Genomic DNA, 72089 nt, shown 5'->3' with positions numbered 1-72089 from the left:
AAGGGGAAATGTCAGCACTTCTCCTCGTCCCGGGAAACCCAAATGAAAAAGGAAAGAAGTAAAAGATCTCGTTCACGTCGAAGTCGTTAGAAGTAGAGCAAAAGTTCATTTACAGTAGGGTACGGGTTGGGAAGGAAACAGTCTGTAGCTTTATTTAAGCTGCTGTCCCGCCAGTCACATTCGGCGACATAAGGAAACCGTGTAAAATTTACATCAGGGTTTCTGGAAAGAGAGTTAATCCTTTATCTTATGGAATACGAAACAACAAGAAATATTAGAGCGCAATGCCCGTCGTCATTTGAGTTACTAGGGATGAAGCACGAGCTTGGTTTAGTTATGGCTGGGAAAGAATATCAGTCGTAGATCTTCAAAAGCAACCGCCCAGGTGTTCGCGTAAAATTTAATTACGGAAAATACGGAATCATGACTGGTCACACCTCCTGAATGTGAATTCTGTCCCTTAACCATTGCATCATCTCCCTCGGTAAGTCTTCATTATTAAACTCTTCAAAACTAGATGGCGCCTCCATTGAGGACTAACCACACGACTCAAGAAAATTATAGACCTCAAAGGCTGTGCGAGGAGCACGTCAGACACCTCCTCTTTCTTGAAGATATTTGTCATTGGTATATATGACGCAATTGTATTTAATGGAATTCTAGTGTGTATATCCAAAGTTTAAGTACGAAAACGTCCGTTGCAGTAAATATAGGGAACTACAGGAAATAGTTTTCCATTGAAATCGAGCTATACGACTCTGTAGAATTTAGAACATCACGAGCACCAGTAACTTAGATTTCTCTTGAAGAAAACACAACCCAACCATTTTTATAAAATAACACATTCCTTTAGTAATGTGAAAAAGTATAAAGTCGGGAAATATATCACTCAACAGAGGAGTGTAGAGTTACTTCACTCTTAGCGAAACATTAAATCTCCATTAACTGACCGTGCCATCGGTTCTTGGTAGAATATTTCATACATTGCACACGAAAAAACACGCGACACTGGTGAATGCTCTACAGTATCTGCCTTCCGCATTAAATGTACTACCAACTGAGCTATCAAAAAATACTTTGCAGACTCCCTTAAAAGCTCAATTTAATACTGGTACTAACGTGTTTAGAATAATGTGTGAGACGCGGTTGTAGACTATAATTTTATCTGTAAGCAAAGTGTGCTACGACAGCTACAACGCTAATTCTTTCCATGGTAGAGGTACAAGTAAAAATTTGGTATCCATGAACTTCTTAAGTATTTCGTAAGCTCAAAAGATACAGTACATTTGTCATCACGAACAGCTTCTATCCCACGGTCACGCAAACGGTATGTTTGTCGATGAAAGTAGATATTTGCGCAGATACTGCAAGGTTGATTCAGAGAACAAAACTCGTATTAATGTAATCTCTTGTTAAAACAGACCCAGTTAGAGCTCTTGAAAGTTGACAGGTCTGTCATATTAAGGAAAGAAATATTGGTAGAACACTGAATTTGCTATTTGCTAGTTATTTGAATCTATGTCGTTCACTGCTAAAACTACTTTCAATCATCGTCATTACCATTTTACACATTTTTCAGACTGATTCATGTCTGCAGAAAAGAAGAATATAGGATTTGTCATCCGCCTTGATACAAACACGTTACTCCAATACCAGTTTCAACGATCATTCGCCATATTCAGTGAGGTTTTTAAAAAAGTTTGTGATTGGTTTCATGCATATGTTCCACCTTTTCCTGTTCTTATTCCTTTTATGTTATAGCATTAATTTCATACGTTTCCTCATACAGCAGCTTTTCTGCGACACCATTGCATTTTGCTACCGTACTGACTTCCTACTTTAAGAACCTCTGTAATATGAAACTACGAATATGCAACGGTGTTGCAATGATTGGCTGAACCTGCGGAGAGTATAATTAAGTATTGGTCTCGATTTGCTATACGGAAATTTTGAAAAATTCACTTGTGCGTAAAATAATTAATGAGTCCACTGTAATTGAGGGAGAGCAAAACTGCTGGCCTGGCGATGGCCTGTTTGCAAGTATGTGCTGTTTGTTACTTTGGGTGAAACCGCACGTGTAGAAAAGGCTTAGACATGTGTTTGTTTGGTCTAGAGGCTTAGTCTGACACACTCTTAACCACAACATCACACAATTAATACAGATTGTTTTAAAAAGATTCATCCGATTTTACAAGAGTAAAGATGGAAACACTGGGTGAGTTTTAACATGCTTATGGAAAATAAAAGTTTACCTTGGTGCCAGTTGTAAGTTGCCGGTTCATGAACTTGTCCATAGCTGATGCAGCTGTCTCACTCGCTCTCTCGTTTGTTGCCCAATCAGTGACGAGCAGTTTCAGGACACTGGCCATTTATGTAAGGAGAAATTCACAAGTGACTTCTTTGTGCTCGTTAAAGACGTATAGCGTATTCAACAGAGTCTTGCAGGTAATCCACACACGTGGAAGTCAAGTCAGCCTAGAATTGGCCGTTCATTCTGTGCCTCTCTCGCATGTATTGTGGCGATGTTTGTATCATGTTATATAGCAAGCAACTGCTGCAAGCCCTTCCATGGTGGTGTCAACAACAACGTAGTGTTGATTGACCATAAACCTAATTGTAAAAGTACTCCTAATTGTGGAGCAATCATTTAAAAGATATATCGTTGTAAAATGGGGAGGTTCTTTTGAAAACAACTTTGTAATAATATGTCTAAGTTACAACCTACCAGTCGTTTCTATATTCGTCCAATTAGAACATACAGTCTTGTAAAATCGGCTGAATCTTTTTCAACATCCTGTATTTAATGAATAATAAATCGGTTGTAAACCTAACTAACCTAAGGACATCACACACATCCATGCCCGAGGCAGGATTCGAACCTCTGACCGTATCAGCAGCGCGGTTCCGGACTGAAGCGCCTAGAACCGCTCGGCCACACGGCTGGCTTGGAACAACTGGTTCGACAGGAACAACAATGGCTGTTGCCTCACTTAGACTCCCAGATTGTTGTGTGTTGCGCGGAAGAAAACAACAACATAAATAAATTAATCACAAAAGTCGATTTGATAACTTTCATTATTAAGACTCATGTTCCCATAGACTAAGAGCATAGGAATTATAAGATGCAACTGGTCTAACGCGACTAATAACTACAAGTTACGTTTCTACTGTTTGTTTCATCTGACGTGTTCAAATAAGTGTAGCAAGGCACTTAACAACGCGAAGTGTATTTTCAGACGTAGCATGAACTAAATCGATTCGCGTGAAGCCACGTCATACTTCAAAATGGAGCAGGCTAGTACCGTTTGATAATACTCTACATATTTGTCATACAAAATCGGTTTACACTACATGCTCCTCTCTTATGGTCACGTCGATGCCACATAGGTTGAATCCATCCACACATCAGCTCTTCTTTTGATTGGTCAGGGTCTGCAGAAAAACAGTATGGGGTGTGTGGGTCAAGGTGAAATGTAAGGGAAACAATAAGGAAAAGAATAAAAGCCCAGTGAAGATGGCAAAATACTTAGAACAACTAGTTTAGGCTTAGCGTTACACAGAGCCCGTGCCAGCTGCAGCTCTTCTGCAGGTGGGTGTGAAGCAGCTGGATCCCTCTCGTTGCCGTAGGCTGCTCAGCTGCACAAACTACAGACCGCTACTTCTGGCTGGCGAATAGCCAGTGCGCCAAGCTGGACCCTGCAGTGGAAGAAAAACGAATGGAAATAGCCTGGACTCAACCCATTTCTCAGCTGCTGCATAAACTTCGAGTCCTCGTTTTACCGGCAACGTACATGCATTACACCTCCACAACTCAATTCACTGTACTTTCCTTACTAGACACAAGTATTGTGTAACTAGCGTAAGGTGGATTTTACTCCGAATTTCTCTAGTGCATCTTTTCTTTGTTGCCAAGGGAAGAGAATTATGAATAAATGTCCGTCGTTGTTGTTCTTGGATTTGGAAACATAAGATGCTACGATCATCAGAGGTTCTGAGTTTTTCCCTGACGGTACTGCGTGTAGCCCGAGCAACATGTGTATGTTTCATTTATTTACCGGCTAGAGGCTTTTTCTTCTTTGGTACGTGTCCCGCGCGGGTGTAATATCAGCGTTTCATTGGTGTTCGCCACATTTCCTGAACAGATATTCCTCTGCTGTATGACTTTTCATTTTCCTATTTCTTTTGATTTTGTCCAAATATATATTTAAGCAACCGCTGTGACAACTTCCTCCTGGACCGTAATAGTGGTCGATTTTTCTCGTGTAGTTGTCATTTCTTTTGATAACGAGGCCGTACCATTTAAACTGGTATTTACCTAAATTTTTTCGTGAATGTTGTCACTCCAATCTGTTAACATACATGATCATTTTCCACACGGTGAAGCCTCGTGACAGTTGCTCCAGAGCAATTCTGTTATCTCCACTCTATGTAGGTTTCTTTCAGATTTTATTATAGCTACTCATATTTCTGGGCAGCAAAAAAATGTCGCGACGGACGGTGGATTTGTACAGATTCCCTATAAGGTGTTTAAGTATTTCATTAACACTCAAAGCTGTGGATTCGTCAGGTAAAAGGCTGCCGCTACAAAAAGAAAAGAACGTCACCAATGGTGTCGTTTCTTGGACGCATTTCTGTGTTGTCGCCACGGCTAACTACTCTGGACAGCTTAAAATCGTCAACATTTTAAATGTCTAAATTCTGAACTTGATGAGGTAGGACTCTGCAGAATTGGAGCAAAGTCCAAGGTTTGCTGATGAACCAGTCGAATCCGAGCTTACGTGTAACCCAGAGTTTCAAAGATTTTTTCGCTCTCTCTCCCTTTTGTCGAGATAGAGAGGAGTGTTTTGCCTGCTACCAATCACTGTACGCTTCACTAATTTAAATTAGACATTTATATCAGCTGATCGAAAGTATCTGGACACCAGCTAGCGTACACTAGTATGTGGTGTATCCATCCTTCACCTTAATTACGGTTTGAACTGCGCTGGGGTCACTTTCAGTTAGGTGTCTGAATGTCTGTTGAGGAATGGCAGCCCATGTGATGTTGAACGTTGGGATCTGGAGGGAAGTTGGCGGTCTAACTTGTCCCAAAGCTGTTTCACTGGGTTCAGGTCGGGATTCTGGGCAGGCCAGTCCATTCCAGGAATGTTATTGTCCGCAAGCCATTACCTCACAGATTTTGCTTTATGACAGGATGCATCTTCATGCTGATCCAATCAGTCATCATCTCCGTATTGTTCCTCTAGTGTATGCAGTACACAATTCCTTAAAATGTTTCCATGTTTTTGTGGTCTTATGGGACACTGGGTAGGCTTGTTAAAAGTGGTAAACATTTCCAACCTATGCAGCACGATGCGTTACTGAACCCAGTCACGTATTGCACCTACTTTCCATTCTGCTGCATACCTTTTATTTGTTGAACAACACTCCTCCTGCCTACTGTCATTTCTGTCACAAACTTCTCCGCTATCATGCTTTTCTGTTGTCGGTCCAGAAAGCTGTGAGTGCATTTCTCTAACAGTTTTTGTAACAGATAGAGTTGTCAAATTCTTCCTTGCTCAACACAGACATCTCATGAACTGAACACATGAGACCTAGACGTATGCACAGACGCCGGCTGGAGTGGCCGAGCGGTTCTAGGCGCTACAGTCTGGAACCGCGCGACCGCTGCGGTCGCAGGTTCGAATCCTGCCTCGGGCATGGATGTGTGTGATGTCGTTAGGTTAGTTAGGTTTAAGTAGTTCTAAGTTCTAGGGGACTGATGACCACAGCAGTTAAGTCCCATAGTGCTGAGAGCCATTTGAACCATTTTTATGCACAGACAGTGATGAAATGACAATCTTACGCATTTTACTTGAGCTGTTATGTGTGTAACATTGTCAGATCGTTCAAAAAATTAATTTTTTCCGGATTCACGGGGCGTCGGATCCTACTCCTCCCAATCCATTGCCTTGGCATATAGCTCGATGCTGTTCCTTGAATGACAGGGAAGTGCTGATGTTGATGTCAGCGAAATATAACAAGCGCAATTGTGTCAGCTGTAATTTGACATCATAGATAAGAAATCGCTGCACTTTCCTACCCAAAATGCCCAGTGATGTACTGCTAATGCCGGCCGCTGTGGCCGAGCGGTTCTAGGCGCTTCAGCTTGGAACCACGCTGCGGCTACTGTCGCAGGTTCGAATCCTGCCTCGGGCATGGATGTGTGTGATGTCCTTAGGTTAGCTAGGTTTAATTAGTTCTAAGTCTAGTGGACGTATGACCTCAAATGTTAAGTCCCATAGTGCTTAGAGCCATTTGAACAACTTGTACTACTAATGATAACACAAATGAAAATAACTATATATATATATATATATATATATATATATATACTCGAGGATTGCCAAGGCATGCACATACCAGTGTTGGCAACGTGGAATAGTGTAGCGATGACATGTCTAGAAGTAAATATAGCTGTAATTAGTTAGCAAACCTCGAGTTATTCCGAGGCTGACAGATGATGGTTCCTTGCACGTGTACCTGTACCCATCACATGTCTCAAAGCACATTGACTAGCAAGGACAGAGGAATCTGGACGCTCGACTCATGAGAAAAGTCGCCTTGAATAATGCTCTGCTGTACTGAAGGTACATGCCAATGGCATAGTAAGAACTCATTGATTGCAACTTCTGTGCGTGTCACTGGATAACAGAACACTTGAGGTAGATGGTTGAGTTACTTTCGAATGAGAAGTGTTTACTAGGATAAAATTGAGCCTCTGTTTCGTGTACCATCGTCTCTTTCTGACGAATGATACAAGAATCTTATACCTGATCCGATGTATTTGTTCGTTTGTCTACAGCACCTGCAGGTGACCTGTACTTCCAACTGGACGTTGTATCATCACATCACACCTGAACTATTTCAGAATTTTTGAGGAACATTTGAGGAACGCATACATGAGGATCTTGCCCCAGCCCTTCCCTCTCCCAGATAACCTCACCCTAGTCACAGTGAGCACATCTGGGACGCCATAGTGTGAGGGATGCAGACCACTCTGCGACCGCCACCAACCGCAATCATGCATTAGGAGGGCTCATTGTCTGTGTGTTTAGCCAGAGGGTGGAAATCTGGCTACCGGTTCCCACTTGTCGTGATGGTAGTTTGGCCGCAATTGTGGAGTGAATTCTATGTACACAGGTGGGCTTTCCTCTGTCTGCAAATCAGTGAAGCAGTAAGAGGTGATATACATATCACAGAATGATTTTTTGTCCGCTCGAAGGCATGTCTCCTTTTTGATAGTCTTCTATATCGGCATTTCACCGTGTGTTACACATGCTGTGGACTTTCACCGTGGAAACTCTTAGTTCCCAATGCAGTTATCCTCCGTTCTACGACGCCCTGGCGCCACAGCTGCAATAGTCATCCTAACTCGGACTGGAAGCTTGTCAGAGTTAACCAGTTGTGCAACAAACACCTTGTAACCATAGAGATCTCGAAGGGCAATGTAACCAGGGTAGTCTCACCACTATACACTCTTTATTCCCACGTAATAGAACCCTGTATAGAATATGTAAGAGACGTTGCAAAATAAGAAATTAAAAGTTACGTCTGACATCAGTGCCAAGTCCACCCTGTGTAATTCTGACAGGACATATGACAGAGGGAGACTGATGAATGAGGTCATACAAGAGACAGGTCTATTCGTTATGAACAGAGAGGGTCACCCACCAGCATCCTCAGGAAATAACGGTGCACAAACAAATACTGAAATCACACTAACAAATGCACGGTTAGCATCACACTTAGTTAAATGGACGGTACATGATCATATTACCACAAGCGACCATAATGCCATAACCTTTGAAACAACATTCCCAAACAAAGGACTGGTCAAACAGAAAAATGTCTACTCCTCCATAAGGCAGACTGGGACGAACTTCGATGCATTATTTACGAAGAAGACATATATAACACAAGGGGCAGTGTGCACAAAAGGGCATTCCAGTTGACAAGACTCATACACAAAGCACAAAGAAGTGCAATACCATCAGCCACTAAAACAAGAACACTAAAGGAAACCCGGTCTGAAGATATAAAAAGGGACAAGTAGCGCAAAAGAAAACTGTACTAAAGAGTGATTACGTATCGAGGCCGACAACTACGACTGGCTGCTTATAGACAAGCTAAAGAGGCATTCAAGACTACACTTAAAATGACCATAAAACAACACAGGGAAAACAACACTGCAACACAAACAGAAGAAAACATCTGGGGGGGGGGGGGAGGGAAACCATACAAAATACTAACAGAAAAAAAATCAAAACCCCATTAGTGCTAGGAACACTATGACAGGTAGATGGAACGATGACCAAGGGATGGAGACAAACAGCTCCATACCCGCTGAACAAACTCCTCCCAAATGACAACAGTAGTAGATACCCAACAACACACAACACAGAGACCAACTTGAGGAACAGTACTTTACTGAATCTATAACCGTCCCCTTCGCGCAGGAAAAAGTTGCTGTAGCTATGACAGCAGTATAGATACCCAACAACTCACAAAACAGAGAGACCAACTCGAGGAACACTTATGTTATTGAATCTATTACCTGCCCCTTCGCACAGGAAGAAGTTGCTGTAGCTATAGAAGAGTTAAAAAATAAAGAACCTCCTGGGCCAGATGGCATACAAAGAGAGGTATTAAAATATATTGCCCCACTGACTGTCTCTACATCACAAAACTTGCAATGAAGCCTTAAGTTTAAAAAGGGTATCCCACAGTTTTGAAAACAGCGAATACGAGCATAATCAAAACCTCCATAAGAAGGACTCAGCCGATCCGAAATCCTGTCGACCAATTTGCCTATCACTACGCTGGCCAGACCCGAAGAAAAACTTTTATGTAACCGACTTCAGCCCCACCGAACACTTGGAGGCATGTGTCTTCATCAATACAGTATCCGAGAAGTAAAATCGATCCATGATGCAATAGATCAAGCGTTTAAGATCACAAGAGGAACCAGCTGTAATTATACAGTCGCAATAATGATAGACATCGCAGGTGCCTTCGATAATCTATGGTGGTCTGCGATTTTTGAAAGACTTAGAGATCTTGAGGTGCCCCAAACTCTGTACTGTAGTCTACTAGACTACGGTAGCGACAGAACTGTAGAGTGGCGAATGGGCAGTTGTAAAGTGATCAAAAAATATCCAAGGGATGCCCACAGGGATCAACAAGTGGCCCCATCTTCTGGGTTGTCAGCACTGAGCCAGTCCTACAGGCACTGGATGCCGGCAATATAACTGATGGCGTAGCAGTATACGCTGATGATTTACTTGTCGTAATCTCGGCAGATACAAGATTGCTGTTAGAAGAAAGGGTCTGTGTTACACTATCGAAAATGTCACAAAGGTGCAACCAGAACAAGTTCACTATAGCAAAGAACAAAATCACATACATCTAATGACAGGTTCTCTGAAGACAGACCCTTCCATTAAACTTCATGACGCCAACATTAAAAGAATAACAGGCACATGCTACCTGAGGTATACGTAGATGAACGATAGTAAAAAACGGTTCAAATGGCTCTGAGTACTATGCGACTTAACTTCTGAGGTCATCAGTCGCCTAGAACTTAGAACTAATTAAACCTAACCAACCTAAGGACATCACACACATCCATGCCCGAGGCAGGATTCGAACCTGCGACCGTTGCGGTCGCTCGGTTCCAGACTGTAGCGCCTAGAACCGCACGGTGAACGATAATACTTTGGTGAGCACATTAACATAGCAACAGAGAAACTAGAAAAATTTCTGCACAAACTAGCCCGAATAAATACAGAACAATACAAATTTTTATTGAAACAACAAAAACATACCACTGCGCCCTCTTACAGTCAATACTAAGCTTTGCAGCCAGCCCATGGGCATATCATCTTGCCTTTGTCACTAGCAAAGCAGCTGTCAGACGAGGACAAAAGATTGTGGTACTAAGGCTATCTGGAGCATTTGGCACCACATAAATGGATGTACTATCTGTGGTGCTAGGTATTTATCCCATATATATCACAATTAAATTTCGAGCTGCAATGCACTAGTTTATGTTAGGAAGACAGTATAAGGTAACTGCAATAGCAGGTGTACCAATCCAAGACAAGCACCTACTAAAGCAGTGTGTATTGACTCCTGGGAAACAGACTGGCAATCAAGTGACAAAGGCCGATGGGTATATGAAATATTCCCCAATATCAGGGAGAGGCGAATGAAAAACCACGTTAAGCCAAGTCATAGAGTAGTTCGTTTAAGACTGGACATGATCCCCGTCCAACCTATCTACTTCGTATGAACCAAAGATGGACAACAACATACACGTATGGGAAGAAGGATTCCCTGAGCATATGGTTCTATAATGTAGAAATTACAGACACACAAGAAAAGCAAATGTCTTCAGTTTACCTACATATGAAAGATTATACAATATAGTCGGAGACACTAAATACTGGGGAACATTAAACGCACTAACACACATGATCTCAAAGTGGACACTTGATGAATTTCGACGACCTAGACAACTAAGGGATGACTAGAACAGATACCAAAACATACAGAATAATATAAAATGAAAGGTTCTATTGTAAAACATTGTAACTTGGTACTGCACATCAATCATTACAGAGACTATCAGTGATCATATTTAGATACAAAATGGAGAATAACAGAAAATAAAAATTTATACTATGAAACATTATAATTCAGTATTTGCAAAATATAATGTCAGTATGAAACAATGTAACTCAGTATTACAAATCTATGGAATATAATAAATGTACCCATCACATTTCTTGCTAAGATATGTATATTTTTATATTTAAATGAGGCTAGCTATCACAGGCATATTGATCGGAAACACTATCGCTAACAGTATTTATAAAGCAAGAAGAAATAGTAAGTCTACCTGTCTGTAAATCTTAAGTAATATTAGAAAATCATGTCTGTAAGGACAAAATGTATGTCAGCATTTTAAACGAAATTACGGAGCTTTCCTCTCATCATTTATTTTCATCGTAACATAACACTTATTTTATATTTCCTTATTTCACCGTTTTTGTATTATTTAATAGATGAATAAATGGATAATTTAATGGATAAACAAACAGCAGACAATGAAACAAAGATATGAAAGATAGGCAAAAAATAGATCATGGCCCGCCTCAACGTGGCGGGAATCGGGAAACGATGGGTGTGGCTGTGATGGTTGGTTGATACTGATGTACTAGCTACGGATTTCTTCAGTTCTTGCCGCCAGACAATGCGGATAAGTTAGGTTGTGGGTCAAAAAACAGATGCAGCAAGTGAAAAAAATGTGTTCCACCTAATTGTGTGATTTTGTTAAATCACCTAAGGGAAACGCCCGGTCGGTTCATTTGAAAAGGACATAGTCGATTCCTTTCCTCGATCCGTGCTTGTTATTCTTCCCTAATTATTTCATTTTCTTCCTTCCCTCCGTCTCATTGAACGTTAGTTACATGCACTTCCAATTAGTACCAGCTTGAATACGCTGAATTTTTTTTGTCCACTGTGCTTACATCGGATTATCTTTTTCTGTAGTTGTTGCTAGCAACTGCTACTTGGTACCGAGTGTCGTCCGGGGCTTGCCAGTTTAGTGTGCGGCTGAAGGATGCAACCTAACAGAGGCTGCTTACACTGCAAAGCGGCTGACAGGAACCATCTGCCTCGCCCGGCGTGACCTACATTCAGCAAGCCCTGGGCGTAGTCTGCACGCGCACCGCTTCTCCGCAAACACCGACTCTTCTCACTCCATATTTCTCACGAGTTGTTAAGGGTTAACTTAACTGGATCAAATATATTGCTGCCGCTCATAGCTACGAATGGATATAAATCTTAACATGCACATTCGCAACTTTTTAAATAAATTATAGCGAATTAAATGAGAAAACCCATATGGAGATGCGTGCTTCGTGGAACATACCCAATACACCACATATTACGAGAGTAACGTGAAAATTTGTCAGTCTGGCAGGAAACAGCTTTAGACAAAAAATGCACTTGGTTTTCGACGTAGTCTCTCCTTACATATATGCGCTTGGTCCGACATTTTCCCAGCAGGTGAATTTCGTCCACGGTACGTGTCTATCAAAGATCTGCAAAATTTTTATCTGCGGCTGCCATAATATCTTCATTGGATTCAAAATGTTTTAAAGATATAATTTCTTGTATTTTGTGATATGGTAATAGACGTAGGCCAGACGATGCCACATTATGTTGTGAATAGTGCAGATGTTCCAACATTTTGTATTCGAGAGCCCTTAGTTTTCCATTCGCTAAGCACGTTTGTGCATAGGTACATTGTCCTGAAGAACGGTGGTTCATTTTTTTTAATACTTTTTATTTTGCCTTGCAGACTTCTTTCTCTTCTCATTCTTCCCCGTCTGTGGCCGCAGTTTTCTGACGTTAGTCACGTACACCACATTTATGCAAAGTACAGCCACGTTCAAATTCAGCCTCGTATTTCGTAATTAATTAAAATCAAGAGCAGAATCCTTAGAAACCTAAGCTAATTATTGATGAATTTCTGTTGATGGTAAACACCCGGAAACAAAAAATTTTTCTATGGCACAGTATTCGGTTTGTATCCATATGAACGAAATGCACAAAATAGGAATATTTTTTTTTCAAAAAAAGAAAGACCAGTTTTAGCGAAGTTATTTCTCTCATACAGTACAAACTTGACGATTGCCTTCCAATTCTCAGTTTTCTCTGAGTTTCTGCTCCATCTGTATGTAACGACCTCGTCGTCGACGAAGTGTTACGTCAAAATCTTCCCAATTTTACTTATCTTTTTACGCTATAAGTACCAACATAATTTCATTGATATCAACACCATCTCTTTGCCACAACTAAAGGTTTCAGCATTATTCTCGAACTACAGAATGTTCCAAAATTATGATTTCAGCTAATTATGAACGAGACGATTTTCTCCGTTGAAGTTAAATGATTTTTGTCGCACCAGAAATAGAACTAACTGTGGTGTCACCGCCAGACACCACACTTGCTAGGTGGTAGCTTTAAATCGGCCGCGGTCCATTAGTACATGTCGGACCCGCGTGTCGCCACTGTCAGTGATCGCAGACCGAGCGCCACCACACGGCAGGTCTCGAGAGACTTACTAGCACTCGCCCCAGTTGTACGGACGACTTTGCTAGCGACTACACGGACGGAGACACTCTCATTTGCCGAGAATACAGATAGCATAGCCTTCAGCTAAGTCAATGGCTACGACCTAGCAAGGCGCCATTAGCATTATATTGCATGTATCTAAAGAGTCTAACTTGTATCGTCAAGAGCGATATACAAATGATGGATTAAAGTTAAGTATTCCAGAAGCTACGTACTTTTCTTTATAGCATTCATTACGTATCCTGTTTCAGACCTCACGCCATCCTGCGTGAGCTTATAGCGTGCCTTTCGGTTACCCGTCACTGTGGACTGGCTGTCTTGTCAGTCCACAACACTAACCGATCCTATGAGAAGGACCTACACTGTCGTTGTGGAATCGGTCAGGGACTACTTTTTTTGCGGCGATTGTCACTGGCATCTCTGCCACATCAGGCTGTCTTTTTTTTTTTTTTTTTTTTTTTTTTGCCATTATTGCAGCAGCCACGATCTTTAGTGCTCGCCGTTTCTTCCGTGTATGGTAATGTGCGAAAACTATGTAGTAGATGTCATTTGAAGACTATTAGAAGTGATTAAGCAACAGACTTAAACTTGTAACATAGACTTGTAAATTACAACCTAGTTCATCTTAATGTCAAGTGTCTGTTTAAGTCAAGAAATTACTAACTCTGTTTAACAAAAAGTCTTACCTCAATATTACTGCAAGTTTTTCTTCTGCCCTAGCAAAAGCATGTAACTTAGTTTCTTTCTTTTTTAAGTTAGTTTTGATATTCGACGACTGTCCTTGTCCTCCAAAAGATGTTACTACACACAAACGGCAATAATCAAAGGATTTCTCCAGATAATCCCTAAGTTTCTTGTACTTTCCTTCACTTTGACGGTTCACGATAATTGAATGAATCCACCATTTTCATAGGCGGCTGCGACTTCTACGACGACTAACAACATGTAACGCTTCTTGCAGCTAAATATTTAAAGTTTAGAAAGACAGCTCATATTGCAAGGTGTGTCTCGTAGGACGCAACACAACTGCAGAAACCACACATATCTGTCGCAAGTGTGACATACACAATTATTTTCACCCGACTTCATCCACCGCGATTTCGTGATAATAATAGTTTCAAGTATGATAGCTTTCAGCGACTATTTCAACAGCGAATATTACTGGAAGGAGAAAATAAGGTACCTTGGAATGAACGTTACGTAGTGTACGAACTCGACCTATACAGCATCACGTGCTGCACACGAAAATCATCCGATGATGGCGTCATTCTAACTGTGTATTCACCTGTGTGTTTGAAGAGATGCTATCACAGTCAGTATTGCGTCTCTGTTTGTCGATTTTGCGAGACTTATTGCTGTAGGCACGCTCTTTCATAACGACCAAAAGCAGAAATGACAAGGTGTTAAATCTGTGGACTGAAGAGGGCAGTATATTGATCTGGTGCGGCCTACCTAGTAAATGTACGCTCGTGCTAGTAACGGGCTGCACTTTCATTTTCTGATGGTGCCTTGTCTTGCTGGAAAATCCCTATCAGTTTCATCCATAATTATCTGCTGCACAGTGCTGCAATATCTACAGATAAGACCACTAAATGTACCGTGATAGAATCGAAATAGTGTGGCCTAATGACACCTTTGGCAGTCAGTGTGCACGATGTATTCACATTCGTTCAATTATGTCCTTGCTCCATTATGAAACATAGTTCCTCTGCTCGTCAGATAACGATGTTTCGTTGAGAGAGGCTTTGCCTTAAAAGCCATTAAAAGCGCAATCTTCGACTGGATACTCGTCTTTTCAGATGACACCTGGCATTATTCTATACGCATATTGTAGTCATATAATCAATGCTTGGGGGACGCAAATGTAGTCATGTAACAAAACTCATCATAATGTGGTTCCTGTAGCAGAATTGCTGTTATATTGGTAACATTTATATCACTATTACTTAGTTGCTCTGTGTGTCCTCGCACTGGAACAGATGGTTCAACGACTGACACATTGGCAGCTGGCCCAGTTGACAGCAGACACCAACAAAAATGAAACGGACTAAATTAGATGACAATTGAAAGTAACGCCAACACCACTAAAATCCGAGGCGAGAGCCACAACTGCAACACACTGCCATAAACCTCGAAGAAGAAACACGCAAACGAAGCTCATAGGCCAAAATCTGGTAGTGTAGTGGTGGATTGTGTACGGCAAGTTATGTTATCAGCCTATAACCTAAGGATGTTTCATGTTGTCAAACCATCGATTCTGTTTTCGATATCTTCGTCGACGTCTAAGCATCGATGGCCGATAATAATCGACTCCAAAACATCGATGTCATATCATAAATTTATAGAAGACTCTTCCCTTTGGCTTATTATGTTGTTGAGAGAGAGAGAGAGAGAGAGAGAGAGAGAGAGAGAGAGAGAGAGAGAGAGAGATAGAGAGAGAGAAAGAGAGACAGAATATACTGCTTGTGTGACCAATCTTTCAGAAGTTGACGATGTGGCTAAACAATTCAAATATTTAATGCAGTTTTTGTAACTTTTGATAAATAGTAGCGATGATGCGCTTCCACACTTTTAATGGAGCTTGCTGAAGATCTAGAGAGTGTGATGTTAGGTCACTTCTGTTCCAGTTTGCAAATTATTTATTTCTTGTGCTGTTTAATACTGTTCACTCTATAAATCAGATTAGGTTTCTCTGTTTTCCTGTAATGTTTCATCTTGTTGTCCATCTCTACTGACAGTCATTTCTACATCTACATCTACATACATACTCCGCAATCGACCATACGGTGCGTGGCGGAGGGTACCTCGTACCACAACTAGCATCTTCTCTCCCTGTTCCACTCCCAAACAGAACGAGAGAAAAATGACTGCCTATTCCGTAACACTTGCATGATGATCAAACCTACCAATAACAAATCTAGCAGCCCGCCTCTGAATTGCTTCTATGTCCTCCCTCAATCCGACCTGATAGGGATCCCAAACGCTCGAGCATTACTCAAGAATAGGTCGTATTAGTGTTTTATAAGCTGTCTCCTTTACAGATGAACAACATCTTCCCAAAATTCATCAATGAACCGAAGACGACTATCCGCCTTCCCCACAACTGCCATTACATGCTTGTCCCACCTCATATCGCTCTGCAACGTTACGCCCAAATATTTAATCGACGTTACTGTATCAAGCGCTACACTACTAATGGAGTATTCAAACATTACGGGATTCTTTTTACTATTCATCTGCATTAATTTAAATTTATCTATATTTAGAGTTAGCTGCCGTTCTTTACACCAATCACAAATCCTGTCCAAGTCATCTTGTATTCCCCTACACTCACTCAACGACGACACCTTCCCGTACACCACAGCATCATAAGCAAACAGCCGCACATTGCTATCCACCCTATGCAAAAGATCATTTATGAAGATAGAAAACAATAGCGGACTTACCACACTTCCCTGGGGCACTCCAGATGATACCCACACCTCCGATGAACACTCACCATCGAGGACAACGTACTGGGTTCTATTGCTTAAGAAGTCTTCGAGCCACTCACATATTTGGGAACCAGTCCCGTATGATCGTACCTTAGTTAGGAGTCTGCAGTGGGGCACCGAGTCAAACGCTTTCCGGAAGTCAAGGAATATGGCATCCGTCTGATACCCTCCATCCATGGTTCGCGAGATATCGTGTGAAAAAAGGGCGAGTTGCGTTTCGCAGGAGCGATGCTTTCTAAAGCCGTGCTGATGCATGGACAGCAACTTCCCTGTCTCAAGGAAATTCATTATATTCGAAGTGAGAATATGTTCGAGAATCCTGCAACAAACCGGTGTTAAGGATATTGGTCTGTAATTTTGAGGATCCGTTCTTCTACCATTCTTATATACAGGCGTCACCTGCGCTTTTTTCCAGTCGCTCGGGACTTTACGTTAGGCAAGAGATTCGCGATAAATGCAAGCTAAGTAAGGAACCAATGCAGCAGAGTACTCTCTGTAAAACCCGAATTGGAATCCCATCAGCACCTGGCGATTTATTTATTTTCAACCCATTCAGCTGCTTCACAACCCCACGGATGTCTATCACTATGTCCTCCATACGGGAATCTGTACGAGACTCAAACGGCGGTATGTTTGTACGATCCTGCGTGAAAGATTTCTCAAATGCTAAATTTAAAATTTCAGCTTTCGGTTTGCTGTCTTCCGTTGCCAGGCCAGACTGATCAGTGAGTGACTGGATGGAAGCCTTAGACCCGCTTACCGATTTTACGTGTGACCAGAATTTCCTCGGTTTTCAGAAAGATCTTTTGCTAAGGTATGACGGTGGTAGTGGTTGTATGCTTCACGCATCGCTCTTTTTACAGCAGCACGAATCTCTACTAACTTTTGCCTGTCCTCATTCTCCCAATCTTTCTTGTACCGCGAGTGCAACTGTCTTTGCTTCCTGAGCATTCTCCGAATTGCGCTGTTAAACCACGGTGGGTCTTTTCCGTCCGTAACCCACTTTTTCGGCACATACTTCTCCAATGCGTAATTTAGAATGTGTTTAAAATTTGCCCATAATTCTTCCACGTCCATCGTACCGGAAGTAATTGGAGTCGATTCATTTACTAAGCGGGATGCTACTAACTGCTTATCTGCTCTTTCTAGTAAGAATACTCTCCTAGCCTTCTTGACCGACTTTTTAACTTTCGTAACCATAGTCATAATGACAACATCATGATCACTAATCCCTGTCTCAACACTGACACCGTCGATGGGGTCTGGTCTGTTCGTGGCTACCAGATCTAAAATATTTCCATTACGCGTTGGCTGTCGATTTAGCTGCTCAAGACAGATTTCGGAAAATGTGTTCAAAATTAATTCACACGACAGCTTGTTTGTACCACCTGTAATGAATCCATAGACATCCCAGTCTATAACAGGTAGGTTGAAGTCGCCTCCGACTAATATAGCATGATCTGGGTACTTCTGCGATACAGAGTGTAGACTCCCTTTGAATGATTCTAGAACTGTCACGGTGGAACCTGGTGGCCGGTAATAACACCCAACAAGTAACTTTATTTCTCCGAGTACTGTTAAACGTGTTCAGATAACTTCACAATCACACTCTACTTAGACCTCAGTAGACAAAATATTTTTGTCAACTGCAATGAAGACACCACCTTCTACGGTGTCTAATCTGTCTTTCCGATACACGTTCCAACCCTCACTAAATATTTCAGAACTTCCTATCTCAGGGCTCAGCTAGGTCTCAGTCCCGAGAATAATTTACGCACCACACGCTTCCTGGAGGGCAGTAGATTCAGGAACTTTATTCCGAACACTCTGAAAATTTACTGCTAATATCTCGATAGCTGAAGTGTCTTTACACTGAGCGCGTCTTGATTTCCCTGCCTGCACGTCGACTGGTGAGTGTTCATCAGGACACCTCGCACTACTACCTAGCCTAAAAAAGCCCATGAGCACGCCACAAGTACTCTGCCACCCGAGTAGCCGCTTCCTTTGTGTAGTGCACCCATGACCTATCTAGAGGCGTCCTACAATTTCCCGCCGGCCGAAGTGGCCAAGCGGTTCTAGGCGCTTCTGTCTGGAACCGCGCGACCGCAACGGTCACAGGTTCGAATCCTGCCTCGGGCATGGATGTTTGTGATGTCCTTAGGTTAGTTACGGTTAAGTAGTTTTAAGTTCTAGGGGACTGATGACCTCAGATGTTAAGTCCCATAGTGCTCAGAGCCATTTGAACCTACAATTCCCCACCCAATAGCGCAAGTCTCGAAATCTGCAGCCAAGACCGTCACAGAGTCGACGAAGCCTCTGGTTGAGACCCTCCACTCGGCTCCAAACCAAAGGACCCCGATCCACTCTGGGAACGATGCTACAAATAGAGAGCTCTGCTTGCACCCCGCGTGCGAGGCCAGCGGTCTTCACCAAATCCGCCAGCCGCCTGTACGAACTGAGGATCGCCTCAGAACCCAAGCGACAGGCATCATTGGTGCCGACGTGAGCAACTACTTGCAGACGACTGCACCCCGTATGCTCGATAGCCGCAGGCAAGGCCGCCTCCACATCTCGGATGAGGCCCTCCGACAGACAAACCGAGCGCACGTTGGAATTCTTTCCAGCCCTGTACGCTATTTCCCTAAGGGGCTCCACCACCCGCCTAACGTTGGAGCTCCCGATAACCAGCAAGCCTTTGCCCCCGTGTGCCTGCTCGGGCCCTGCTGAAGGAGCGACCACCTGCCCACTGACAGGATGAACGGCCTCCACATTGACCCTCCGCCTCGAGCGACGCGAACGCGTTGCAGTCCGCCACTCACCCTGAGGTAAGGGCGGCCCCAACGCGCCGGGTACACTAGAAGGTGCCTCGGCGGCTGAGTCAGCAGACGCAGCAAGCGATACCTGGGGTGTCTCAAGCGACGCACCAGACCCTGCGCCGTCGCTGCACGTCGAGGCAGCAGCCCGAAGGCGGCTGACCGTGGCCAACAGCACGCTCAGCTGTTCGCGAACCGTGGCCAGTTCCTCCTGCGCCCGTACACAGCTCGCACACACCCTACTGCTTATATCTGAACGTATAGAGTTGCGACAAATAAAACAGCAATATGCGACTACGCAGTTGCGTCACCAGCGCCAGATTGAGCTGCGATATATGAACATTACTTACGAACTAAGCAATCAAATGACCACGACTGCGTCTGATTAACTTCGAACCTGCTAAAGTGTCTTGAAAGTGTATGTTCGTGATATGTCTTATATGTTAACACATTCAGTTGGTGGTAAGCACTTTTCGATTTCTGTTATTATGTTACTCTTCAGACTCTCCATCAGTATGCATTGGTTCGATGCTAAATATTTTGATATTCGACATACAGTCCAAGTTATTGACATTACCATATTGCTTGAAGAGATCATTTTATGCAAATTTCACGAGTAGCCGCTTCTATAGGGCGCAGAATGTCACAAACGTTTACCAGATTTACAGCACCTGCGACATGGCTGATAATGGTATTATTAGTCAAAGGAAGCAGCTGTAAAACTCGTTCACTCACGTAAAACCTTGAACTCTATCTAGCGGATACTTCTTGAGTTAGTTTGAGGTCTGACTATTTCCTAGCTGTTACTAGCTACTACGCTTTGTTTAACCCACATTAGAATCCTTTTCATAACATTAAGTAACGCAGGCAGTTTCTCAGTATTTTAAATAGTTATGTTTGCTACCAAACTGAGCAGGTGGATATATATGACTCCACCAAATTTTGTTTCTACTCTTTTAACCACACTTAGTTCTGCATCAGTCACCACTGCCAGTATTTTTCTTGTTTTTGTTTCGCTTTAGTTCCATTTCTGTAATAACATGCTCGAAATAAATTAATCTACGAATGATACTGACAACTCATAAATACCAAGAAAAGTCGTTTCCATTTTATCAGCACAATATCCAGCAAGACTGTATTGTCTTCGTGCAGATGTCTATCGTGAGTGTTAAACGGCTGGATGCTGTGGCTGAGCGGTTCTAGGTGCTTCAGTCCGGAACCGCGCTGCTACTATGGTCGCAGTTTCGAATCCTGCCTCGGGCATGGATGTGTGTGATGTCCTTAGATTAGTTAGGTTTAAGTAGTTCTAAGTCTAGGGGACTGATGACCTCAGATGTTAAGTCCCATAGTGCTTCGAGCCATTTAGTGTTAAACTGTCCACGTTCTGAATTTTATTTTTGAAGGGGTTCTGAGTAATTTTAAACTGGTTTCCCAACATGTTCTTGAGTGCATGTCTCGATGGTACTTTACACAAAGATGCAAGGACTTTCATCAGATTTTAAAGATACTCATTTTCAACAACTTCGAAAGGTCGTACGTCTATACAAATCATGTGTAAAATTGCCTTTCGGTTTTTGAAGCATATTCTGAGATATTACGAATCGTGAACACTGTATTATTTTACTGGGGCTAACCCAGTTTGATTTCGAGCCATCAATCCCTCTCTTCCATCGGAGCAGGGTTTCACACATGCAGTTTCTTTTTTACATCATAGCTACCTAAGAAATAACAATTCTAATATGACACACAGTATTAAAATGATTTGAGTGCCTATAGGTACAATATTAAAAAGAAGGACGGAATATTGAGTTTACATCGAGGTCATTAGAGAACAAGCTGTGATGGTGTCAAGGATGGGGAAGGAAATGGGTCGAGCCCTTTCAAAGGAACCATCGTGGCATTTGACTGGAGCGATTTAGGGAAACTACGGAAAACATAAATCTGGATGGCCGGACGCGCGTTTGAAGCGTCGTCCTCCCGAATGGGTGGCCAGTGTGCTAACAACTTCGCCACGTCGCTCGTGAGTAAATGATACAAACTATGAAGTAATACAGTTAATGCTGGCAGCATTTCTACTACTACTGCTGCCATTAATATTGATGATAATAATAATAGTGCCAATAATAACAATAATGGTACTGGCCGATATAAAAAGAACTTACATGTGTACAAAATAGATGTTTTCTGATACAGAAAGTTCTGGGGAAAGGAATTTTAAGGAGAGTGCACCAGTCGAGAATGATGGGACTTGAGGAAGACTGGTTGGAAAAAAAGGATGTACAGGGATAACGAGTGCGTGCAAGGACAATGGTAGTAATTATTAACTACCTTCTGAAGCTAGAGATATTATTCAGTACTCTAATATAATGCGTGAGTTTATTCCAGAGTAAGGTTTCTGCTATAGAGAAGGATTTCGAGAAATTGGGACGGAAAGTATTTTACTGTAATGGGGACGGGTGCTTCTGCCATATTTTTCAGATAAGGGCGTCATGGTCGAGGAGAGATAGTGTACCTTTATAAAACAGTTGGGAAGACACAAGGTATGGAAATCACTGTGCTTGTCTGCACCCATCCGGGATGGCTATGTACAGGTTAGCTATGCACAAGATAGCTATGCACATGATGATCAAAAATGATCAAAGAGTCGAACACCATAGATATGTCGAACACATGCATTCGCAACCAGTTCCAGACACCGTGATATTCCCTGAGAAAGACCTTGCAGGATAATATCTCTGGAAGTATAAGTATTTGTACAAGCTTCTTTTTCAAGTGAAGAGGGAAGAGCTTTTTATGTTTTTGTATGGTTGGAGAGATGCTGATGCCTTCTTGCATTTCAGTTACGTGCTCCGAACAACTTATATTTTCAACTATAATTACTCCTAGACTCTTTTATGAGGGAGAGAACTTCATATTTGTCCCATTTTGGATTGAAGATGGTAGGGATTCCAGACGTTTAGGGCTAATGAACCTAGAATGACCAACCAGTACCTCTTCGGTTTTGGATGGGTTTAGCTTTAAACCGATATTCTTTGCCCATTTTGACAGTATACGAAGGTCAGTGTTGAGAGTCTGCATAGCTGTCTTCAGGTTTATTGGTTTCGGACTTAGATATAACTGTAGATCATCAGTGAAGATGTTATTTGCAGTGGTGTCCGTTGAAGACAGATTTTAGACACTCAATCGGAAGTACTATTTTTATCTGAATCACTGTCTCTAAAATGTTGCTCCCTTCCTTCTCTCCACCCCCTCCACTCCCCTTGCACAACTATACGTCCGCAAGCCACGTTTGATGAATCACAGATACGTTGCACTGGCGTCATGAAGGGACATGTTCGGAAAACATTTGTTTAAATCGTGAAAAAAGTAATGACAGTCGTAATAGGTGAGCTTTTTTTTGGCAACTTCAAAGGTTGATATTTTATCGCTAACATCTATTTTACGATGTTCCAAGTACTTCCGTGTCAATGTTGAAACATCGATAGCTAAAACCCCAACATAGATCTCTAAACTCTTAATTAAGGCCCATTGTCAACAGCTGCTCCTCCTGCCGTCCACAGCAGATATTTTTATATTTATTTATTCGTAACACGCACTGATCCCATTTCCAGTTCTGTAGCAACATCGTATGACTTTCCGGGCTGGTCTTTGGCTGCCCATTAAAATTGCAACACCAGGAAGGATAGCAGATAGCGAAACTTTATGTGATTAACTTTGTAGGTGATTTGCGGGTAGACAGGATGCGAAATTTAATACACAGAGCTGACACCTCTGTGGATTCGAACCTGCGACCGTAGCTGTCGCGCGGTTCGGGACTCAGCGCCTGAACCGTTAGACCACCGCGGCCGGCACTTGACGCATTGTCATCCGTAGAATTTCCATCGCTGTTTGGGAACATGAAGTCCATGAAGGCTGCAAATAGCCTCAAAGAAGCCGAACATAACCACTTTCACGCAATTATCGGTTCAGTGGACCAGAGGACCCTGTCCATTCCATATAAATACGGGACACACCATTTTGGAACCACCACCAGCTTGCACAGTGCCTTGTTAACATGAGTCCATGCCTTCGTGGGATCTATGCCATACTCGGACTCTACCGTCAGCTCTTACTAACTGAAATCGGGACTCATCTGACAAGGCCACGGTTTCCCAGTCGTCTACCATCCAACCGATATGGTAACGAGGCCAGCAGAGGCGCTGCGGGCGATGTCGTACTATTAGCAAAGGTTCTCGCGTCGGTCGTCTGCTGCCGTAGTCCATTAACGCCAAATTTCGCAGCACTATCCTAACGGATATATTCTTCGTACGTCCTGCACTGATTTCTGCGGTTATTTGACGCAGTGTTGCTTGTCTGTTAGCACTGACAACGCTACGCAAACGCCACTGGTTTCGGTAGTTAAAGTGAGGCCATCGGCCACTGATTGATTCGTGGTGAGAGGTAATGTCTCAGATTTGGTATTTTTGGCTCACCATTCACACTGCGGATTTCGGAATATTGAATTTAGAAAAAAATGGCTCTGAGCACTATGGGACTTAACATCTGAGGTCATCAGTCCCCTAGAACGTAGAACTACTTAAACCTAACTAACCTAAGGACATCACACACATCCATGCCCGAGGCAGGATTCGAACCTGTGACCGTAGTGGTCACGCGGTTCAGACTGAAGCGTCTAGAACCGCTCAGCCACACCGGCCGGCTATTGAATTCCCTAACCATTTACGAAGTGGAATGTTCTATGCGCCTAGCTTCAACTACAATTCCGCGCCGGCCGGGATGGCCGAGCGGTTCTAGGCGCTACAGTCTGGAACCGCGCGACCGCTACGGTCGCAGGTTCGAATCCTGCCTCGGGCATGGATGTGAGTGTGTCCTTAGGTTGGTTAGGTTTAAGTAGTTCTAAGTTCTAGGAGACTGATGACCTTAGAAGTTAAGTCCCATAGTGGTCAGACCCATTTGAACTATTTTTTACAATTCCGCGTTCAGTGTCTGTTAATTCCCGTTGGGTGGCCATAATCACGTCGGAAACCATTTCACACGAATCACCTGAGTACAACTGACAGCTCCGCCAATGCTCTGCTCTTTTATACCTTGTGAACGGGTGATACTACCGCAATCTGTAAACGTGCAAATCGCTATTCCATGACTTCTGTCACGTCAGTGTGTATAGAGGAACAATAAACTGCAGTCTCCATAGATATCGATACTCCCTCTGGCGAATTCCTTTGCTTACACTAGGCTTAATACGATTTCCTAACAACCAACCAACATTAAATGCAATTTATGAATGAGAAATCCGCTTTCCTTATACAAGGTGTAAAAATAATAGTTTACCAGGTGCTACAGTGGTGTCGGGGAAGTCGAGAAGAACAGTTTTAAGATGGACTGTTATGGTCTATGAAGCCGGGAAATTGGCATACAAAAGCTGACTAAACTTCAGCGCATGTGCGCCGCGTGTGGTTTCGAATATCCTATCGCTTACGTCACCGGCTTAGTCGGCAGTAACCATTGGAAGCTCTGTTGTTTTTCTTGCTAAAATCGTCCCTGGTCATTAAACACACCTTGTTCTTGTACTTACAGGGTGTAACTTTGGTCTTTGTGTAACTCTTATGTAAAACTTATGTGAAATGTAACAGCGTAAAATTAACGAATGAATAGTTTTGTTCCTCTGACCTTCTTACTACGAGACTTCTGTGTCTGTAAGGGTTACATTTAGATCTAAATGGAAACGTAATTAGCTTTTGGATAACGTTTTCGAAAGTCTATTTTCTTTCCTTATTGTCAGGGGAAACTTTAATTTGCTACTTTACTTTTTCAATTTTGGTTAGAGATCACCGCAGCTGTTATCGCAAATCACACTGTAGAAAATACTGCCACCAGCCACAAGCTTTTTGGATAATTTTGTTGTACCATTACTAGTGTCGGGCCTGAGCCCATCGTCAGATGGTAGCGTTGCCTTCTTGGCAAGTTTTACATTTGTGTCTTCACGAAAAGCCCTCCTTTACGTATTAGAATGTGAAGGTCTGATTTTCTTTTACAATCCATGCTGATCAATTATATTTAGTTCAGTTCGTTGATCAGCACGGGTTTTAAGAGAAAATAAAACCTCTGTCTTATAATACGTAAACGAGATCTTTTCATGAAGATACAAAGGTAGAGCTTACAAATATGTCAACGCTACCATCTGACGATGTGCTCAGGCCCGAAACTAGAAATGGTACAATAAAATCATCCAAAAAAACTTGTGGCTTCTTGCAGTACTTCCTACAGTGTGATTTAAATTATTAACCCTAAATAAATAAAAAAATTCAAAAATGTAACCGTATAAGCCAGGGGCGTAGGAGAGCGAGTGAATACTCAAACTCTCGAGCGGTTCGCATGCGCTGTAGGTTAGGTGACTTTTGTATGCCAGTTTGAGGCTGTTTGCCGGCTTCACAGCCCACAAGTCTTCTGTATCAAATTGTCCTTCTCCTTTCCCCTACACCTCTGTGGTAACATTATAAATAGTTAGCGTTTATTCCGCTTTAGAGAATGTAGATGACCTTACCACAACCTACTTTGTGCGATTGCAATGAAGTATTGCACTTTTACATATTGAAGCATGCAGTACACTTCATGGCAGTTTGACGTTCGTTGCATACCGTCATCATGAGGGCAGCAGTGTAAACACAAGATCTAAACCAGTTTTACTGATTGTGTTATTCTGACAGATTGGCTTCATTCATGCTCTAATATACAATACCCATTTCTGATTGAGACGATACAATATCTCGTCTCGTGGTAGTCGTTCAGCAAGCATCTGACGGACTACACTTAGCGAACCACAGTCATCCATCATGAATGTAACCACTTTCCTTTGCTTTAGTGTGTGTCGATCACTGCATGTGCTCATCTGCAAGAAGATTTTGAAACATCCTGTATTCACGTTTAACTTAAGTACAATGCTTATATCTTAGGAGCTAATCGTCACTTACAACTACGCGGCGTATCAATTAGAAATGTAGTTTTTTTTAAAAAAAAAAAAGAACTTTCGAGTAAGATTTATATGTCTTTCTTCCTGCAATGAGTGTTCTGAAATACAAACCGTAATCAATAGTGAGGAGGGATTTGGTACGTACTTCCGAAAGACCAATTAAATGTGAAATTGAAGTGCAGCATCATTGCTGTCTTAGACCTATGTAACGTGATAGCATTTCATTGGAAGACCTGCTACGAGAAAGAAAGAGTTTTTGCACTAGTTCTTTGAGTAATGTCTCCTAGTATATTTCGAGTCTTGTTCTTACCACGTTCTCGCAGATACTGATATTGGCTGTATCTTCGCAACTACGATTATTAACATAGTCTGATGATCCCAATAAGCCCTTCATTTCTTATCGAAGTTCCCTTTAATCTGTCACGTATATCCTTCAACTGAACACAGGAAGCCCTTTACATCGGGATGGATTCCTCGTTGTTGCTTGTTTGCGTAACGCTTAAGTATCTTTGCTTTCGTTAATTCTTGTCTTTCCGACTTCATTTATGAGAAAGTGCCCATCGTGATATTTGCAGACGCAATACTTTCATTAGTCATCACATTAGGCGTTCAAACATTGGTTATTTGCAGCTCAATTTTGTCATTGATCAGATAAATAGGTTTTCTGGAGGAACCGCCATTTCAAATTTCTCCACATTTCTGTTAAGTTACACAATTTTGTAACCATTGGAATTTTTTCACGCCTTCCACATTTCTTCATGATTTTAGTGCAGTATAATGTGGATCCTACACGCACTTGTTGTATGGTATAGGCTGTATTAATGTTTGTAGACAGTCTTTTTTTTCTTTTTTTAAGATGAGCTGCCATTTTTCATTATCGTACCAAGGAAGCAAAACCATCCACATGCTTTAACCGCCAGTGAAACTAAGGCATTTGGCATCACTCAATGTCATCCAAGCAGCAGACCTCAGATCTTTCAGCTAGGCTCCCAGAGCGAAGATATGTGATACTTTCGACGGCGATCCTCCAGTGAGAAAAGATTTGGTGCTGCTCGAGAGAAGTGGACTATATTCCCCTTCCTGCATGTCACCGTCATCGACGACATAAACGTGATACTTGACTTAATAACAACTGACACAGTCGCCTACTGTAATTTGTTACATTTAAGACACATCCCTCCCACTACACCGAATAAGAGAAATCTTTTCCGTTAGGCATATCTTACCTCCACACTTTGGTGTCTTGAAGATATTTGTACGGCGTAAGAGAGTCCCATTGGACATATTAACCCGTATTCAAAAAACTAAATTTCTACGTTTAGTACAGTGATGACATTACATTGCTCTATTAGAGCCAGGTTACATTTCATAGATCATGTCAGAAATTTGTTTTTCATGCGTAGTTTATTTCTGTACGCTATTTATAGATTCTAGTCCTGCTGGTCTAGTTGGTAGAGCACTGTACTGTGGCTTTGGAGGTCCCGGGTTCAGTATCGGTTAGGAGCGCACAAGGTCCACCCAGCCTGCGATCAAATCAGTATCTGGAGTGAAAGGTGTACGGGGGATCGGCCCGTAATCCTATCCCTCTTAGCGCTTTGTCGACAGTCACACCAACAACCCGCCCAAGGGTTATATTTTACGTTGTTATCAAACAGATTCTCATTCACATCTGAGAAAACTACGCTTAGAGTAATTTCCAACACTTGTTCATTATTTTTAGAGTGCGTGGAAATAAATTTTTATTTTTTTCGATTATACAGGCAAACATTTAGTTGAGTGTAATTTTGAAATAATTTTCCGCAAGGAGGAAGGCAAGACGCAGGCAGCGGCAGTGTCCTGTGATAGTGAGAGCGAGAGGTGTCCGTGAGACTGAAGGACTGCTCGTGGCATCTGTTGACGCATGACTCCAGGCTGGTTTGTTTGCAGACGCCGCTTTCCCTTCAGCACTTTAGAAGGTCACCATGGCCACCATCCCACGCCACGCTTCCTCTCACACGCGTCGTCTTAGGCATGCGCAATCCTCCTCACTTTCATTGCTAACTTACAGCCGCAATATGCGGGCTGAGTCTGCCATTTCTGTTTACTGAAGTGGCCTGTTACGCATTCAGACTATTCTGATACTCCAATTATTCATAAACCGCCAGATTACAAATTCTTGGCCCCATATGAGGACTAGGATGCAGTACCACGACGATTAACATGACACGAAGTTCAGTATGTGAGATGCTTAACTTTATTAGGGAACTGATTAGTGTATGAATTTTATTAGAGGCTCGTTGACACAGGGCCCTTTCCAATGCTTACATTTTCTTGAAACAGAAACTCGACGTATAATAAGTGGTGTTCGAGTGTAAGTCTGATGTAGTTATAACTAGAATTCAATTCAACTGTAGAAATGTGGTATTAGTAGTGCAAGAGATCCGCCGGTAGAGACTAAGATATCGAAGTTGGCAGCTTCTATTTCATCATAGTAGTTACAATTAGATTCGTCAGACTTACAGTCATGAGCATCATTCAGAGCGATATCAGGCCCAACGCCTGTTTCTCGGATCGGGATCCTATCCGAATATGCGCAGCACGATTGAGCAGAAATTATTATCAAATGATGTTACGTTTCCAGAATCTGTTAGCAGCACACTAATTTATCTGAAGTGGGAAGATTATCGTACCGCTCCACAGTTTAGAGTGGAGAATCAGGAGGTGGGAAGGAAGTGGAAAATTCCTTTGACTTGAAACGCATTTAGTTCCTCTTTCTTTAGCTTGCTTGTCGTTAATGACTGAACTTTTACACGAGGGAAGGTTCAAAATGGCTCTGAGCACTATGGGACTTAACATCTATGGTCATCAGTCCCCTAGAACTTAGAACTACTTATACCTAACTAACCTAAGGACATCACACAACACCCAGTCATCACGAGGCAGAGGAAATCCCTGAGCCCGCCGGGAATCGAACCAGGGAACCCGGGCGTGGGAAGCGAGAACGCTACCGCACGACCACGAGCTGCGGACACGAGGGAAGGGTTCTCTGATTTTATGAGTATGTCACGAGCGTGCAGAAAAGGAATATACTTTCGGGAGGTCTACTCGGCAGCTACTGCGGCAGAAACGGAAGTAAAACGAAACGTGGGAGCAGGGAAATGAATATTAGTGCGCAATGATATGGTCAGCCCATCCTTAACGTTTTGAGACAAACACATGTGCTGAGTTCAGCGTTAAGTGATCAGATGTGGACAGGGAAATATTAACGGTATTATCGATCCACTTCTTACAGGTTTGAACTGAAACAATCATAGTGGGTCGTCAAAATCTCGCACTGACAGAATGCATCACCCTTTAACTGGAACCGACGATACTTTCGACATGTGAATAACGTCGTTTGAAATCATTATTACGAAATTGCAGACGGAAACTGGAAGTGGTGCTACCTCTACGAATGTTCCCAAAGTGGGTGGAGAGGAGGGGAGTAACCAATTAACCCCTCCAGTGCCTTATAATTAAAAGGTCTGGGAGTTGTACCGTTAAATGGTTTTATATTAGGTACATTTAAGATTTATTCACGATTATCAGAAGCCAACGTCATCACGGGGTACCCAAAAAGAAATAAGGAATGAGGAATTAAACCCACAACAGCTAGTGGCCACCCTTGCATACTTCCCACTTCAACCAACACACTGTACAATTTAAATAATAAAATAAATAAATGCGAAACTAATTCCTCTGTGCTGGTAGCGAGCCCAGGGTCTCCTCAATCAAGTCACGATAGCGGGAGAGGGGGATGAGTAACAACCTCGTAACGAAACCAGGTTTCACCTTGTGAGAGTTCGATATGAGGATTACAGTGAAAATTTCAACGCTAGTGACGGCGGAGAGAATGGATGCTTGCTCACTGGAAGTAGCAGAAGAAGCAACAGACGATAAAACCCATAATACGTCTGACTTGCAACAGGTGGCTCAGTGGTCAGAGTCTGTTCACCAGAGGTGTAACTGGAAACCATTTCCTCGGAGCTAAGAACCTCGACTGTTATCTTTGCGGGACGTGTCTGCCCAACTCAAAAAATAATCAACAGTGGAAATGCACTTTGTAAGAGATTTTACTGTAGGATATAAACCATTTCCTACGAGCAAGGAAATGATAAGTAGGCAAACGCAAAATGAGAGTCTACAAGATTGTGTAAGGAATGCTTTCTAGCATTCTGAATCCTGTCTTACACAAAAAAATCCATAAAATCAAACACAGGAACATAAATAACTTTTTTTGAGTTTGCTGCGGCCCACCACGAATTCCTTTCCTGTGCCAACGTTTTGGTCTCAATTGCAACCTACATCCTCAATTATTTACTGCATGCATTCCAATCTCCGTCTCCATCTGCAGTTTCTACCCTCTACCTCTTCTTCGAGTGCCATGGCAGTTATCCACTGATGTCTTAACAGGTGTCCTACCACCCATGTCCCATTTTCTTCTTAAAGTTTTTCATATATTACTTTACTCGCCGGTTCTGCGGAGAACCTCCTTCCTTACCTTATCAGCCCACCTAATTTTCAACATTCTTCTGTAATACCACATCTCAAATGCTTCGATTCTTTTCTGTTCTGGTTTTCCCACAGTCCACGCTTCACTACCACACAATGCTGGGCTCCAAACGTACGTTCTCAGAAAAGTATTCCTCAAATTCAGGCCTATGATTGGTACTAGCAGACTTCTGTTGACCAGGAATACCCTTTTTGCTAGTGCTAGTCTGCTTAGAATGTTATTATTGCTCCGTCCATTATGGATTACTTTGTTGCTTAGGTATCAGAATTCCTTAACTTCGTCTATTTCGTGATCCCCAATTCTGATGTTAAGTTTCTCGTTTTACTCATTGCTGATGCTTCTCATTACTTTCGTCTTTCCTCGAGTTACTCTAGTCCGTATTCTGCTCTCATTAGACTGTCCATTCCATTCAACAGATCCTACAGTTCTTCTTCACTTTCACTGATGATAGCAACGCCACCAACGAATCTTATCACCTATAACCTTTCACCTTGAATTTTGTCCCACTCTTGAACTTAGTCACTTATAGTATAAATCCACTCCTAAAAACGGAAACAGTTAAAACTTTAATAAATCTTCTATAGGGGAAAATTATAATAGCAACAGCGTTATAGCAGGCCTTCTGTTTTGAACTGGCTTCATTGCATGCAAAAATATGTTGAACATAACAATGGAATTTAAATTCATTGTTGAAAGTCTTTCGACACTAATGCTCAAGACACCAATGTTTACACTGTTGTAAATGCACAGACACCAAGAAATGAGAAATGAGATACAGAAAAAGGGAACAGAAATTTTTTGGCAATCTGTGTTAAACACCCTCGGGGATACTTCATCGAAAAACACGTGACGACATGGCTTTAATTATTGACTCACTGGAGGGGGCCAAAACAAAAAATCACAAAGTTACAGAAATAAGCAGCCTAGAGAGAACTATAAATATCATAGAAAAACAGAGTTCATCACAGATATAGTGATGTCCCCCAAAATCTTAAAAATTATAACACACTGTCTAAAACAAGTTGTTTGAAATACCTATGAGAATGCATGACGAGCAATACAAAAGAAATAATAGTAATTCAAAATAGAATACAAAATATAAAACTGTCATTTCATATGCCAAAAAACACATATAACAAAAGGTCTTTGTCCTGGATTACAGAACAAAGACTCTATCAAACAGTGGTAATACTTTATGCATCAGAAACACTTAAACTAATAAGATTTGAGGGACTTCAAGAAACAGAAAAGCTGAAAGAGGAATTATGAGGAAAATAGCGGGACTCCAAATTAATACTACTACTAAGCCCAAATCAATATAAAACAGAGTACTCTATTTGAAAATAGAATAACTAACTGATGTAATGTTGAAGAGAAGAAAGTCTCCAACTTACTAAACAGATACAAATTCAGTCACACATAATTCAATGAAATTGACCAAGACGTGAAAAACATTGCAATTAGAATGGGCATAATACATAACAGAACACTTTTTAGAGAAGAAACTCAAAAGGTAGGATTTCAGGAAAAAGAAGGACGTCAACAAATGGAAGGCAGTGCACCCAGAAAGAGAGGATGAAGGAAGCCTGGGGCAAAGGAAATAAAATACAAAGATACAGAGCTAAAGTTGATTTACTGTATCTTCCAAAAGGATTATCCGAAGAAATAAACGTCGACCATTTAGGGTATGTAATACACAAATTAAATGTGGACTTGTGATTCATTGGCTCTGTCGTGGCAGAACTTCATACCTCAGCACCTATAAACCCCACATGGGTTAGCGACGGTTACTTACAGCACTGGACTGGCTATGATTACCTGCTGTGGCTCTTCCTGCAGAATGGTTGTTGGAGCTAGACGTATGGGACATTCCATTTAGGTAATTGTTAGGTATTCCGAGATCGGCAGTGTCAAGAGTGTGCCGAGAATACCACATTTCAGTTATTACCTCTCACCACGGACAACGCAGCCGCCGACGGCTTTCGCTTCACGATCGAGAACAGCGACATTTGCGTAGAGTTGTCAGTGTGAACAAACAAGTAACACTGGGTGAAATAGTCTCAGAAATCAATGCGGAACGAACGTATCCGTTAGGACAGTGTGGCGAAATGTGGCGTTAATGGTCTACGGCAGCAGCAGACGACAGACACGAGTGCCTTTGCTAACTGCACGACATCGCATGCAGCGTCCCTCTTGGGGTCATCAAAATATCGCTTGGACCCTACACGACTGCAAAACCGTGGCCTAGTCAGATGAGTCTCGATTTCAGGTGGTAAGGGCTGATGGTTGGTTTCGACTGTGGCGCTGACCCTACGAAGCCTTTCATTTGGGTGTTTGTATGTTTCTTTTGAGCTTTACGTTATTGGTTCTTACCTGCATGAATCACGACTGGTTCATTACTACCACAGTATGCTGGCTGCTCTTCAGGTCCCCCCACCCCCCACCCCCACATTCTCCATCCTGTTCTTTCATCCCCTTCTCAACCGCTCCTCAAATGAATTATCCGATTTAATTTTGTGTTTTGCATATGCAGTTTGAAATATTTTGAGTTATTGCGTTTGGTTTTACGTGTTGGTCTTCGTCGCTACTTTCTTATATTTTTAAAATTCCATTTTGGTTTCAATTTTTTCATTTACCTCTGTGAATACTAGACTGTCATTTAGCCTCTCCGCCTGGTAGTATGTTTCGGTATTTACGTTTTGCAGCGTCGATTCTCCGTTGGTTGGGCATTCGTGATGGCGCTGCGCGTTTGTGGCGCTGTATTTTGTATAAATGCGTTTCGTGTGGCGTGTGTATTTTATTTTAAAACTTTTTGTTGCACCATTGTGTCTTTACTCTAGATGGTTGTTGTGTGGTGTGCTTGTGCTCTCATGACCTTGTATTTCGTTTGGCGGACGTTCTGAGAGCAGGCTGGCCCCGAAATGCGTCAGATGTGATTTTCTGAACGATAGCTGATCTGTCCATTCTAGGTGACCCATTCAGGAGTGATATAAGAAATGTTCTCGACATACATATTGCTCGTAGGCCTCCTACGCAACTTAACGTCGCAACTTCAAAGACCGAAATACTAAACGTCTTTATCGCAAAATGTTTCGCTGATGAACATGGCATTGTAGTTTATCCCTTAAACCGACGCAGGAGCGTCAAAAAGATATAGAAGATGAGAAGATTCGGTCGCAACGAAAAACGCCTTTGTTTTAACGGTGCCCATCCCAAATCCGGTATCTTACACGTGACACTCTCTCCACTATTTCTCGATAATACAAAACGTACTGCTCTTCTTTGAACTTCCTCGGTGTACTGCGTTAATCCCATCTCGTGAGGATCTGAGACCGCGCAGCAGTGCCCAAAAATAGGACGGACAAGCGTAGTGTGGGCAATTTCTTTAGTAGATCTGTTACATTTCCTAAGTGTTCTGACAATAAAATTCAGTCTTTTGTTCGCCTTCCCCACAACATTTTGTATGTGTTCTTTCCAATTTAAATTGTTCGTAATTGTAATTCCTAGGCATTTAGACGAATTTACGGCCTATAAATAAAACTGATTTATTGTGTAACTGATGTTTAACGGATTCCTTCTAGCACTCATGTGGATGACCTGACACTTTTCATTATTTAGGGTCAATTGACAATTTTCGCACCATTCAGATACCTTTACTAAATCGTTTTTCACTTTGTTTTGATCTTCTGATAAATTTACTGGACGATAGACAACAGCATCATCTGCAAACAACCTAAGACGGCTGCTCAGATTGTCTCCTAAATCTTTTACAGTGATAAGGAACAGCAGAGGGCCTCTAATACTACCTTGGGGAATGCCATAAATGACTTCTGTTTTACACGATGACATTCCGTCAGTTATTATGAACTGTAACCCCTCTGGCAGGAAGTCACGAATCCAGTCGCATAGCTGAGGCGATATTCCATAAGCTCGCAATTTCACTACAAGCCGCTTGTGTGGTACAGTGTCAAAATCTGGAAATCTAGAAATACGGAATCAATCTGAAATCCTTTGTCAATAGCACTCAACACTCCGTGTGTGTAAAGAAGAACGATGTGTGTCGATAGACCGTTCTCTTCGAGTTAATTCGTAACGTTCGAACAGAAGCCTGCTGTATATCGACGTTGATGATATGCGCCTGTAATTCAGGGGATTACTCCTACTATCTTTCGTGAATGTAGGTGTGACCTGGGCAACTTTCCAGTCTTTGGGTACGTATCTTTCGTCGAGCGAACGGTTGTTTATGATTGTCAAGTATGGAGCTAATGCATCAGCATACTTTGAAAGGAACCTAAGTGGTATATACTTTGGACCAGAAAACTTGCTTTTATTAAGTGATTTATGTTGCTCCACTACTCCGAGGATATTTACTTCTACGTTACTCATGTTGGCAGCTGTTCGTGGTTCGAATTCTGGAATATTAAAGGTTGTTTTTAGTAGCTCAGCTTTCGCAGCACTGTCGTCGATAGTATTTCCATCGCTATTGCGCGAAGATTGCATTGACTGTGTCCTGACCAGCATCTCTTTGGATTTTATGACAGGTTTCGAGATAAAGTTTCATTGTGGAAACTATTATACGCATCTCGCATTTATGTCTGCGCTAAATTTCGAACTTATGTAAAAGATCGCCAATCTTGGAGATTTTGTGTTCATTTAAATTTGGCATGGTTTTTTCTTTGTTTCTACAACAATGTTCTGACTCGTTTTGTGTACCAAGTTGGCAGTTGATGGTTGGAGGCTGACACCAAAGTTTACAGGTAGTCTGCGTAACCAGTTATGTTTGCCACTGGGGAGGAATATATAGGGATCGTGTCCTTCAGCATCAGCTACGGCCTGAATATGGCGCACTGAAGCCCCGAAACTGGTACCGGTAGCTACAAAATAAATAAAATCATAAGGACGGCTGAAGATGTTTCATTTTCTTACAGCAGTAAACGTCCGTGGTCTCCAAGACCTCCTGTAAAAAGGATGGACATACACAAAGAATGATCAGCTCCTTCGTTTGTTAATTTATTTGGTATAAATAACTCAATTGCTATCGATATTGTTTCTTTGAAGTCAAGGCACATCTGGTCTACACTTACATTGTTAATTTGGAAGGAGTGGAGATTATCTCTCAAGAAGGCGTCAAGTGAACTTTTATCTACTTTTTTGAATAGGCATATGTTTCGTTTATTTTTGGAGGATTTGGGGGTTACAATACTCAGTCTCGCTACGACAACCCAGTGTTCAATAATCCCTGTATCCGTTTTGATGCTCGTTATCAGCTAATACGACTCTACATAGAATATGCAAAAAATTTCGCGACTGGAACAGGAAGTGGGGGGAATGACAGTGGTTCTCGAAGTACCCTCCGCCATACACCGCAAGGTGACTCGCGGAGTATTGATGTAGATGTACATGTAGATGTAGACCCAGTTGTCAAAAAGACACTGTCCAAACCGGTGGTGGCTCTATAATGGTGTGGGCTACGAATGGACTGTGTCCTCTGGTCCAACTAAACCCAAAATTGACTGGAAACGGCTATTTTCGGCTACTTGGAGACAATTTGCAGCCATTCATGGGTTTCATGTTCCCAAACAACTATGGAATTTTTAAGAATGTCAATGCGCCATGTCACTGATCCACAGTGGTTCACGATTGGTTTGGAGAACATTCTGGACAGTTCGAGCGAATAGTTCGGCCACAAGTCGAACATTTGTGTGACGTAATAGCAAGGTCAGTCCGTGCACAAAATCCTACACCGGCAACACTTTCGCAGTTACGGACTGCTGTAGATGCAGCATGGCTCAATATTTTTGGAGTGGACTTCCAACAACTTGGTATCCATGCCACGTTCATTTTCTGCACTACGTCGGGAAAAAGGAGATCCGACACAATATTAGGGGGTATCCCATGACTTCTGTCACCTCAGTGTAACGTTTCATCGATTCAAAGGCATATTCGTGGTCGGCCCTTTCGATTAACGCCTGAACTACTGTTGTTCATACCACTATGAGAGCAGCTGCATTTCCCGACATTAACGCTTCTCTCTGTTGCATATCTAGCGGCCCGTGCAGTGTGCTTCAGCAGACATTGTTCAGCAAGACAATGGAGCATTAAGATGAGCTTCGTGCTGATAGTGTCAATGGCAGTTGGAGGAAAACCTCAGAGGCACGGACCACACCGGAGTTATGTAATGCTTACATAGATCTACAGGTTTCTACCTGGTATATACCTTCCTATCTATCCATGGGATGCAAATTGAACTCATAGTTCAATTTTTAAACACATCCAGTAATTTAGATTGGTTTGTATTGTCAACTAACACATTTAGAGACAACGGTAGGATAACGCAACTGATGAGGCATCAGCAAAGCAGAAAATGAAAATTAGTAACATGTCATACTGTCATGTCAATATGCTTACACGCAGATTTTTGAAGCGACTCTGTAATGAGAACACACCGTACAAGCAGAACAACACAACAACCTAATTATAGTAAAAGTGTTGTAGCATGAAGAGATTGGAGCACTTTGCAATTTCATAAAGAGTGCTATGAAAGAGATGTTACACATGCAAGAAACACAAAGAGTATAAATGGAGAACCTGACCTTCAGTTCTCCTGTGTTGCTTGAATATGTTTAAACATCTTTGATACACCATATATCGCCAAACCATAGAGTTGCTATTGGTGTTAGTAATTTTGACACCCCGCTTTGGCATGCAATGGCCTAGAAATTTCCAAAATGTGTCTTGGCTGTTTATGATTTAGGTGCTACACGCACGTTTTCGGAAAAATATGTTACTTACTCCAGCTCCAGTATACAATGCCTAGGCCGGCCGGAGTGGCCGAGCGGTTCTAGGTGTTTCAGTCTGTAACCGCGCGACCGTTACGGTCGCAGGTTCGAATCCTGCCTCGGGCATGGATGTGTGTGACGTCCTTAGGTTAGTTAGGTTTAAGTAGTTCTAAGTTCTAGGGGACTGATGACCTGAGATGTTAAGTCCTATAGTGCTCAGAGCCATTTGAACCATTTTTGAACAATGCCCAGTGTTCCTCGAGTATGAAGGGCAACGAACCACATACTGTATGCTGAAGAGAACTGCTTCCACTTTCACAATACCACATCTCACAACACTGAAGACTTCAGTCGCAGATCCGACCATTAGGGGGCGTAGGTCTCACCTACAGCCGTGGAAGTGCGTGGTATTGTTGCAGTATTACACAACTCCCAGTGATTTTACATTTCATACGACACTTTTTTTGGGAATCTAATATATTCCATGAAGTATGTTAAAGTCAACTATTTTTGATCGTTCAACGTCTGTTGCCTCGTAACGCACCTACAAACGCTGCTGGACTCGAAGCAAACTTAGGGAGTTTGCACTCCCGCGGTAACTCCATGGTGGACAGCGCGGACAATTGTACTTCGAGCATGCACGAGTCGAGGCCTGTACGTAGCTGTAATTGGCACACTCACCAGTGACGTCACAGACTGTTGCAGTCGGCGTGCAAATGCCCGGATTGGAAAAAGTTACAAATGCCCCGTTAGGCAGCACCACACTAAGAAGGAAATTGCTCCCAACTTTCTATCATCTATTCATCATTTTGATTTGCAGCTCCCTGTGTTAGCCGTGTTTGCAATTAAAATTGTTGGATGTGAGGTCCGCCACTTATGCAAAACACCGTTTTTTCTCAGTAACCAAACATGTTTTGGCACCACTGTGCCATCGTCTTTGGGTTTTCGTTTTTATTTATTCTGTTCAAAAAATGGTTCAAATGACTCTGAGCACTATGGGACTTAACATCTGAGGTCATCAGTCCCCTAGAACTTAGAACTACTTAAACCTAACTAACCTAAGGACATCACACACATCCATGCCCGAGGCAGGATTCGAACCTGCGACCACGCGGTTCCAGACTGAAGCGCCTAGAGCCGCTCGGCCACACCGGCCGGCATTTATTCTGTAATGTGAATATTTTTGTTAAATGATTATAAAATTATGTGGATGTTTAATTCAAACAATATATCCTTTCTTTTTGTAAATAATTTACAAAAAGAAACGATCTATTGTTTGAACTAAACATCCACATAATGGAATTACAGACATTTATTGATTTAAATCAAAGGGGAAGTTGAAAATTTTTACCAAACCATTACTCGAACCCAGGTTTCCTGCTTTTCTCTTTTTTAGTCAAGGAAGGAAAGGGATTCGACAGGATGAAGAGAACTTTATTTGATCAAATTTATTCATTTGTTTTTGAGTATATGTATATATTTTTCATGTAGTTATTTATTTTTGTTTATTTAGCTTTTTATTACTTTTAACTGGATACTACTACGGCCATCAGAAGCTTCCGAGTCGTCTTCGCGTAATGAATGTAAAGGGGACTCCCTCTAAATCGTTTCCTCAGAGGATCAATCGCGTACCGTGAATCATCTTCAAGTGTGCCTTCTAGTACTCGGAACGCCCCAATGGGCAGGAGGATCCTCGAATAATGCGCCTAAATAATTCGATAGTCGTGCATGGCGGCGGAACTCGTCACGAATCGTCGTCAGGCGGAACCAAAAGTCCAGAGCGCTTTCGGGTGTGGCTTGCAGAATGTAATACAGCATCATGCCCTCCAGCCAGCTGACAGCGTTCGTTCTGGTAATTTGAGCAGAACAGCGAAAAAAATTACGTACAAAAAGCAAACAAATCCGCATGGAATGAGCGATGCATATAAAAAAACGAACCCATCTGGAAACAGGCCATAAATCCTATCTTTCACAACATTATCGAAATATAGATTATCTTTGCTGAAGGAGTCCAATTTTTGTAATGCTTACTGTCCCAGTAGTCACACAAATATTTGCAGTTATAGACCGTTGATGCGTATGCCTTGTAAGCCAAACTTGGAAACTTCATTAGAGAGAGTGACTAACGACTCTCAAATATTGTCTGAAAATTAATGCTAGTACCATTACTGTTCGTGGAGAGGTGTTTGCAGTTAGCTTACAGGGGTGAATTGCAGTGCATATATCAAGAATCAAGAAGTCCATTACAGTATTAGACGTCCATTGCAGCGCTGTTTACGTCTAATTTACTTCTAACGCTACACGTTAAAACTTATTGTGGAAGAAATTGTGACTGTTTGAGCTTTTAATCCGTAAATACGAATTTATATTTAATACCGGCATCATTTGGTGTATGGTGCACTGTGATACGGTTTTGAACAGGTTTTGAGGAGGAAAAATAGAGACGCGTAAATGAAAATATTGAGATGTAAAAGAAGACCTGGTACTGTTCATATCTTCGTAATGAACAAAGTTAAAAGGAAGGCAATCATGTTGGTTAATGTCCCCCTGGTATCTAAACAATTACACTTGATAAATGTTTTATTTTGTTTCTGGACGAAATGTAATTTTGTGGTCACCAAGACCAATGGGACACCCTGTATACAAGAACAGAAATGCATCGTAAGATTGTCTGGTGATCAAACGTTTTGTAGTCTGGCACTTTCGCACTCACCCTCCGAGTCACAGCTGACTGGTTAAAGATGGCGCGATACGTCAGTTCCACGAAACGATACGTTTTTGTCTGTGATCGAAATGCCGGCGCACTGCAGCACCTGTGTCGCCGTTTGCAGAAAGAGGCAGAGAGAGGGTTGTGCGGCGAGGAGCTGGCAGCAGCAGCTGCTGCAGACGCCCAGTGGCAGCTGCGGCCTGTTTACCATGTCGCTGCAGCTGTCCTGCGGCCAAGAATGCTGTAGCAAGTTGCAACAGCGCACCACTGTTTGCGAACACCTGCAGTTGAAGTTAATGAGCGGGGAGGACAGCCCCTTAAACCTTTTCTCCTGTACGAAAGCCGGAAATTCGAGGATTCGTCTGAAAGCCAAGATACAGAATAGAAATTGCTTCTAAAGCATTCTACGTTTCTTTTACGTTAAAACTTACCCATATCTAGTTGTCTCTCCATATGCTCACTACCGACGTTCCTGCATTATGTGAGCTTTGGTATTACTCGGTAAAACGATCCATAATAGTGAATAACTTCGTCACATGACTAGGCACAGCCCAGTTCCGGATCGCGGGTATGCTTTAAAGGGTAACACCAGTTTAACGGCCGAAAAAAATCGTTTTCTTCACAATTTTTTGGGTGGAGGAAAAGTACATTATAAAAAAAATTATCGGGGAATATTACAAAATGGCGACGCTGCTGCAATTCTCCCCATGTATGTTGAATTTCAGGTGATCTACGGCACGCACTATACAAAGTGAGTCACTAACTATTGCCTCCTAGTATCACTCCGAAAGTGTGATAGTAGCTGAAAAGTTTGTAGGACGAATACTGCATGGGACAACGGGGGCCATAATATGACGTTGGTTTTTTGTTTCTAGGTGGGGTCACGTCAGAGATATGAACGTCAACTTTGTTTTTTAAATAGGATGCTATAGTTCGGTACTTATTTTCTGATAGCGGCTATCAAGACGAATCCAATAATGTGTAACTGTAAGGTTTTTGAAGGTCAATGAAGGTCACAAAGGTGGCATGAACGTCCTTTTACAGTAGGTGTTCGAAGTGATGACCATTGGTATCAATGCAGTGCTTTAATCTTCGTATCATGGACTGAGTGGTTCCTCATGACTTCGGCACTTATCGAAGCACATGCTCTGATAATTCTCTCCCGGATACCGAGCAAATAGTAAATATTCGCCGAATACGGGGTATCCATCTACCGTGGCATTGACATGTAAACACCATTCGACGGTTTCGCACTACAACACTAATAGGAACGGTAAGACTACTATCCTCGAATCAAGCGAATCTGAATGATATATTCCTTCGAAGAACAAGTCGATATGCTTCTCATTTACGGAGAATGCCAACGAAATTCAGTGAGAGCTAGAGACTTATACGCTAAAAGGTATCCTCAAAGTACTCACCCTACACGTCATACTTTTAAAAACGTGTATGATAAATTGAGAACAATAGGACCTTTAACGCATCGGAAACGCATCCGGCAAAGGAAAGTTGCTAACGAGAAAACGGAAATAGTTACACTTGCCACTGTGGTTCGAGATCGAAAAAACGGTTCAAATGGCTCTGAGCACTATCGGACTTAACATCTGAGGTCATTAGTCCCCTAGAACTTAGAACTACTTAAACCTAACTAACCTACGAACATCATACACATCCATGCCCGAGGCAGGATTCGAACCTGCAACCGTAGCAGTCGCGCGGTTCCGGACTGAAGCGCCTAGAACCGCTCGGCCACTGCGGCCGGCGGCTCGAGATCCTTGTGTCAAATCACAAGGGAATCTGGCATGAGCCAGAGTAGTGTTGTTCGTGTTCTGTTTCGCCACAAATATCATTCTTACCATATCAGTCTCCACCAAGAATGAACTGGTACGGATTGTATGCGTCGCGTTGAATTCTGCCGATGGGCTCAACTTCAGGTCCAGAGGAGTGACACATTTATTAATTTGATTTTATTTACTGTCGGGGCTACATTCACGAACCATGGAAATGTTAATTTGCATAACATGTTGGCTGCGGCATGTTGCAAACCAAAAATCGTGGTCGGTGTGGAATGATGGAGGACAGAGTTATAGGCCCCTATTTCATCGAAGGAAATATTACTGGTAGGAAGTGCACCACATTCCTGCAAGAAATATTAGGTCTGTTATTGGAAGAAATAGCTTTATGAACAAGGAACAGAATGAGGTATCAACACGATGGGTGTCCGCCACATTTTTCGCTGATGGCTAGAAATGTGTTGCAGAGACTTGACGCCGCTGGATTTTTTCTTGTGTGGTTTCGGAAAAGATATTGTTTATAAAGACGTTCCAACTACACCTGAAGATATGTGAGAGAGTTGTCACAGCATGTGCTTCGATAAGTGCCGAAGTGATAAGGAATACCACACAATTCATCTTCATCTACATCCATACCCCGCAAGCCACCTGACGGTGTGTGGCAGAGGGTACCTTGAGTATCTCTATCGGTTCTCCCTTCTATTCCAGGTGTGGCCGAGCGGTTCTAGGCGCTTCAGTCTGGAACCGCGCGACCGCTACGGTCGCAGGTTCGAATCCTGCCTCGGGTATGGATGTGTGTGATGTCCTTAGGTTAGTTAGGTTAGGTTAGTGGTGTTTAACGTCCCGTCGACAACGAGGTCATTAGAGACAGAGCGCAAGCTCGGGTTAGGGAAGGATGGGGAAGGAAATCGGCCGTGCCCTTTCAAAGGAACCATCCCGGCATTTGCCTGAAACGATTTTGGGTAATCACGGAAAACCTAAATCAGGATGGCCGGAGACGGGATTGAACCGTCGTCCTCCCGAATGCGAGTCCAGTGTGCTAACCACTGCGCCACCTCGCTCGGTTCCTTAGGTTAGTTAGGTTTAAGTAGTTCTAAGTTCTAGGGGACTGATGACCGCAGATGTTCAAATGGCTTGGAGCACTACGGGACTCAACTGCTGAGGTCATAAGTCCCCTAGAACTTAGAACTACTTAAACCTAACTAACCTAAGGACAACACACACATCCATGCCCGAGGCAGGATTCGAACCTGCGACCGTAGCGGTCGCGCGGTTCCAGACTGTAGCGCCAGAACCGCTCGGTCACCAGCGGCCGGCCCGCAGATGTTGAGTTCCATTGTGCTGAGAGCCATTTGAACCTTCTATTCCAGTCTCGCATTGTTCGCGGAAAGAAAAATTGTCGTTATGCCTCTGTGTGTGCTCTGATCTCTCTGATTTTATCCTCATGGTCTCTTCGCGAGATATACGTAGGAGGGTGCAACGTACTGCTTGACTCCTCGGTGAAGGTATGTTCTCGAAACTTCAACAGAAGCCAGTACGGAGCTGCTGAGCGTCTCTCTTGCAGAGTCTTCCACTGGAGTTCGTCTATCATATCCGTAACGCTTTCGCAATTACTAAGTGATCCTGTAACAAAGCGCGCTGCTCTCCGTTGGATCTTCTCTATCTCTTCTATCAACCCTACCTGGTACGAATCCCACACCGGTGAGCAGTGTTCAAGCAGTGGGCGAACAAGTATACTGTAACCTACTTCCTTTGTTTTAGGACTGCATTTCCTTAGGATTCTTCCAATGAATATCAGTGTGGCATCTGCTTTAACGACGATTAATTTTATATGGTCATTCCATTTTAAATCACTCCTAATGCCTACTCCCAGATAATTTGTGGAATTAACTGCTTCCAGTTGCTGACCTACTATATTGTAGCTAAATGATAAAGGATCTTTCTTTCTATGTATTCGCTGTACATTACACTTGTCTACATTGAGACTCAATTGCCATTCCCTGTACCATGCGTCAATTCGTTGCAAATCCTCCTGCATTTCAGTACAATTTTCCGTTGTTACAACCTCTCGATATACTACAGCATCATCCTCAAAAAGCCTTAGTGAAAGAAAATGGTTCAAATGGCTCTGAGCACTATGGGACTCAACTTCTGAGTTCATTAGTCCCCTAGAACTTAGAACTAGTTAAACCTAACTAACCTAAGGACATCACAAACATCCATGCTCGAGGCAGGATTCGAAACTGCGACCGTAGCGGTCTTGCGGTTGCAGACTGCAGCGCCTTTAACCGCACGGCCACTTCGTCCCGCAGCCTTAGTGAACTTCCGATGTCATCCACAAGGTCATTTATGTATATTGTGAATAGCAACGGTCCTACGACACTCCCCTGCGGCACACCTGAAATCACTCTTACTTCGGAAGACTTCTCTCCATTGAGAATGACATGCTGCGTTCTGTCATCTAGGAGTTCTTCAATCCAATCACACAATTGGTCTGATAGTCCATATGCTCTTACTTTGCTCATTAAACGACTGTTGGGAACTGTATCAAACGCCTTGCGGAAGTCAAGAAACACGGCATCTACCTGGGAACCCGTGTCTATGGCCCTCTGAGTCTCGTAGAGGAATAGCGCGAGCTGGGTTGAAACCCATGCTGATTCATACAGAGTAGATTTCTAGTCTCCAGCAAAGTCATTATACTCGAAATAATACGTGTTCCAAAATTCTACAACTGTCTATCGTTCTGCACATCTGTTCTACGTCCCTTCTTGAAAACAGGGATGACCTGTGCCTTTTTCCAATCTTTTTGAAAGCTTCGCTCTTCTAGAGACCTACGGTACACCGTTACAAGAAGGGGGCAAGTTCCTTCGCGTACTCTGTGTAAAATCGAACTGGTATCCCATCAGGTCCAGCGGCCTTTCCTCTTTTGAGCGATTTCAATTGTTTTTCTATCCCTCTGTCATCTATTTCGATATCTACCAATTTGTCATCTGAGCGACAATCTAGAGGAGGAACTACAGTGCAGTCTTCCTCTGTGAAACAGCTTTGGAAAAAGACATTTAGTATTTCGGCAATTAGTCTGTCATATTCTGTTTCAGTACCATTTTGGTCACAGAGTGTCTGCCCATTTTGTTTTGATCCACCCATCCACATAAGACCAAAATTTCTTAGGATTTTATGAAGTCAGTACGTAGAACTTCACTTTCGACTCATTGAACGCCTCTCGCATAGCCCTCCTCACACTACATTTCACTTCGCGTAATTTTTGTTTATCTGCAAGGCTTTGGTTATGTTTGTTTGCTGTGAAGTTCCCTTTGCTTCCGTAGCAGTTTTCTAACTCGGTTGTTGTACCACGGTGGCTCTTTTCCATCACTTACGATCTTGCTTGGCACATACTCATCTAATGCATATTGTACGATGGATTTGAACTTTGTCCACTGATCCTCAACACTATCTGTACTTGAGATAAAACTTTTGTGTTGAGCCGTCAAATACTCTGAAATCTGCTTTGTCACTTTTGCTAAACAGAAAGATCTTCCTACCTTTTTTTAATATTTCTATTTACTGCTGAAATCACCGATGCTGTAACCGCTTTATGATCGCTGATTCCCTGTTCTGCGTAAACTGTTTCATATAGTTCGGGTCTGTTTGTCACCATAATGTTTAATATGTTATCGCCACAAGTCGGTTCTCTGTTTAACTGCCCAAGGTAATTTTCAGATAACACTGGATTCTTTGTCCCTGCCACCTGTTATAAGCTTTTGAGTCTCCCAGTCTATATCTGGTAAATTAAAATCTCCACCCAAAACTATAACATGGCCGGGAAATCTACTCGAAATATTTTCCAAATTTTCCTTCAGGAGTTCTACCACAACAACTGCTGAGCCAGGGAGTCTATAGAGACATCCAAGTACCATGTCTGAGCCTGCTTTAACCGTGACCTTCACCCAAATTGTTTCACATTTCGGATCTCCGTCAATTTCCTTCTATACTTTTTATCGCTGTAAACACGCCTCCCCCTTCACTGTTCAGCCTGTCTCTGTTGTATACATTCCAATCTGAGTTTAGACTCTTTATGATAAGAAGATTGCAGCACTGCAATTATACCAATGGTCAGCACTTCGAACATCTTCTGTAAATGGACGTTTATGCCACCTTTGTGACCTTCATTGACCTTCAAAGACCTTACTGTTACACCTCATTGGATTCGTCTCGATACCCGCTATCAGAAAATAAGTATCAAACTATAGCATCCCATTAAAAAAAAACAAAGTTGACCTTCATATCTCTGAAGCGACCCCAGCTAGCAGCAAAAAAACCAACGTTATATTATGACTCCCGTTGTCCCATGCAACTTTTGTCCCACAAACTTTTCAGCTCCTATCACACTTTCGGAATTGTTCTTTGTGGCAATTGTTAGTGACTCACCCTGTATAACTGGTGCCAATCTGAATCTGGAAAAAAAGGACAAAAATCTATGTATTCTACATCAGTGTAGCTAGTGAACCAAGTAGAGTATTTTAGAAACATTGATTTTTATGTAATTGGTGAGAGTTTGAATATAGTTATTCAATTTTCAGAAAAAAAGGACAGTCATTTGTTTACAAATATTATTTAAATTAACGGATCGAAAATCCCGTACGTGGTCCACTTTGAAATGTTATTTCAAAGTTGTGGTTAAATTTTCAAACAAAAAATTGAAAATTGTTGGAGTTATGCTGCGTGCTGTTTTGAAAATCATATTCCGAGAAGAACGCGTCTGAAGTTTTGAAATATGTTATAGACATGAACAAACGAAAAATATTCTTAATTTAGAAAACCCTTACCATTAATCTTCTATTCCAGGGCTGGCCTGTCATACTGTTGCCGTTGCGATCAATATCATATCCACTAGTTTATCATAGAAAGATTGAAATATCGGTCGTGGCAATTCCATGAATGCACGAAACCTTACAATTCCGTTTAGTCCTCGTCCAAGCAGGCGCATTGCTACGACGATTCGACAGTTGATTTCATATGTATTCTGTATAAACTTATCACTTGGTATAACAATTTCTGGGCAGTTTGGACAGGCGATAATTACTGTGTACCGTAAACCTCGAGGACTTAGTTCTTACAACTTGATGTCTGCATTACAGGTTTTACATTTTGCGTGTAGAATAATAACAGAGAAGACGGAAAGAAAATTTATAAACCCATAGCTCAGTCCGTAATTCACATAACAATCCTGGTCACTGTCTTTCAATTTGTTAGCAGAGACACTGACTCCTTCCGAAATCTCTCAGTCTCATATCTATTCTTTGGACGCTTTGATGACATACTGCTTCGATGTTGCGTTGGATACGATTTTTTCGTACTGTTTCTGCCCAAGTACACTTTCTTACCACTCATTCGTAGTTGAAAGACAAAATTGTATGCAATAAGGTTACAAATAAAAATCAATACTGCACACGAAAATCAAGATTCGAAGAGAAAGAATTGTGTTTTTCGTGCACGTACTGACGCCTGCTGACGCCAAGCTAACGTCCTATTGTTTTGAAGTGCTTCTAACTATACTCAGACACAATAGGTGGTATCGAATTGGCGCAGGTAGGCTGTTTCGGGTCATCCGAAGCGATAGATGAGCAGCTCGGAATTTCATAGGAATTTTTTTTCAGGGAATAGACTTTTTGTCTCATATTTTAGAAAGTTCAAAACATCTTTTAAGCCAATAAAAAGTAATTTTTTGAAAATTCCGCAGTGCTTTTGCGTTAAGTTCTAAAACTCATTGACGATGGAAAGAGCAAGGAGTGACGTTGCTGACGCAAAAGGTGAGATAACTTGCAAGAAAAATGCTAAAGCTGAGTAAGCTGATGATGTGCAAATTATGGTAGGACGAAAGAAGGAAGAAAGATTAGGGTGTAATGTCCTTTCGCCGTCGAGGTCATTAGAGAGCTCGGAATATTTCAAGGCTGGGGAAGAAGACCGGTCATGCCCTTTCAAAGGAGCCATACACGCATTTATCTGCAGATTTTTAAAGAAATCACGGGAAACCTAAATCCGGAGGGCCGAACGCGATTTTGAACAGTCGTTCTCCCGAATGAGAGACCAGTATTCTAACAACTGTGCCACTTCGTTCTGTCCGGCGGTGGGAGGGACACGAGGTTGAGAATGTACGCGTCCCGAAGAAGAAGAAGAAGCAAAACGCACAAAATTAGCGTCCCACTGACGATATGTATAAAAGAATTAGTGGGCATCAATTTCTGAGTTTTGTGAACAGTACAACGAAATAACAATTTTTGCGAAACCTTCACATCTTTTGTCTCACAGAAATAGACTATGAAGGAACTACGGGAAAAAATTTTCTATCGTAGGAATTTGATTTTTGAAGGTGCCAGAATGAATGAGTCAACATGTACGAACGAGACTACGTGGTATCGAAAAAGTATACTACTTACGGGCTTCAGGAAGTAAGTTACATATGTTGTCTTACGTTGCAGTCTTTGTGCAACAAGTGTGGCGGATTGTCCGAAGTGAGTACATGTTCCTCGTTTTCTGAGAACAACGTTCTGCTGAAGCACGGATAACAGGTGCATCATAGTGTGCGAATGAAATCGTGTGGCAACTGCAAACGTTCTCCAAAGTTGAAATATGTGGGGCAGTACGAGTCTTGTAGAGAAAAAGGCTAAACTGCACACGGGTTCACCATGAAATTCTGGCGGTACATGAATCAAATGCAATCTTGAGCCGGCGTCAACAACTTAACCAAAGCTGGACATACGTGGGTAACGCTGATCGCGAGGGAAGACACAAGGCATCGAACACAGATGACAATGTCCAGGCAGTCGAGGAACAGATTCGCAAAAAGCGGTGTGTGACTGCTGTATGCTTTCCAAAGCAGATACGCCTTTCAATGGGCAGAGCTCGTTACATTGTACGAAATCGTTTACAGTATCGGAAATGATGCTCAGACTGAGTTCTGCGATTTCTATCGCAAGGTTTATGGCCACAAAACCGAGCGAGGTGGCGCAGTGGTTAGCATAATTGACTCGCATTCGGCACGACGACGGTTCAAACCCGCGACCGGCTATCCTGATTTAGGTTTTCCGTGATTTCCCTATATCGCTTCAGGCAAATTCCTGGACGGTTCCTCTGGAACGGCACGGAGGATTTCCTTCCTCATCCTTCCCTAATCCGAAGGGACCGATGAACTCGCTGTTTGGTCCTCCTCCTCCCCACATCAACCAGTCTTTATGGCCATAAGGAATAAGAGGTGTGGAAAAGTGAGCAGAGGCATTTTTCTCCTGCACGACAACATGACAGCCTACATGGCACACACAACACGAGCTTTGCTTCAGCGTTTTCGATGGGAGCTTTGTAAGCATCCACCATACAGTCTAGGTCCCGCACCATGCGATTTCCATTTTTTCGGCAAGCTGAAAGAATATCTTTGGTGGAAAGAAGTTTGACAACGTTCGCATAACGGTTCTCGAATGGATCCGTGACCAAGGAACTGGTCTCTATCGTCGAGTTATTGAACGATTTCTAGAACGCTCCGAAAGTCGTTTACAGCGACTTGGTGACGTTGTTTAAAAGTAATGCAATGCATCTGTGTAACTTTGAAGTGCACTGCAGCATCCATCAAAAGTTACTTGGCATGCATAACAATATGCAACTTGCTTTTTGAGGTTCCCTCTACGTGAGATTTTTGCGAGGAAATGAAGAACTAGAACTGATGAAGCCAGTGGTTTATGCTGACGAAAATACAGATTTATACATATTACACTATAAGAAGACTTTTTCACAGTGGTAGCGTGTGACAAATATTGTCAAGCAAATGTAGCATTTAAAGTTTAATTGTTGAGCTTTCCACGATATTGGTGTATTGCGTAAGAGCGTGAAAATATTTAACGTGACATAGGGGATACTCCACTGAACAATTTGAGACAGGGAACCTAGGGACGGAAAACCAGGTAAGGGGCTCCGGAAACATTCAAAATTATGAAATGTTCAATTTTTACTTTTTTGAATTTTAAAAATCTACATATTTTCTCTTTTCAATTGATATATAAGTTCTTCAGTTGAGAAGACCACGACTATTTTTAAAATATATTTGAAATATGTTCTGCATGGCCATGACCCATTGTGTCAAATCTTGTACTCATGAATTTACATGCTCATCATGTACATTTTAGTGATGTGAGAGAAAATAAATGTTGCAAAATAAGTCTTGTGGCTAACCTGTGATAGTTCGATATATATCATTCGCTCGATTATCGTGCGTTTCATGTTTATTTGCTCTTTTGTAATCCTGAAAATATTCGTAGTGAATTCTGTTCACTGAAGTCTCTGTTTTATTGAAGGATAATCATGGGTAAACGTGAAGTGACTATAAATCGTCTGAAGGCTTTTAGGGAAAGGAGAAATGATGGAAAGCCAAAGGTAGGTTTCATTACCGTAAACAATAAAGACGATAACGAAGTGTGTGAACCTAACCTTGCTGGTACACCTGCCCATTGCAAGGAAAGTGAGAAAGACAGTACTTCGCCGAGGAAGCTTGGTTCAGTTAGTGAAAAGTATGAATTTCTTATGGGCGAATCGGATGTGATGAAATATTTGATATGTCAGTTCCCAACAGAATTTTTTCAAACTGTATAAGAGTATTCAGTATAGCGAAGGCGGTCTGGAACACACTATAAAAAGTCACGTAGGCATTGGCAGTGAAATGGAACTGAAGTGTGGTAAGTGTTCATACTAGACCGCCTTTTGAAACAGTGTTGCAGTAACTCAAAATGAAGAAAATGGTAACAAAAGCTATGAACACAACGTTAGATTTGTTTATGTCTTGCGTACAATTGGTAAGTGTGCTACTGCAGGTGCAGTTTTCTGTGGCATGATGAATCTTCCAAATCCTCCAATCAAATATACGAACTATAATAGATTTATAGGGTCTGAAGTACAAGATGTCTGTATAGCATCTATGAAGGAAGCTGTGGAAGAGGCAGTAATAGAAAACAGTGGTAATAGACACTTGATTGGAGCATTCGATGATACCTGGCATAAATGGGGATACGTATCTCTTCGTGGTATAGTATCTGCCACAAGTATGTATACAGTGAAAGTTTTAGATGTAGTAGTAGTCTCTAAACATTATATGTGTCCACAGAAATATAAAGGTGCACATGGAAATAATTGCACAGCTAACTATAGTGGTAATAGTGGAGGAATGGAAGTGGCATGTATTGTTAGTATATTTCAATGTTCTGTTGCGTGTGATACAGTGCGATATGTCAGTTACCTTGGTGATGGTGATTCTAAAAGTTTCAAACATATTTAAGAACTGAAGCCCTATGGTGATGATGTTGTAGTGCAGAAATTTGATTGTATTGGACACGTACAAAAACGAATAGGATCAAGACTTCGGCGACTAAAAGCTTCGTACAAAAAACAAAAACTCAGTGATGGTAAAGGGCTTGATGGGAAGGGAAGGTTAACTGACAGTGTAATTGACAAATTACAGAACTATCATGGAATGGCTGTTAGGCAAAACACACACAGTGTCGGTGAAATGAGAAAGGCTGTTTGGGCTCTTTCTTTTTCATACTTTTTCAACCGATGAAAGTCCTGTGTTCCCTAAGGTGGAAACAGTCGGTGTAAGTACAAAATGGATTGCTAACTGGTGAAGTGTACACTCATAAACATAGCCTGCCTGATGTGGTAATGGAGGTGATAAAATCTGTTTTCAGAGACTTAGCAGTACCCGAACTGTTGAAAAATTGTGTTCATGGAAAAACTCAAAACCCCAATGAAAGTGTAAATAGTGTTGCATGGTCAAGAATCCACAAGACTGTGTTTGTTAGAATAGTAACAGTTCACTTTGATGTGTAAGTTACTGTTGCTACTTCGACGATGGCAACGTTGTAACGTGCAAAGTATTTCGAAATATGGGAATGAAGATAGGTTTCAATGTGGTTCGAACGATGCATGCTTTAGACAAGAAACATCTTCGTGCTGCTGACAGGCCTGTAAATAGCCTAGAAACACAAGCCAGAGTAAACAGGAAGAGGACGAAGAGGAAGCTGGAGGAGGAGTTTGAGAAGATGAAGATAATCCATCATATGGACTTGGAATGCACTAAAAAGGTACTCCAAACTTCGTCGTTCGATTCTAAAAAGTTTTATTTTTTAATACAAATTACATATTTTCTCAGGACCTACGAAACCAATTCGCTTCAAATCTTTAGGAAATGTTACACAGTCCTTTCTGTGTAACTCAACACAGCCTTTTTTCCAAAAACCCTTATATTGTTGAATTTATAAACAAAAAAGGTACAAAAAGTAGTGAATTTCCATTGCAAAAGAAAAATTAATCTCTAACAACTAAACGCAAATTTTTAGTAATCCATGTGTTAATTTGTAGCCAATACTCCAATAAATAACCTATAAAAATTTCAACTTCCTAGCTCAAGTACTTTCTGAGAAAACATTTAATTTATAAGCGCTATTTTAACATTGGAAAGATAGGGCTTTCCGGAGCCCCTTAAGGAGACAATAGGAATAAAATCACGTTACTGTGTACTTTTTTATCTACATTAGTTACAGTTAAGTGTAAATACCATCACTGACACAATAAACGTAACACTTGTACTGCACCTTACAGAATGTGCTGAAATTGACGGCCATCAACGTTATTGTAAGCATGACATCGGCGAACAAGATTCTGCTGCTCCCTGATAAGTATCCCTGGTGGGTTTCGAATCACATCACAGGCAGCTACAATTCTGGCAACTAATTTCATCTCCGTATCCACTGAGGTCTGACACACAAGCGACTTTACTCTCATAGGAAATAATCGAGCGGATTCAGGTCAGGTGACCTCACAGGCCAGGCAATAGGACCTCCCCTTGCAATCCAGCTACCAGGAAATACAGCACTGAGATGGTTGCGGACATCCACACTGAAGTGAGGCTGTGCACCCGACATCTCGCGAGTAGCCAGCGGTACGTTCTCCAACAACTCAGGCAGAACTATTCGCACGAACCTCAAGTACAGGTGGCCAGGTAGAAGATATGGCCCAAAGAGATAGTCGCCTACAATGCCGGCCCAGATATTCACAGCAAAACGTATTTGATGGTGTGACTCTACTACAGCTTGAGGGTTTTCCTCATCCCACACATGGCTACTCCTGCTGTTCGTAATACCATCATGATCAAATGAAGCCTCGTCAGTAAGCAGCACGATTTCGTGGAAATCTGGTCTATCAATCCATTGTTGAAGCAACCACTGACACAATGAGACCCTTGATGCAACATGAGTCACAAGCACTGGATGGACTCTTTGCGGGTGTGGGTGTAATTGTTGTTAGTGGAGTACTCGCCACGCGCAAATTTGTACGGTGCCCTTTTCACGTGCAGTACCACGAGTACTTGTAGTGGGGTCCGCTGAAACATGTTTCAGAACCTCCTCTTCAAAACCTGGTGTGCGGGTGGTCCTCATGTTGCGAGGTTCCTCGTTTCTTTTTTCCAATGAACGAATTTCTCGCATTCGTCGATCGAGAGAAATAAACACTGGTCGTGATGGATGATGCCGGTTAGGAAACAGTTCCTTGTACATCCTTCCAGCAACGAGAGCACTGCAATGTACTTCCCCATACACAAGGTGCATGCAAGTGAGTTCTGCGAAACTGTACCGGTACTACTCCATCGTATTGTACTGTGTGTCTCTGAATAGCACTGAGTAATGAATAGGTCTGTCGTTGATTCATAGCATGTTCTGTCATGGGACAATGTAAATACCGTACAACAGAGCCACCTTATGGACAAATAAAGTAAACAAAAAATGCATCATGATTTCTTAATAATCAGGCTCGTCTTCCTTGTTTTCTTGCAGGAAATAGCAATGTACATGTAAATAAACAGCACAGTACGTGTAAACTTGTACGCATGTTAGTTGTGAAAAAGCTGGAAAACAGTAATGCTAGGCAAAGCGATAGACAACTTTACTACTATATCTCATTAAGCGGGCCTCTCTGACACCAGGTTTACTACATCAAGTTGTTCAGTGGAGCATTTTCTGTGTCCTGTTACATTTTTGCACGTTCTTACTGAAACACCCTGTAGAATAATAGTATATAGGCCCTCCACTTCTAACAATGCTTCAGTGTACATTGTTTCTGCTCCCCCTCCTTCTTTCTCGGGCTTCAGTACGACTGTTCTGTCACCATGGACAGGCATTTAGGTTCCTTTTCCGAGAAACACAACCTTCTGTGTGTCAGTGTTGTAGAAATATCTGTCTGCTCTTTAAATCCCTGTATTCCCGACTGTTAAGCCCAAAAATCTGCGAAAACCTCTCCATCCTTCTCCGCCCGCAACTTTTAAAACGAACGAAAATAATTGTGAGATGTCGACTGGAAGGTGGATGCGGCGGAACTTCCTACTCGAGGAAAACGTAAGGCGAGGTGCATTCCGAGGCGATACGCGATACGACGCGGAAGCAACTTGCACCGGCGGAGCAAATAGAAACACAGCGGAAGCGACTTAGCTGGCTCACACTGGGACCACTGCGATGAAATACGGATACGTATCTCTTTCGTATCGCCCGACGCAACATGTCGTGCTGATTTCCCATGCAGTTAAGTGTCATACAATAGACGGAGAGAGAAATTTCTAATCATTCGATTTTCCTCAAAAACATTCATTTATGTGGATGAAGCAAACGACATCTGTCCCTGTAGTTAGTTTCTCACAATTTTTTTTAATTTTCACGTAAAAAATTGAAAACCGCTGTTTTCGGATAAATCTGAGTTGTCTGCTATGCAGTCTTTCTCATCCAATTTTGACGAAACTATTCGGTAATAATTTGACTTCTTCTCACCGTGTTTTCTCATATTACTGACTGATAATGAACGCCATTACTTTGCGCATTTAATGGCCTACAAGGCTGCATACGAAATATAGCTACATAACAAAATTATTAACCTTTCACCCTTTTCACTCACTAGAAAATACGTGAGATATATTGGAGGTTGTCCACGATGAGGTTGGCAACTACACGCCAAACACGTATCTATTGCTGCCTCCGCATCTGGAAACGAAAAAATTAATGAAATGAAAAGACACCGGGACTCAACAGCTGATGATGATGATGACGATAATGATGAGATGTTTTCTCTGTCTGTGCTGCCTGATTTCAGAGAACTTTGTCACAGGCATGAATGCCATCTGGAAGGTAAATTCCTGTTACTTTTGAATGATGAGCAGTTGGATGAAGATGAGAAGGACAGATCCAGATATTACTTATGGTGGCTGGTCCTCTTCAAATCCAGAACGTTTGTTTTGCATATTCCTCAAGCTGAATTATATACAACTTTGTATTGAACAGCGCAATTGAACAGCTGTAGAAATACTTTCCTGGCTTTATTGATATTTATGTATGTAGTACTGGGTTACTGCTGGTACAGGCAAGAGGTTCCCTAACATCAGTATAAGCACTTCCTTACCTTCAAGGTCATGGCATCATTGCATCTGCTTCTCAGGCAACTGTGCTTCTTATATTTCGGTGACACCAACAGCAGCACTGTCATATCATCAAGGTCATTCCCCCACCACCAACCCCCATGCACCTGACTCCACATGCCACACCCTTGCACCCATCAACCGACCCGAGCACCCCCGTGCCCCCACTCAGCCAGTTATATGCAATGCAGTTTTCTCACTGCTATATTGTGGAGAAACCTGCGATTGTACCGTCATGAGAATAGCTTAGTATGTAAAACACACAATGCTGATGTAAGCACCATCATTTCATCGCTGTCTGTATGTACATTTAGGCCTCATGTGCTGAACTGACGAAACACATGCATTGAGCAACATCTATTAAGGAAATGTATGCACTGCTTTCTGCATCGACAATGCAGGGGCTTGATAGTGAAGGTGTGTGTGACTGTAGACATGAGGAATATTGTTCAGCATATAATGGCAATGCAACAGAATGGCAAGAAGATGCACTACATGATTAGGCCCACCAACACACCATGCTGCATGTACTGGAATTGTATACCCTTCTTAAAATATCTATTTAGTCTCCCACCTCACAAGAAGACCCACCTATTGCACTAAGTGTTCATCCATCTATAATTATTATTGTTACCTTTGTAGGTTGTAATACTTTGGGTCTTTTTCTGTTAGTGTTATAGCCCGATCAGAAATACTACTGGACCAGGAAATGGATGCATCCATAGCAGCAGCAACAGTCCTCTATCAGTAGGAGCACTCTAAGAAATTGTAAGTATATAATAGAAAAACGTTTCTCTCATTTTCAGCCCACACATTTGCAGTTCATAAAGAGAATGTGTTCATTGATAGCCCATGCTTGTGAGGGTGTAAAAATGACTTTAAAAGTACATTGCTGAGTACGGTGCACTGTCTGAATGTGCCACCTCTGTCACTGAAATGCTTGTTAGCCACGAAGTGTGATATTAAGTAGCCATTGTCCATCACCACAACAGTCACAGCTGCAACTAGAGCACACACAAACCGTCTAAAATATTTTCCTAAATGCTTTAACCACTCATATGGTTCAAATGGCTCTAACACTATGGGACTTACCATCTGAGTTCATCAGTCCCCAAGACTTAGAACTACTTAAACCTAACTAACCTGAGAACATCACACACATCCATGCCCAATGCAGGATTCGAACCTGCGACGATAGCAGCCGCATGGTTCTGGACTGAAGCGCTTAGAATTGCTCGACCACAGCGGCCAGCTTACCACTCATATATAAACAAGTGCAACTAAATTTAGTATCAAAGATAATAATAACCTTGATGAACTGGCAGCAGAGGTTGCGAATTGTATACATATTTACAAAAATAGATGAACACACTCATGTTCAGGAAAAACAGAACATCTTCAACGACTAGAGATAGGATGCTCATATTCACAGGACATGTACATTAGTATACTCTGCAAAAATGATTTGTATTTCAGTCCCCTCAGTTCGGAATGTGTCATGTTGCCTAGTAGGCAAAAGGTCCGCCATGGTCCCTGATAACTTGTTCCATGCGTGATGTCATCTACATGTATAAGGTGTGAATGAAGTCCTGTGGTACAGCCATCCATCCTGCATTCACCTGATATCAAAGTTTATATGTGGTGGTTGGCACTGGGTCACAACACTGCACCTGTCATTTCACCATAACCCACAAATTTTCGATTGACGACGAGTCTGGTGATCTGGCGGGCTAAGACAAAAGGCTGACAGGCCGTGACACCAAGAAGCCACATATTCATGCAGGAACATGTGGTCATGCATTGTCTTACTGAAAATTGGCGCCCAGGGTGTTGTTGGTTGGTTGGTTGGTTTTGGGGAAAGAGACCAAACAGCGAGGTCATCGGTCTCATCGGATTAGGGAAGGACAGGGAAGGAAGTCGGCCGTGCCCTTTCAGAGGAACCATCCCGGCATTTGCCTGGAGCGATTTAGGGAAATCACGGAAACCTAAATCAGGATGGTCGGACACGGGATTGAACCGTCGTCCTCCCGAATGCGAGTCCAGTGTGCTAACAGGGTGTTGTTCATAAAGCATATAGCTACAGGTCACAGGATGTCATTCATGTAAGTCACACTGCTCACAGTGCCCTTGACACGCACCAGGTATAATTTGTGGTAGTACCCAATAGCACTAACCCCATAAGGGCTTGAGCTGGCTTTGTAAGTCTTGCACGAATGCCGTCACTGTGATGCCACTCTCCCTGTCTGCAGCAAACCAAAATGCGGCCATCATTTTCAAACAAACAGAACCTAGATTCATCCGAAAACACTGTCTGATGTCATTTCGTTACCCATTGACGTCGTTCCATACACCATTGCCGCGTAGAATGTTCATGCACAATTGTCAAAAATAGGTGGAAAAGTGGACGACGTGCAAGTAGCCTATGTCATAATAAATGGCAACGTATTGTCACCCCTGATGGTGTATGATGTGTTACACAGTTTCACTGTTGCGCCAGAGCTGAGAAGGACGCAGATCTGTCCTACAATGCCCTTCGGATAAGGTGTCGATCTTCTCAGAGGGTGGTCTGGGTGGTGCGACCTGACCATCTCGTTGTGTTCTACAGCATTCCTTGAACCATTCTGGACACACCCGTTACACTGCTGAAACACTTCGTCCCACACGAGCAGCAATTTCCTGAATGGATGTATCACGTTCTTTCATGCGAATAATGCGCCCTCTTTCAAACTCATTGAGCTGACAGAACAGTTCGTGCATACATCTGCGAGGCATCCTGCATGTCAGTAGTAGGGAAATGGTGGTACAAGCGCAGTTGTATGAAATTGATGCCAAATTGGTATGCAAATTAACCAAATTGATCAAGTAATTAACTCCAAACCACGCCCCCTAACCCCAGGCGACATTATGTGTTTTCCTCAGCCGGCACATGTGTCCCCACCCTATCCCAAATTTTGGTGGGAATTTCGAATTTTGGGGAATTTCGGATTTTGGTGGGAATTTCGTTGTCCCAGGGCTGTGCTGACTCCCCACCTGCGAACTGGCATGAAATTAAAAATGGCAGTGCTGTTTCCAGGACTCGAAACGTGGTCCTACTGAACAGGAAGTCCACGTTCACCCCCCTCCGCCCCCACCAACAAATGGAAACTGCACAGATGCAGGAGAGGAATGTTAGGTTAGTGTACTTCATTTTTTAAACTGGGAAACTGAAGTAAAGATCTGTTGTAATTACATAATTAATTATAATTATTGAGTCTAATTACACAACTATATGCAGAGTGCTACACGAGGAGTGCCTAAAACCGCAATACAGCTCAAAAATTAACGATTCTTATAGAACAGGTGTTATCCTGCAGGAAAAAATTTCACAGTACCGTGCGAAACTAGTAGCAGACTCCTTCACCTACAAGCTGGAAAACAGGCTGGAGTATAGGGTACTATCTTCACTGTTTTTTGGTGGGAAATACGTTCAACTGACAAGATGCTGGTGTTGGAAAGAGAGGAGTTTAATAAGTGTAATACCTGCAAGCATACAGCTGAGAACTGTATCTATCACTGTTTGATGTCATTCGCTACAGATGCATTGCTCGACAGCACAGGTGATCGAAGCCAATACACGCTACCGCAACAAATGCTTCACTATTTTAATTACACATCGAAATTGTCATAAAAAAACAGCATTCATTATGAACTGGTCATAATGCAACACATGTACTGGTTTCAAGACATAACAGATGGGCGGCAGTTGAAAATGCATTCTCCTCGATGTATGGCTGGGAACTAGTGAAATTATAGCCACTCGTACCTGCCCTCTTCTCTCCTCCTCCCTCCCTCCCTCCCTCCCTCCACATTCGGTGGGGACACTGCTATTCCAAACTGTCAACTGCTGCTGCGCACCACACGGTTTCTTTGTGGCTCTTCCACCAGCTCCCTACAGTTACTGGCTGCCGGCCGCGGTGGCCGTGCGGTTCTGGCGCTGCAGTCCGGAACCGCGGGACTGCTACGGTCGCAGGTTCGAATCCTGCCTCGGGCATGGGTGTGTGTGATGTCCTTAGGTTAGTTAGGTTTAAGTAGTTCTAAGTTCTAGGGGACTTCTGACCTAAGATGTTGAGTCCCATAGTGCTCAGAGCCATTTGACCCATTTAGTTACTGGCTGCAGCTGGCCTTCCACCATCCCCCCGCAGTCACCGACCGCACCCAGCCGTCCTGGAGACAACAGTCCAGGCATCAGCCCATCGCCAACAAGAAGGGATGTAAATCCAACTAAACAACACAAGATAAGTGAGGGCCACCCGAGGTACAACTTGTTTGTTTGAAATGTAGCGGCACTGCACCACCCCTGGTCAGGGTGCAGCTCTGCATCGGGAGAGAACACACAGTAGGCACACCCCCAACTCCAGCTGTTCTGGGATGAAGACACTTTGGTTCAAATGGTTCTGAGCACTATGGGACTTAACAAAATGGCTCTGAGCACTATGGGACTTAACATCTTAGGTCATCAGTCCCCTAGAACTTAGAACTACTTAAACCTAACTAACCTAAGGACTTCACACACATCCAAGCCCGAGGCAGGATTCGAACCTGCGACCGTAGCAGTCGCACGGTTCCGGTCTGAGCGCCTAGAACCGCGAGACCACCGCAGCCGGCAGAAGACACTTTAATGTAACGTCAATATATCTCTTATAATCGAGCATCTATTAAAAAGGAGAACACAATTGCAATGATAATAAATGTCCTCTTTCCACGAAAATAGGCGCCGTCCATTTTCTTTTAGTTTTAAGAGCAATATAGGTGTAGTTTTTACGTCCGACTACAGGATACGATTCGCATCTCATTATTTTTCGACATCCAACGAAGTGAAAAAAACTACAGCACCACCACCGATTACAGATGACCATACTGCAGAGGTCAGGCTACACGTTACCTATAGATGCCCACCATGCGTAAAATCAGGAAAAAAGACTTCCACTATTTTGCTGCGGAAACCACCGATTACCACAGAATACTCTCGTTATTTCGAAACAGTCATCAGAGTAAAGAAAGAGCGAGAATTTAAGCTCCAAAGGAAAAACATCTATGCTAAGTAATTTATTTTAACTTGATGGATAAATGACACAACCTGAGAGTGTCTTTCGTGTTCAAATCAGTGACTATAAATAAACTGCCATGCACATTTGTATTACAAACATTTCAGACCTGTGAAATAACATTACAGAATACAGCTGTTCACACTATTTGCTCACGTCAGAAAAAATGGCTATCATTTTACGTTTGACAACAAAAAGCTATAGTTCAAGAGGACATTGCTGTTTTGTACACTGTGGCATGTCCCATTTTACCAGTGTAGTGGTATATCACACTGGCATTAATGAAACAAGTCATGAGAGCCTGCCTGTCTTTTAATAGAACCTCCTATAAGATTTCACTGTGTCACTCTCTTCCAATACATCGAAACCAATTACCGTCTGCATGCTTACATTTGACATGTTTATTCCATAACTCCCCTCTGCCTACCGCCTTATACAGTTTCTATCATACAACATCATTCGCAATAGCACCAGATACTTGCATTCTAGTTTTGTGAGCAATTTGATAATCACAGCCTCTTTCACGCAGTCCACTCACATGTTGGGAAAGACATTATCATTTTAAGGTACCACAATGAGCTGTAATTCAAGTGGTGTTTACTTTATAATTAGAGGTTATGAAGTATGAAACAACATAGGACTTGCAGTAACACCTACTTTTAAACACGCAATCGAGGCAATAATAATAAAAGCAGTAATGACTCCACGAGAATGGATACAGCCGAGTTCTGTCAGTTTTAGGAGCAAAGTCAGTGTGCTTTTGAGAGAACTATATGCATCTAAACTTTGACCAGTTATACAACGCCTTGTAATAGAAGCTCCTATAAGATTTTACCATGTCCCTCTCTTCTGATATAATGTTCTGGCTGATCAGTGTGTAATCACTCGGTTTTACAGTAATGTCCAATTAATTGTTTTCTATATTCCTTGTATTCAGCGCGAACCATATTCAGCCCTACAGGCACAATTACATACATGGTAACTCCTTCAGCAAATTCAACCCCCACTTTATAGTTGCAGGCTCAACGCTTACACACTTTGATACAGAAGGAATACAAATATATATGCAGTGCTCCACTTGGTCTATATTTTTCACTGCTGTTGTTCAGTACTCAACAGATTAGTAGAACACTCCTCTTACATATGGGCACCAATGGCACAGTCTCACTGTTGAAACTAATAATTCATAATTCAGGTCTTTAAGTTTAACAACACTTGAAAGTTTTATATATACATTCGTGTCCAAAGATGTTCATTCTAGCAGTATCTCACCATGCATATCTACTACAGATATTATACAACCAAACATGTGAATGTTAATAGAAATATGAGATGAGTCATACTCATCCATTATCTTCCTCTCAGTATATTTGGTTCAAACTCGCGTCTGGCAATCCTGATTTAGGTTTTCCGTGATTTTCTTAAATCGCTTCTGGTAAACGCCGGGATGATTCCTTTGAAACGACATGGCGGACTTCCTTACGCATTCTTCCCTAATCTGATAGGGTCGATGACCTCGCTACTTAGTCCCCTCCCCCAAATCAACCGACCAACCTCAGTATATACCATCATACTGCGCAGGAACAGATAGTCCCACTCATACAATGTGTACTCCACTTGAGCACCGAAACATGCTTTTTCTACTTCTGTAACTACTTCCAAGTCACTGTGAGGTGCCAGGTCTACATTCACGTGATTAGAGCCACTGGCAGCTACACAGTATCTGTGCGAACATCTGAGTGTCCTCGTCTATCATTAGACCACTGATGCTGCAGTGGCTGTGCTACTGCACAGTCGAACTACACTAGATCAGGAAGATGTCCCGTGGACAGTGGTCGTTGCTGCGATGTTTGCAACACCTGTGTGTCTTCATCTGCAACAATAATAATAACAAATCCTTAATAATAAAATATACATACACATAGTAATAACAATAGTAGTAGTAGTAGTAGTAGTAGTAGTAATTAGAGATGAAGTGATACAATAACTGCTCATGGTATTCTTGTTCCCAGCTAATCGCTGCTGCTGCTGCTGGTGTTGGTGGTGACGGTGGCGCTTCATGCTGAAAAGCAAATGATGACTCAAACACATTATAAAAGCATTGCTCAAGAATGGGGAGCTGAATTTGCGTGTTTACAGCATGATGAGGAGTGGAGTCACAAGGGTGCTCAGGGCAAGGTGTGGACACACATGGGGTGGGCACAAAGGGCACAGGAGTGCCAGGGGTGGGGGTGGACATGGTCTTGATGGTAAAAAAGTACCGGTGCTGATGTCATCGAAGCATAACAAGCACAACTGCCTGAGAATCGGATGTGATGATGTCATGACCTTCAAGATATGGAAGTGCTGATGCTGTGTCAGCGAAATTCTTGCCCTTATTGGCAGTGACCCACTAGTCTTAATAAACATAGCGGCATTTTTAACGTCACTCAGACACTTGCATCAATTAATCTTATTGCAAATCGGTATCTTCTCAGTAGGATAACTAAGAAGTCGAAAATTTGTGTCCTGCTTTGCCAGCGTAGCAGATATAAGTTGCTCCAAAAAGTGGAAACTTTCTGGACGCTTTCTGTGGTAGTCATGGAGATTGCATTCATTTCACGAGAGCTCGCTGGAAGCCACAGCTGAACTGTGTTTATTGTTTATATCACTGACTGGATGCATGCAGTACTTCCTTTTCTGTTTCGTTTTTCTGAGCTTTAAATAATCGTAAGTCACAGTAACGTCATTTTCAGGAGAGCTCATGATTGCAGCTGTCACTAAAACGTGATTCACGCTGTCTTATTGCTTGTTGTACGATGAGTCGCACTAAGTATCGTATTACATATTGTATCCCCCTGGTGGAAAAACAAGTGTCGCACCAATAAGCGTCGCATCATGCAACTTTTATTGAGATGCGTCGTATCGTGTATCGTATCGTCTCGTGTAATCTGCACTTAACGTTTCCATCATACCATATACAGTGTCCAGTGGGGCGTTGCCGCACAGTATATTAATTTTTCACCACTGCATTTCTGAAAGTTCGTTCCTGATAAACCAAAATTGTATTTTTACAAGTCGACTAAGTGAAATATTTTCCTGTAGGAAATAGTGCGAATTTTCAAGCGAAGTGTTGCTCGACCAGTTTTATAGCTAACATAATCAGTTTTGGTGAAAAACAGAACAGTGTGCGCCCGCATCTCGTGGTCGTGCGGTAGTGTTCTGGCTTCCCACGCCCGGGTTCCCGGGTTCGATTCCCGGCCGGGTCAGGAATTTTCTCTGCCTCGTGATGGCTGGGTGTTGTGTGCTGTCCTTAGGTTAGTTAGGTTTAAGTAGTTCTAAGTTCTAGGGGACTGATGACCATAGATGTTAAGTCCCATAGTACTCAGAGCCATTTTTTCGAACAGTGTGCGCACAAGAGATGAAAGAACTAGGCAGTACTGCTTGTAAAGGTGTCTTCCAGGCAAAGAGAGGCAAACCATCAATATTTAAAACTAATTACGCAAATGTTTTTGCAAGAACCAAAATCTTAACGGGATTCAAATACTTTTGTACAATCACTGCATATGGTATGTTATTACATATACAATTTTGGAAGACCAGATACAAGGACTCGGAAGATAAGATACATCAAAATTCCTAAATAAACAAGATTTAATGTTTTCAGACACCTGACATCTACAGAAATCATTGTTTTGTATATGACACCTTTGTATAAATGTAGCATCTTTGTGTATCATCATAGAAATAGCAGCATTTGTGTATAAGTAGAAAAGAAATATCTTTTGACTTTTTGTTTACAAATAAGCTGTGAGACAAAAAGTGTGGAATATGTCTACACATACACTACTTAAGAACTATGTAGCCACTGCCAAAAACAGTAAGGATTTTTTCATTTTCATCTTGGTTCTGTAAGGATTGTAGTCACAGTGTGCCACCTTGAAATGAGCCTATCCCATCTGTCCTAAAAGCTTCGAGACTGGAATAAAAAACAGAGAAAAGTTGAGATGGTGGTTTTTACATTTCACATGTTCTACATAGTCTCCCTGACTTGAGTACCACACACAGAATGTTCATACAACCATTTCCAACGGTCAGGAGAGTCCTTCTATAGTCTGTTGTTAAACTTGTGTGTGACACAACAAAGACATCAGTTAATTTGAGCACCAAAATTCTCTCTCACTGACAAATACCCCAATGTCATACATGAATGGCAGGCTGTCAGGTAGAGGGGGCCTAACACTTTACTCCACCATTCAGTTAATATACTCATGTTCAGAATAAAATGGGACATCTTGAAAGACTAGAGATAGGGCGTTTATATTCACAGGACATGTACATTAGTATGTTCTGCAGAAATGATTAGCATTTCAGTCACTTTGGTTTAGCACGTGTCCTGTTGCCTAGAAGGCACAGGGCCCTGATAACTTGTTTCATTCATTATGGCATCTTTGCGTATAAGGCACGAAAGGAGTCTGTTGTAGAGCCATCCATGCTGCATTCACCTGGTTCAAAGTCTGTCTGTAGTTGATGGCACTGGGTCACAGGGCGGCACCCATCATTTCACCATATCCCACACATAATCGAGTGGTGAAAAGTCTGGTGATCTGGTGGGCTAGGGCAAAAGGGTCACATCCTGTGACACCAAGAAGGCACGTGTTCATGTTGGAACATGTGATCGTGCATTGTCTTGATGAAAAATGGCGTCTGGGATTCTGTGCAGGAAGCGCATGGCTACTGGTCACAGGATGTCATTCACATAGGTCGCACTGCTCAAAGTGCCTTTGGCACACACCAACGATGATTTGTGGTAGTATCCGATAGCACCCGACCCCATAAGGCCTCGAGTTTGTGTAGTACGTCTTGCACGAATGCAGTCACTATGATGCCACTCCCCCAGTCTCAGGTGAACTAAAATACAGCCATCATTTTCAAACAGACAGAACCTGGATTCGTTCGAAAACACTGTCTGATGCCATTCTTATCCCCGTTCCATACACCATTTCCGTACTGCATGTTTCTGCGCATTCGTCAATAATAGGCGGAGAACTGGACGAAATGCACGTAAGCCATGCCGTAATAAATGGCAACGGACTGTCAACCCTGATAGTTACACTGTTTCACTGTTGCGTCAGAGCCGAGGAGGACACAGATATATCCTGCAATGCCATTGAGGTGTCGATCTTCTAAGGTGGTGCGGGGGGGGGGGGGGGTCTGGGTGGTGCGACCTGACCCATCCAGTCGTGTTCTACGGCCTTCCGTGAACCATTCTGGTCATACCTGCTGCACTGCCGAAACACTTCGTCCCACACGAGCAGCAGTTTCTTGGATGGATGCATCATATTCTCCCATGCCAATAATGCGACCTATTTAAAACTCACTGATTTGACGGTACAGATCGCGCATGCGTCTGCGAGGCATCCTGCACGTCTGCTCACGTTCCACTGGTCCATTGCCTTCGGTTTATAGCGACAACAAGAGCCGAAGGCACATTTTACCGGTACGTGGTGCTCCGCCGCGATGTTGATGCTGACCTTGAAACCGCGGGCCGACGTAGTTCAAATACTAAATATTTCTGCAGAACAGACTAATATACACGTCCTGCGAATAGGAACGTCCTATCTCTAGTTGTTCAAGGTATTCTGTTTTCTCTGAATACGAGTGTATTTAACTTACTCAAGAAGGCGAGTTTACTTCCATTACATTCGGACCTGACGAGACTACACGCCAGTGCTTATGATTATCAGTTATCGATCTGTTCGAAGAACTTGCGCCTAAACAAGCCCTGCAACGTAATCCTCAAACGACCGAACCGCATTGCTGGTCTGAGGCCCCAGGAATCGTTAGCACCTTCCATCCCAGTTACGTTGGCTACGGGCACGTTTTCAGCTCCAACGGAAGAATACTGCGGAATGGGGCCCGTGATAAAAGAAGCATGGAGAGACGATCTCCGGAACCCAGTGGTATGCAGTCGCTTGAAGAAGTTACGTGTGTCGCTTCGTGAGTAACCGCAACGCGCAAGTTACCGCCATCTTAGGACACAATTGACACTCTATCACTCTGGAAGCATCTCCCTGTACACATAAGACAGCTGTCAAGTAACATGACTGGTAATAGAGTGTCTCTCATGCACTGCGTTGCTCACATTCAGTATTGCGAGTCCATCAGCATTATCGCAGTAAACTTCAACGAGCTGCAACTGTTTCTGCTAACGCATCGAGATTCCCGTAGCTCGAATTTTCCATTTTCGAGATTCAACTCCCACAGTTCGCTTTCCTGTTTTCTCTTCCTTGGGACTGGTTTTAGATTTTGGTGTTTTTATTGAAGATCTTGATTTGTTTCTTATGTGTAGAAACTGGCCTACAGCAGGGTGGCAGTTCATAAGATCGCCTGTAATCGTGAATGTGCAAAAGTAATTGTGGGACAGGGCTGTATCAGTATATGTTCCCTTTTGTTTCCAATATACTTTCATGTTTAGCTTCCCTGAAGGCCTTTCTCTTACTGTAGCTTTTCCAGTCCCATTTATTAATTACTAGATGAGTACCTGACATTGCCCTAGCCTGAGCATGTCCATATTGCAGTCTTCTATTAGTCCATCTCCTCCTTCTCCTCTCTCTGCCCATTTCTTCTTCCCCTCTCTTTGTCCATCTCCTCCTCTTTCTTTTCTCTATCTATCTCTCCCTTTCTCTGTCCATCTCCTCCTCTTTCTTTTCTCTATCCATCTCTCCCTCTCCCTTTCTCTGTGCATCTCCTCCTCTTTCTTTTCTCTATCCATCTCTCCCTCTCCCTTTCTCTGTCCATCTCCTCCTCTTTCTTTTCTCTATCCATCTCTCCCTCTCCCTTTCTCTGTTCATCTCCTCCTCTTTCCTTTCTGATCCGTTTACTCCTTTCCCTTCCCTCTGTCCATCTCCTTCTCCCACCAACTCCTTCCCCCTCTCTGTCAGTCCAGTCCTCCTCTGCTCGTCCGTCTCCACGCTATCACCCTTACCCCAACAGGAGGTTAGTGGTTCTTATCCCCACAGTATTTCTTTGCAAGTCGTAGCTGATAGGCGCACCGAATTTAGATGAAAACGTTGCGTGAGCTTAATCAGCTTTTTACCCGTGGAAAACATTTAACATATTTCACACATATTTGAACACATATTTCACGTGTATCTCTAGCGAATTTCGCTCTGCAGTTTATTTTCGCTCGGCTCCGCTCACCGATAGGGAAAATGTGTTACGTCATCCATTTTTTTAAATCTTAATCACCACTGATGTAAGGACAGTCACGACGGCTGAAGCACCCCGTTACCACCAAGCAATGAAAACTTCCATCCGCTGTACCGTGTCTAAGTGAAGTGACTCATACTAAAGCCTGATTTATTTTGATATCAGCTGAAGCATTCGATCTGAACAAGGTGGCCCAGTGACTAAAGGAGTGGTCAAGCATTAGGGCGGAGCAGGGTTAAAATACCCGTCAGAAAATCTAAATGTCGATTTCCTGGGGGTCATCTAGATCGGTTAAGATGACTGCTGGAACGGTTGCTTCGAAAAGGAGTCGGCCAATTTACTTCCTCCTCCTTGTCCAGTGCGAGCCCATGCTGTGTTTCAAATGACATCGTTGTCAACGACACGTTACGACTTAATCTTCCCTCTTCAATCATTACCGTAACGTAAATCTGACTTTAAGTATAATTTTGGTGACATACTGACCAAAGTTCAATTTCTTGGAGCTTGGATACTTGTCGTACCTCTGTGCAACACTTCTTGGCGTGCTGGATTTATAAAACAGCTTTCGGCATAAGTCTTGCGAAGCGCAACATATGTCTAGCGAGTTGTTTTTAATAATAAAAATAAACTCGTTTTTGACTTAAGAGTACCATGTAATTCATCGCGAAATTAGGTGTGATCGTACTCCAATTATTTGACCACGTGGTCCCAATCGATTTCCAGCTGCTCGCCGCAATATGCGTACTCGTATGTTTCGTGGGTGCAACCACGAAACCTCTCCCTGCACGGCTGCGTGACTGTGGAGGTCCCCACATGTGACCACTCGCCATTGCCTGCCGGTGTCGATACAAAGAGACAGCACTGCAAATACTCACTCTGAGACAGCTACAACGAGAACTGCAAGTATACTAAGTGTCCCTGAAATTTAAGCAGATGCTAGGGGCTCCAGACAGATTCTTTGAGATAAGAAACTACTGTTCGAAAATGAATAATTACTTCTTTATTGATAGTAAGTAATTAACACTTGGTAAAAACCACTTAGGTTCAGAAGTGACAGCTCTTTGTCGCAATGCGTGAATTTTGGCGCACACCCTCAAATATCTCTGTTGTCTATCGTAAAATAAGCTAGATATACAGGGAGTGGCCAAAACTATGGAATCTCAAAAACGTAATTACCATGCCTAATACGGTACAGGAAAACCGTGGGATTCCAAAATAGCTTCCAGTCGTCTCGGAATGGATAAATATAGGTCCTGTGCGGTTTTCAAGGGAATCTTATACTATTATTCCTGCAAAAGAGGGGCAAGTTCAGGTAACGATGTGGAGGTGGATAGCGATGACTACACCCTTCTCTCCAAAGTATACCACATGGGCTCAATAACTTTGAGATGTGTTGACTGTGGTGGCCAGGGGAGAGGCAAAACTTCAACCTCATGTTCACAGAATAAGCCCTGGACGATGCGAGATGCGTGGACAGGGGCCCTGTCGTCTCGGAACACAGCATCATCATTTCGAAAAAAACGTTGTACCATGAGACGTACGTCATCAACGTGCAATACCACGATATGGCTGCCCACTTCATCACTGAATCCCCGCCATGTTTCACTCTTGGGACATAAACTCAGCCAGAAATGTAACAAGATTCATCCGACCAAATGACTTTCTTCCATTGCTCCATAGCCTAGTTTTTATGGCACCACGCTTACCTGCTACGGGCATTCGCATCACTGATGAGTGGTTATGGAATTTCATCTCGCCCTTCAACTCCCTGTTTATGGAGCCCCCTTTGTGTTGTTTTGCTGCTGTCAGCGTTCGCGAAAGCGACATTCAATTCTGCAGTGATTTTTGGAGCCTCCGTCGTCTTAGTTTTTGTCACAGTCCTCTTCACTGACTGTCACCAACACCCACCACACACGTTCGTCCTCGTTGTAACTTCCTTGAAGAAGCTTTTCCGCTTTCACTGTATGCGGAATACAACTTCCATGCGGTGCCTCCTGAAACACTAAACATTTCTGTTACCATGATTACGGAAGCGCCCACCATACGACCACTAACAACTGCCCACGTTCGAATTTACTTAACCCGGACATAATACATTCACAAATATGCAGAACACTGCTCTGTCCACGACTGACACTTGCAACGTATTGAGAACATTCGTGCTCAGATACAATACCACAGCCTGCAAGCTTGGCTAGCATCTGGTTCAAATGGCTCTGAGCACTATGGGACTTAACTTCTGAGGTCATCAGGCCCCTAGAACTTAGAACTACTTAAACCTAACCAACCTAAGGACATCACACACATCCACGCCCGAGGCAGGATTCGAACCTGCCCGGTTCCAGACTGTAGTGCCTACAACCGCTCGGCCACCCGGCCGGCGGGCGCTAGCATCTGCATCTATGTTCAAACATGCATTTATCGCGACGTTGCCATATTTTTGTCCAAACGCTGTGTATTTCTTAGCCATTTTACTGTATGGTCAAGGGTACTTTGAGTACCAGTATTATTTTCCGAGGCTTCCTGGTCCATTTGTGAATGGTGTATGGGAACAACGAGAGTTGGTAAGTCTCCGTGTGATCCCGTATTTCCGTTTTTTTACCGTCATAGTGGTTTCGGCAAGATGTACTTAGGACGAGGTAAAACGCTGCTTTACTTTTCTTTTGTAGCGTCTGCTGCTGGGGTTAGATGAGCATCCACGTGCCGCTATCGAACTAGGTGTTTGTAAGTTACATTTTTCGTAAGAGATTTACATATGCTGTCAGATATTTTGCCGATATCTGCGAGAGAGGGGCTCTAGTGGCGGTACCGATTTCGTTTCAAAATAAACAACTCTGTAGCGTCTCAACATCGAGTATCGCTCTGCTCTAAAGAAAATTTATGGAGTAGAACTGTTGACAATCGTAGCAGTACCTGTTAAAATAATGACGAAAAAGGTGATCGATGACTAACTGAAGGTTGTTATACAACTGAACAAAACTTGCTCATTAAAATTTAGGCGTTACACTTACTTGTCTATATTATCAGCGTTAGTTGTGAAGTTTCATCTTTTATAGGAGTAGGATCGAAATTTAAAATACTTTTACGAGTTTTTTGGTTCCATTAGGAGAGCGTTCTTTGCAAAATTAGGAAATCTGAGAGTCGACTGTGGTCTATCGGATCGCAATTTCCGCATCACTCGTACCAACAAAATTAATTGTCAACGAGATAATAGTGGAGGAACTAGTGACAGCTTATTGTCTGACATGATAAGCAATTTAATCCTTATACTAATACAACACTCGGTAAACAACTTAGCAACATTTTCCATTACCAGTCCACACTAAAAGAGAATCATATTTGCATTGAGTTATCCAAAACGATTTGTATTAACGCGTCTTGCCCTGGATCTGTGCCAGCAATTTTCGTACTAGAACAAATAAACAACTGCTGCTGGACGAGCTTGCTAGTCTCAGAGCAGTACGAGGAGCTAAGGCGGAACCATACACGTCATCTGGGAGAGCTCTCTCCCAAACGTTTGCGTGCGGGAACCGGTCGTTGCAAGCCGCTTTGCTCCCCACCCCATCTTGCTCCCTCTGGCTCTCTAAAGAAAAGATCCCTTCCTTTGGGGCGGTGTAAATGGGCCCGCGGTACAAGGGAAGAATGTAAATTGCTTTTTCCCTTCTAACGTCTTAGGCTGCCCCAGCCGCAGCAGAGATATCACACAGCAACTGTCATCCATGGAAGTGCCGACTGATCTTTACGTGGGCTTCGCGTCTATAAACAGGTCGCTGAAAGAATGTCCTGACAATTCATGCACGTGGGGCGCATTGTGTGGAGGGGACACTGGAATTCGTAAACGTGGCCACGAGGTTCATTCCAGATACGGCTGCAACCGTTAGAACCACTGGAAAGAGTTCGACGCAGGCTTCCTCTCAGTTCCTGTGGTCTGTGACTTGGTGAAAGGTTTTCGAGTGGCGGCCAATGGACGGCTCCAAATAGTTTCGATTGATCAGAGCAAATTCTTATGGCTGGCTCCAAAGCGTTTAATAACCATGCTCCAACAGATCA

Source organism: Schistocerca serialis, chromosome 3 (genome assembly GCF_023864345.2).
Source record: "Schistocerca serialis cubense isolate TAMUIC-IGC-003099 chromosome 3, iqSchSeri2.2, whole genome shotgun sequence".
NCBI classification, from domain to species: Eukaryota; Metazoa; Arthropoda; class Insecta; order Orthoptera; family Acrididae; genus Schistocerca; species Schistocerca serialis.
The sequence above is the reverse complement of the archived record's forward strand: the minus strand, read 5'-3'. Positions refer to the sequence as shown.